Source organism: Oncorhynchus mykiss, chromosome 24 (genome assembly GCF_013265735.2).
Source record: "Oncorhynchus mykiss isolate Arlee chromosome 24, USDA_OmykA_1.1, whole genome shotgun sequence".
Classification (NCBI taxonomy): domain Eukaryota; kingdom Metazoa; phylum Chordata; class Actinopteri; order Salmoniformes; family Salmonidae; genus Oncorhynchus; species Oncorhynchus mykiss.
The window spans coordinates 22,996,236-23,057,183 of NC_048588.1; the positions used below are offsets into that span (position 1 = coordinate 22,996,236).

A 60,948-nucleotide genomic window follows, 5' to 3' on the forward strand; every position below is an offset into this window, starting at 1 on the left:
TATAATACAGTCCTCCACCTGCAATGACATGTGGGTCAACCCATCTCCTCCACTACAATACACACAGATGAATGAGAATGAAAATAAAAAAGCAGGAGATTGACTACCTCCTTTTCCCCGAGTGGGAAGTCATAGTAAATACAATGTCTTCTTTTGTATGTCAATCAAGTTTGTTAATTACATGAATGTTCCATAAATGTCAAACATCTTAAAAGTGTCACTGCTTTCTGGGTGTTTACTCAGTCTCTGACAACTGTGGCGATTGTGTAAATCCTTCGTCTCTGAATGATGTTTGGTCACAGCAGTAACCATGAGAAGGGTCAGACCGTTGGAAAAGATACTGTCTCTTGTAACGGACATGGGCCAATGTGTTTATGTGTTCACCAGACACCACTCCTACCCTGGGTCCATATTGACTCAAACAAGAAAACTCTACCATGGAGAACAATAAGACCAGAATAGAACCAACTCTGTTGTGTTACTGCCAATGGGGGGCCAAGGGGAATGTTGGTCATATTTCATGCCTTCTCTGCGTAATGGAAGCAGTGAGCTGTATCTGTCTGCGTCACACTCTCCCTCTCTCCCTACAGAGGAGCTGTGATTAAGTACTGAGAGAGGCAGAGATCAGGGAGGAATCATGGGCCCTACCATCCTAGACAAATTGCTTAACCAACTACGCAATAGGCCTGCACAACATACAGTGCTTACTAAGTAGGACCAGGAGTTTTGCCTGGTAAGGTTCGGCGGTTAGGAGAATCTAATGGCAGTAAACACAGCACACAGCTAGTCAAAGGTCCTATCCCACTCCTCATCTCAGTCTTTTCATCTTAACAGAACATGTCATCCTGAACCGTGTTGAACAACACATTTCACCAACCTCTGTAGTGCAGCTATCTCAGTCTGAACCTTAGTGTGCTCTATCCTCCTCCTCCTTTCTCACTCCTGTTTAAAAGACTAGGCGTAGGAGACAGATGAAGCTCTGCAAGCGAGGCCTTTAGATAAATATTTGGGTTGAAGTCTGACAAATGCGTCTCTCTCCATTTCTGGAGTGGAGTAAGCTGTGAGCGACATGGGGTCTCAGACAGGGAGGCAGACATCTCCGTCTCCTGACATCTTGGTGCCACCACCAGGCGCTACAGTTTACTTTTCTATTCCGCTGTTATGTTCTCTCTCTTTACTCTTTGTAGCAGTGATTTGGTTTTTGGGGTCTCTGAGTTGATTGAGATACAAACAAATAACCATGTGAAGTCCACACCTCATCTGAGTGCTTTGTCTCTCTCTCTCTCTTTGGATGTGAAACCAACAGGTGTGGATGGTATCATGATGTGTTGGGTTTTGTTCCGGGTTCTTTGGCACGAGGGGCCTGGTTATAGTGTCTGGTCTGGATCACAGATCCAGGGGGTGGAATCTGAAATGTTAGAAGAGCCACCTGCATCACCTAAGCCACCCTCTGCACATGCTCCTCCAGTCCATTAGAAAATTAGCCAGTGTGTCTGTGTGTAGGTGCTCATATGTGTGCATGCATGAGTGTCAGCATCTACATCCTGTCTACTGTATTTATAAAAACTTGCAGGTACAAGATGTTTTAGTCATTTTGCATCCAAGTCCCAGTAAAAATGATACCATTGTTAAGGAGTCTGAGACTATAGTTTTAATACTAAAGCTCTAACCTAAGCTTCTCCCCTACAGCTTATTTGAACCATGAGCATACTGCACGCTATTGAACATCTCAGCAAGGATCTTCCTACTTGGTTTTTGATGTACAAAACGTCTTAAATAAGGTACGGATTTCAAGGATTTCAATCTCACACCAAGCCATTATACATTGTCATCCCGGTAAAGGAATATAACATTTTTCATCTTTATGCCAACAACTGATAAAGCTTAGTTTGGTAGAGACAATTCTGTGACTGTGGTATGAAGACACTAGTCTCTATTGGGACTGGTCCTTGGCCTTTTGTCCAGTGTGCTGTTCTAGAGGAGCCAGACAGCTGTGCTGTGTCGGCCAGGGCAGCGGCTGGGGAGCGGGCCACGGCCTGTATGGTTTTTATCTGAAGTGGAATTGCTAGGACCCTAGGGTTACAAACACATGAATGGGCCCAGTGTGCCTGCTTCTGCTTTGACGTCACCTATCGCCGTGGAAGTGACAGGCTCGTTAACCAGGTACCCACCAGCGACATCCCAGCATGCCTTTCAGATGGGACCTGGATCTGCCACCAGGCCCAAACTGAGACCAAGACATACTATTGATCTGCACATTGTAGATGTACTGTATTCAGCTGCATTTACACAGGCAGCCCAACTCTGATCTTTCACTAATTGGTCTTTTGACCAATCAGATCAGCTCTGAATAAGATCTGATGTGAAAATATCTGATTTTATTGGTCAAAAGACCAATTAATAGGAAAAAGATCAGACATGGGCTGCCTGTGTAAACACAGTCTTAAGTGTTATCATGGTTGAGTGATATACCGACTTGCTCAGGCAGGTTTTGGATGTGAGTTATTAATATGCAATGTGTGATGTGTATGGGCCTAGTATATGCCCAGGTAGTTATTAAAATGAGTACACAGAAATATTTTGAGGATAATAATGTGTACAAGAGACACTTCTGTATCTACCTTTATTGTGTTTACAAAGAGCCTACTAACCTTTCTTTTGGCATGTAGTCAAGGCCAGGAAGCCAAGTAAGACTGCAATTTCTGATTTCTTTCATGTTAAGAGCTCAATGTACTATAAGTTACAGTATAGATGTAATGTTTCAAAAGCCTTTTTTTGCTCTGGTAATATTAGAAGAAATAACCACACCATACACACAAAGTATGAAATATTTGTTCACATATATTTTTTTATGACATAATTTTTTTTCAAAGTACATTAAGAAATAGAAGCTTCAGTTTATAAAACTTTCCAGCAGAAATCAATGATGGGCCAGCATCAGCCTTTTTCTTTAACAGAAAGGTCTATTCTCTATATTGAAAGAAAATCGCTACATTTTTTCCTGTGCTACCTTTATTTCCCATGAAAGCACCAGCTGTCTGTCTTTTTCTTTTATAAAATATAAATTATTGAAAAATATTCAAATGTTTGTGAACTAAATACATAAAAAGTATCTCATTAACAAAAATACAGAAACACTATAAAATATACAAAAACAACACCATCCATAACAAAACAGGTTTCCTAATGGATCAGTTTGAGATATGGTAATATGGTAAGGTATCTGTGTATGTATGTATTTAGTCCATTTAGAAATAGCTGTGCAATACTTATGTCCACAACTTAACGTATATGACATTTACTGAAACAAACTCGACTTTGAAGTCCAAACAGACACAGTATATGTTCCATTTAAACAGACAAAGATATTATATTCTGATCTACTCAAAATGGTGACTGGCTTGGAGCTGGAAGGCATCGTCAACAACAAGTTAAGCATATATTTAAATATCTGAACAGTTGTCCTAACATTTAAAAAAAAAAACATTCTTTGAAGTAAAAGCATCTGAACAGTAATAATCTAACAGTGATGTGAATCCTGGACATGTAGCGTGCATAAATGACGGAACCACAGAGACTGGGTGGATTGACTTGTTCAAGAGAATTCAATCTTCTCTACACAATTACATGTTTGTGTGTGTGGGTGTGTGTTTATGCTGACCGACACTTGAAGTACCAACTCTGCGGTTAGTTGCCCAACTAAAAGTAACTAATATGGAAAGAAATCGCTTTCCTATAATCTCAAGGGGGAACTACAGTCAGTCCAGCCAAATCTCTTCGCTGAGTCCTAACGCTGAGTGCTTTCCAACAAATCAAAAGATCAAAGCAGAAACAACACTTTGAACGCGAGGGAATAACGGTCCCTGTCCTCCAAGATGGTGGACATACCCAAAGCGTTATCTATCGCCCAGACCTCACATGGGTTTGGTTATTATTCCTGCTTTGTCTCTTGTTTATTTGTTTCATCTGGGTCTTAATAAATCGTTAGGAAATACAATCTGTACAAATAGACATTTCAAAACCTATTTTCATCAATATGGGTAACATTCAGCCACTGTAAACAATAACATTTGTATTTTAAGATGATATTTCTTGACTTCGGCTTTTCCCATAATGCCTGCGTACAGTCATGTTCCCACTGACGAGCAACCAGCAAAACTACTGTGGATCTTCAGCAAGCCGCACAAGTACATACAGTTTTCAGGGCATATAATTTCATTTATCCATTCCATATACTGAATGGGATGTCCTTTTGTCTTAGAAACAATATAAAAGCATGTACAAAGCATGGTAAGAAAATAGCATACAATGCCACATCTATCCAAGTAGTCCTTTAGCTCAACTGTTTATGGTAGTCCTGTTTCCTATAGATCTCTACCTCCTCCGACAGTGGTGAAAGGGAGCATCTATACAAACACTTCAGTTAACAAAAGCCTCCAAGCTGTGCAACGGCACAAGCATTAATCTCATCCTCATGCCATAATGATGATCATTCTCTTCAACTTCACAACTCGACGGTTCCCTCCCAAAACCACCCAGTCCTCTTCTTCAAACAGTCATCCAAAGTTTATACTCCTTGCTTCGAACCCTTATCTTTTCATCCTACTACCATCATGCACCTCGATATACCTCGATATACCTTACCTATGGCAGCTTCCCTTCATTCAGAGAACACCACATAACACACAAAAATACAGTACACTCTACATTCCTAAGCTTTCCGACAAAAACAATCCCTCATGTACATGGCTCGCAATTCAATCTGTCGACAACAGGTCCCTCCCTCTTTGTTCTCGTCTAAAACAATGCTAAAATGGGGGCATGGAAAACCACTTAATATACAGATTGAGCACGTTTGACTCTTTTGTGTCCAAATACTTTCAAAACTCACCACAGAAAGGGTGTCTAAGGACTTGTATTACTGGTGGCAGGACAGTAATGTATGCAATCTGCAAAGTCCTGGTGGCAGACAGTATATTTCTATAGCGAAGCGGCAAATGTGCAAAGGAGAAAGCATCAGTTTTAAAGCAACGGTTACTTTCAGTTGTCTATCAACCGTTCTTGGTATGAGTAAGTTATTCTCTATCCAACCTATGAAAATGAGTAAAAAGGCCAGTGTCTAGTGTCGTCTGTATAATCAAATCAGCATGTTTCAGTTATTGGGCTTTCGCAGAGAGGAGACAGGACTAACTTAGCCTTAAATGGTGCAATGTTTGGTTTCAGAATAGCTTCATCAGCATAAAAAAACTAAACAGGGGAACCCTGGTCGGACTGAGACTTAACAGTACAATCTCAACGATAATACTGGCACAAACATTATGCTTCTGAAACAACAGTAAAAAATAAAAATACTTTTTTGGTCCAAGCTGAGAACTCTACCCAATGCCTATTGTGTGCAGTGGCATAGAAACAGTGACCTACTTCCACTACTTTCCATTTTTAATTTGGCAACAAATTCCATAGAAGGAATTCTCCATCCATGCAATGTCCTTCCCTAAAATGAATCCTTCACTGTCTCTTGGCCCTCTTCCTCAATGACAGTTCTTTGTCCTACTTAGGCTAAATGGCCACTCTATTCTAATTGATGGCTTTCCATGTGCCTTGAGTTACTAAGTAATACCTGTATCTATCTCAAATGCAACAAATTTGCACATTTGGCATAGTGATTTCTTTCTGAACATCGTTTGACAACAGCTCAAAATGATACAGACCACAGTTTAGGTGTTAAGAATGAACATGTTTGGTCCCAAAATGGACGCCCCCTTTTACCGGAAGGTAAATATCAATCTCTGAGCCCCAGTCCCCGCGGCTCCTTTACTCTCCTCTTCTCCTCTTCTCTCATCCCTCTGTTTTCACTCGTCCGCATCAGGCTTGACGTCCAGCATGGCGTGGAGCTCCTCGGGGGTGTATCCAAGCAGGCTTTTTAAGTCACAGACAAAGCGGTAGACATAGCGCTTCCCTGATGTCTTGTGGATGATGTTCTTGTCGTAGTAGTAGCGCAGGCCTCGGCTCAGCTTTTCATAGTTCATCTTGGGCTTGTTTTTCCTCTTCCCCCACCTCCGAGCCACCTGAGTCACAGAGGGAAAAGGCACCCTGTTACACTGTGTATCAAACTTGAGACAGAGCTCTCTACTAACCTCACAATACAATGTTATCGTGTACATGTCTTCTCTTGACATGGATCGATATTTAATGTAGCTAAATGTACCTGATACCATTAAGGTTCCTTTAAGTCTATGTGAGGCAAATGACAGTGTTGTTGGCATCACATTAAAAAGAGATCAACCTCCTCTGTCTAACTGTTTAGGGCCCCCATGCCATGTAAGGTCAGTGGTGGGGGGGGGGTCATGACCTCTCACCTCGTCAGGGTCGGACAGCTTGAACTCCCAGCCGTCTCCCGTCCAGCTGATGAAGGACTGACAGGATTTGTCCGTCAGAAGCTCCAGCAGAAACTGCCACAGCTGGATGGGGCCACTGCCTGCAGAGCAGAACCAGGAGAAGGGAGAGAGACGAGCACAAGGTTAGAACACAGAGAGAGGAGTCTTGTTTTGAGTATAATACAGATCAGTATGACAGAACATGCCATCATCAGCCACATGCAAACACAGCATGACTGACTGTTCTCCTCATGCTTCTCATTAACTACTCGTCTTAGGGTCATTCATTTCCTACTATAAAAAGACAAATATTCAATTCTAAATCAGACGTGCACAAGGCACGATAGTGGAGAGAAATCAGTGTTTTCACAGACAAGGGTCCCATTCATCATGAATCCCTTTGAGTACACTTTACCCTCTGCAGTATCTGGAGCTGGAGTTCACAGCATATTTTTGTCTGACTGTATGAATTCCATGGCAATGAAATCACCGTGGTTTAAAAATAAGAGGGGGTCTTCATATGAGGCCGTGTGTGTGTGTGTGTGTGTGTGTGTGTGTGTGTGTAGACATTTAATCTAATTGGTAAATAAATGTTGCTTGCCTTCTGTAATGTTCAGGTATGCACTGATAATGCAATATACTATAAAAGCAGTTTAATGCATTTACCTACAATTTGAATACAAATATATACGTATATATTTGTACACTTAACAAACGGCCTAAATGTGACAACCAGAACTGCTGGGGTTATTACATGTGTGTTGAAAAGAAAGAGAAAAACAAAGCTTCGGTACTCTTTGATCTTGTGGTTTTCTGTACAGACAGAAAACCCCACTCAGTTCAAATCACACCTGCCTATGCAATGGCTGCTTAGCAAAGCTGTAGCAGAGCGGAGCTGTTACCTCCCAGAACTGGCTCATAAACGCACCCTTATACAACACAAACCAACGCTTTCAGAGAAATGGGACCGTAGGTTGAACACTTGAAAGCAAAATAAGTAATTTTCAATCCAGGCCTTCTTCCCTCTTCACTCAGTTATGAACGTGAATGCAAAGACGCAACACCCAAACTTCAGCAAATAATCCTCCAGATCAAGTCACATTCCAAAAATCCCACTACTGTAACAGTGGGCCCACATAAGGATGATACAACAGTGCCCGTTTCCAATCCCCTCGAGTGCTCAGACGAAAATGTTGGCGACCCCCCCAAAAAATATGTTATAAGCCTCCAAGCAGAATGGGCCTCATTGAAAAAACATCTACGGTGGAGAAAGGGTGGGGGGGGGGGGGGGGCTGGCATTCATAGTACTGTTTAGGATCTGCCCTTAGGCTTTACAGATGAGGCTGTAGCCTGTGCAGGGTGGACAGAGAGAGACAGAGAGAGAGAGAGAGAGAGAGAGAGAGAGAGAGAGAGAGAGAGAGAGAGAGACAGAGACAGAGACAGAGACAGAGACAGAGACAGAGACAGAGACAGAGAGTCTTTATTGTTTTGAAACTTCTGTATGTGTAATGTTTACTGTTAATTTTTATTGTTTATTTCATTTTTGTATATTATCTACCTTACTTGCTTTGGCAATGTTAACACGTTTCCCATGCCAATAAAGCCCTTTGAATTGAATTGAGAGAGAGAGAGAGAGAGAGAGAGATAGGAGGAGTAGGCTGTAATTGTCCAAGGCACTGTGGCTGACTATCCCAAGAGCTGACAGAAGTGTGATTGGTGATGAGAAACACAGTCAACCCCTGAGTTGACGACTGACTGAGCCTCACTTATCTCACACCTTCTTTATCACACCAACTCATCACTGTGTGAGACAGAGAACCGTGTGTGTGCCTGTCAGTGCCCAGCTACTGGGACAGGAAGCCAAAACACGTTTTCATCAACAGCTATTTGAGATACTACTGTACATACGTCTTACTCTTTTTTGGGGGCAGATTCTCTCTATTATCACATAGTAAGAAAATGCATGTGTTGCTTGGGGGCCTAATGGGGGTGATCTTTCTCTTGGCTGCAGGACTGGATACAGGGTGCTAACCGTTAATAAAAATGGTTGTTGCCAGCTAGACATAAGCATATTGAAGTCTTGTGTTTATTTTCTTCTCTTTAGTTCTGCATGACTAAAAGCTCTGAGAAAGTATTCTGACTCCAATGAAAATATATGAACATGCATTAGCCTCTGAACATGAGTCTACGGTAGCTTTGTATCTAATGCTACATCATTGTACACATAGGGAAGTGAATTACTTTGTGAATTAAATGTATGAATGATGACATGCAGCAAATAACCTACAGATGTAGGATCTTAATTTGAGTCAGTTTACTACAGCAGGAAAATAATCCTGCAGCAACAGGAAATGTGAATTATTATGTGGATTATAATTAATGGACATTTTTGTAGGGGATGATACATTTTTCATTAGGGAAAACCAAGTCTGAAATTTCTAAGTGGAAATTGCAAACTTCAGAAGCCTTTTAAAACCATTGCAGGAAAGTTCTCCTTCAACAGGGTGGATCAAATTAAGATTCTACATCTTTACCACAAACTGGCATTATATTATTAATGTCAAAGGCTTCAATGAGGGCATGCCAATTGTTTATATCTATCTTTCACTTTATCTTATCATCAAAAGATGAATGCATAAATTAGGTAATTGACATAATTGATTAGTACAGACAACCTTGCAGATCAAAAATGACCTTGAGATGCCAATTGTGGGCAATGCCTTATGCAATCTGAAGTAAGTGACGTGTGTGTTCTGGCATTTCCCTTCTTCCCTACTAACGAACTTGTGACTGCAATTTAACACAGAGGGGAGAAAGTCCCCAAAGGACTAGTCTTTCTAGTGCATTAAAGTTATTGAGAGACTGTTTCCCCTTAAATTGCTTCTCAGTCTCCATAGATGTACAGTGCATTAGGAAAGTATTCAGACCCCTAGACTTCTTCCACATTTTGTTACGTTACAGCCTTATTCTAAAATGGATGAAATCGTTGTTTTTCCTCATCAATCTACACACAATACCACCAAGCAAAAACAGGTTTTTAGATTTTTTTGCAAATGTATTACAAAAAAAAAACTGAAATGTGACATTTACATAAGAATTCAGACCCTTTACTCAGTACTTTGTTGAAGCACCTTTGGCAGCGATTACAGACTCGATTCTTCTTGGGTGTTACGCTACAAACTTGGCACACCTGTATTTGGGGAGTTTCTCCCATTCTTCTCTGCAGATCCTCTCAAGCGCTGTCAGGTTGGACGGGGAGTGTTGCAGCACAGCTATTTTCAGGTCTTTCCAGAGAAGTTTGATTGGGTTCAAGTCCGGGCTCTGTCTGGGCCACTCAAGGACATTCAGAGACTTGTCCTGAAGCCACTCCTGTGTTGTCTTGGCTGTGTGCTTAGCGTCATTGTCCTGTTGAAAGGGGAACCTTTGCCCCAGTCTGAAGTCCAGAGCGCTCTGGAGCAGGATTTCATCAAGGATCTCTCTGTACTTTGCTCTTTTCCTCAGTCCTGACTAGTCTCCCAGTCCCTGCCGCTGAAAAACATCCCCACAGCATGATGCTGGCACCACCATGCTTCACCATTGGGATGGTGCCAGGTTTCCTCCAGACGTGACCCTTGGCATTCAGGCCAAAGAGTTCAATCTTGGTTTCATCAGATCAGAGAATCTTGTTTCTCATGGTCTGAGAGTCCTTTATGTGCCTTTTGGCAAACACCAAGCAGGCTGTCATGTGCCTTTTACTGAGTTGTGGCTTCTGTCTGGCCATTCTATTATAAAGGCCTGATTGGTGCAGTGCTGCAGAGATGGTTGTCCTTCTGGAAGGTTCTCCCATCTCCACAGAGGAACACTGGAGCTCTGTTAGAGTGATCATCGGCTTCTTGGTTACCTCCCTAAGCAAGGCCATTCTCCCCTAATTGCTCAGGTTGGCCGGGGCGGACAGCTCTAGGAAGTCTTGGTGGTTCCAAATGTCTTCCATTTAAGAATGATGGAGGTCACTGTGTTCTTGGGGACCTTCAATGCTGCAGAAATGTTTTGGTACCCTTCCCCAGATCTGTGCCTCGACACAATCCTGTCTCGGCTCTCTACGGACAATTTCCTTCGACCTCATGGTTTGGTTTTTGCTTTGACATGCACTGTCAATTGTGGGACCTTACATAGACAGGTGTGTGTGCCTTTCCAAATAATGTCCAATCGAATTGAATTTACCACAGGTGGACTCCAATCAAGTTGCAAAAATACAATTTGTAATAAATGCGCAAACATTTCTAAAAACCTATTTTCGCTTTGTCATTATGGGACATTTGTGTGTAGATTCATGAGGGGGGAAAAAACATTTTATCCATTTTAGAATAAGGCTCTAATGTAACAAAATGTGGAAAAGGTCAAGGGGTCTGAATAATTTCTGAATGCACTGTATATATGTGGTATATGTGCTCTACTTTGAAACATGGAGAATTCCCCTCCCTTACGGAAAGACCACATGGATTTCACGTGTTCACACGTGAAGTATTCCAAAAACACGTTTTCAAATTATTTCACGAGAAATCATGTGATTTTCCACATGTGAAATCATGTGGTTTTTCTGTATAGGTTCCAAAATGTCAAATGGTGAATAGGGATTTATGTAGCAATGAACTGAAAACCTCATAAAAGGAATACTAAAATAGAAATGTGCCAGACCTTGGATATTTTTTTTTCACTTCTAAAATGTGTTTCTTTCTGTTTAAATAGAAGAAAGAGTCGTTTTTTCATCAGGTAGGCAGAAAGGAGCTATAACAGATGAACAGATAAATCTACTCAAGTGTTAAGTGCACAGGGCAGGTATCGTTTTGTGTTTGCACCCGGGTTGCCAAGACGACCTGGAAAATAGGTTGAGATGCGGCCACAGATAAACCGGTGCAGATGAAAAAGTCAGAAGTGCAAGACAACGCGAGATGGAGAGAAGAAAGAGAAGAGTCTGGGAGCAAGTGTTTCCTGTAAGTGCATGACTCTGGGCCTGCAGTGCCACAGAGGCTGATATAGAAGAGTGTATATAAAACGCTCTCAGCCAGAAGCTGTGCTGCCAGTTACGGAGACCCAGTTACATTGAGGTACACCTACAATATGTACAACTGCTGCAACTGCCTGGCAAACATGTAACATAGGGCCCAGTTGGGTGGCATAAAAACGCCTGTAAGAAGTAAGAACGTTTGGCCATGCCTATTGTAGTTGATCGCACATTTTTCAAACTGTAACCTGCATTTAGTCATCTTATCTATCAATATAGAGAGAGGGCTCTAACTCCTCTAGCTTCACAATGAGATAGGGTGCAGGCCAGGCAGCAGGCTGCTACCCAGCCTGACAGCTTAGGGGAGTCTGCCACTTGCACAGTCAGTGTAGTCAACTCAGCAATCCCCACTGAGACCATCTCTGTGCCTCGATCTAGGTTTGGCAAAACTAAACATGGCGGCGTTTGCCTTAGCAATCTCACTGAAATAAAGAACTCCTCCATGCCTGTCATTATTGAATGAGATGTGATATCTCACATCTTAAAATAGGGCTACTTAATGTTAGATCCCTCACTTCCAAAGCAGTCATAGTCAATTAACTAATCACTGATCATAACCTTGATGTGATTGGCCTGACTGAAACATGGCTCAAGCCTGATGAATTAACTTTGTTAAATGAGGCCCCTCCTCCTGGTTACACTAGTGACCATATCCACAGCGCATTGCGCAAAGACGGAGGTGTTGCTAACATTTACAACAGCAAATTTCAACAAAAAATAAATCAAATAGTGTTTTCATTTTTTTGAGCGTCTAGTTATGAAATCTATGCAGCCTACTCAATCACTTTTTATAGCTACCTTTTACAGACCTCCTGGGCCGTACACAGCTTTTCTCTCCGAGTTCCCTGAATTCCTATCGGACCTTGTAGTCATGGCAGATAATATTACATTTTTTGGTGATTTCAACATTCACATGAAAAAGTTCACAGACCCACTCCAAAATTCTTTCAGAGCCATCATCGACTCAGTGGGTTTTGTCCAACATCTCTCCGGACCTACGCATTGCAACAGTCATAACCTGGATCTAGTTTTGTCCCGTGGAATAAATATTGTGGATCTAAATGTTTTTTCTTATAATCCGTGACTATCGTACCACCATTTTATTAAGTTTGCAATGGCAACCAATAATCTGCTCAAACCCCAACCAAGGATTGTCAAAATCTGCGCTATAAATTCTCGTACAACCCAAAAATTCATAGATGTCCTTACAGACTCCCTCCACCTACCCAAGGACGTTGGTGTACAAAAATCAGTTAACCACCTAACTGAGGATCTAAATTTGACCTTGCACTACACCCTAGATGCAGTCTCACCCCTAAAAACATTTGTCAAAAGAAATTAGCTCCCTGGTATATATAAAATACCCAAGCCCTTACACAAGCTTCCAGAAAATTAGAATGGAAATGGTGCTCCACCAAACTGTAAGTCTTGCGTCTAGCATGAAGAGACAGTACCGTGCAATATCGAAGTGCCCTCACTGCTGCTCGACCAGCCTATTTTTCCAACCTAATTGAGGAGAGTAAGAACAATCCAAAATGTACTTTTTATACTGTTGCAAAGCTAATTAAAAAGCAGCATTCCCAAAGAGAGGATTGCTTCTCCTTTACTTCAGCAGTGATGAATTCATGAACTTCTTCGACAAAAATATATTTATCATTAGAAAGAAAATTCGGGACTCTTTGAATCTGTGTATTTCTCCAAAGCTCAGTTGTCCTGAATCTGCACAGAACTGCCAGGACATAGGATCACTGGAGAAACTCAAGTTTTTTAATGCCGAATCTGTTGACACATTCACACAAATAGTCATGGCCTCTAAACCTTCCAGCTGCATACTGGACCCTATTCCAACTAGACTACTGAAAGAGATACTTCCTGTGCTTGGCCCTCCTATGTTGAACATAATAAACGTCTCCCTGTCCTCCGGATGTGTACCAAACTCACTAACCAAGGCAGTAATGAAGCCTCTCTTGAAAAAGCCAAGCCTTGACCCGGGAAATGTAAAAAATGATTGGACTAAATTGAATCGCCCATTCCCCTCCCCCCAAAAAATTAAAAGCTGTCTTCATGTATACAAAACGCTACACTCTAGCTGTAGACCCCATCAAAACACGGAGACTACACTCGTGAAGGTGGTAAATTACCTTTAAATGGCATCAGACCGAGGCTCTGCATCTGTCCTCGTGCTCCTAGACCTGCTTTTGACACCATCGATCAACATATTCTTTTGGAGAGATTGGAAACCCTAATTGGTCTACACGGAAAAGATTCCTTGGTTTAGATCTTATCTGTCAGAAAGATATCAATTAATCTCTGTGGATGATTTGTCCTCTGACAAATCAATTGCAAGTTTTGGTGTTCCTCAAGGTTCCGTTTTAGGACCACTTGTTTTCACTATATATTCTGCCTCTTGGTGATGTCATTCAGAAACACAATGTTAACTTTGACGACGACACACAGCTGTACATTTCGATGAAAAATGGTGAAGCCGAAAAATGGCCTACCCTGGAAACCTGTGTGTCAGCAAATGTTTTACTTTTAAACTTGGACAAAACAGAGATGCTAGATCGAGATCCCAAGAAACAAAGATATCTGCTGTTTGATCTGACAATTAATATTGATGATTGTACAGTCGTCTCAAATAAAGCTGTGAAGGACCTCGGCGTTACTCTGGACCATGCTCTCTCTTTTGAGGAACATAATAAAGAATATTTCAAAGGGAGGTTTTTCCCCATCTTCGTAACATTGCAAAAATCAAACGCAGACACGGTCTCAACCTTTAAGTCTTTACTGAAGAGTCATCTCTTCAGTAGGTCCTATGATTGAGTGTAGTCTGGCCCAGGGGTGCGAAGGTGAACGGCAAGGCACTGGAATGACGAACCACCCTTGCTGTCTCTGCCTGGCCGGCTCCCCTCTCTCCACTGGGATTCTCTGCCTCTAACCCTATTATGGGGGCTGAGCCACTAGCTTACTAGTGCTACGCCATGCCGTCCCTAAGATATGTGCGTCACATCGTGCCAGGCTTTTTTTGCTCTACTCGACTTGAGTGGGTTGTGTCACTGACGTGATCTTCTGGTCTTGCTCCCCCACGGGCTTGTGCGGTGCAGGAGATCTTCGTGGGCTATACTCGGCCTTGTCTCAGGGTAGTATGTTGGTTGTCTGTTGCTTTGGCAAAGTGGGTGGAGGTATATCCTGCCTGGTTGGCCCTATCTGAGGGTATCGTCGGCCAGGGCCACAGTGTCCCCCAAACCCCCCCATCTCAGCCCCCAGTATCTATGCTGCAATAGTCTGTTCAGTGGACGTGCTACCTTGTCGCGGACATGTTGTTTTCGACTCTCCCTCTATCTCGCGCTCTACTGCACCTGCTGTCTTGACCTCTGAATGCTATGGCTATGAAAAGCCAACTGACATTTACTCGTGATGTGCTGACCTTTTGCACCCTCTACAACCCCTGTGATTATTATTTGATCCTGCTGGTCGTCTATAAACATTTGATCATCTTGAAGAACAATCTGGCCTCAATGGCCATGTACTCTTATAATCTCAACCCGGCACAGCTAGAAGAGGACTGGCTACCCCTCAGAGCCAGGTTCCTCTCTAGGTTTCTTTCTAGATTTCTGCCTTTCTAGAGAGTTTTTCCTAGCCACTGTGCTTCTATTCTACATTTGCATTGCTTGTTGTTTGGGGTTTTAAGCTGGGTTTCTGGCATAAGCACTTTGTGACATCTGCTGACGTACATTTGATTGATGGATTTATTGATGACATCATTTATTTATTAATTTCGTCTGACCTGTGTATCCTGCGAGTGCTGCGGCGGGGATAACAGGTTTGTCCTTGCTGAGGTCTGAGCGCTCCCTGACGTAGTCCTTGAAGGTTCCCTTGGGCTTGTGTCCGTGTAGGGCGTTGGGGTAGTCCTCGGAGTCAAAGTTGTCGTAGGATGGGACGCGCTGCAGACTGTTGAAAGAAGACTGGCTGCTCCAGGACTGGGTCAGACGGTCACAGCTTTCAAAGCTCTCAATGCTCTCAAACGAGTCCTGGCCTCCCAGCTTACCTGAGAGGGGGAGAGGGGGAGAGCAGAAGCTGTTAGTTGTATTTTTTATTTATTTTATTTATTTTACCTTTATTTAACCAGGTAGGCAAGTTGAGAACAAGTTCTCATTTACAATTGCGACCTGGCCAAGATAAAGCAAAGCAGTTCGACAGATACAACAACACAGAGTTACACATGGAGTAAAACAAACATACAGTCAATAATAAAGTATAAACAAGTCTATATACAATGTGAGCAAATGAGGTGAGAAGGGAGGTAAAGGCAAAAAAAGGCCTTGGTGGCAAGGTAAATACAATATAGCAAGTAAAACACTGGAATGGTAGTTTTGCAATGGAAGAATGTGCAAAGTAGAAATAAAAATAATGGGGTGCAAAGGAGCAAAATAAATAAATAAATTAAATACAGTTGGGAAAGAGGTAGTTGATAGGGCTAAATTATAGGTGGGCTATGTACAGGTGCAGTAATCTGTGAGCTGCTCTGACAGTTGGTGCTTAAAGCTAGTGAGGGAGATAAGTGTTTCCAGTTTCAGAGATTTTTGTAGTTCGTTCCAGTCATTGGCAGCAGAGAACTGGAAAGAGAGACGGCCAAAGAAAGAATTGGTTTTGGGGGTGACTAGAGAGATATACCTGCTGGAGCGTGTGCTACAGGTGGGAGATGCTATGGTGACCAGCGAGCTGAGATAAGGGGGGACTTTACCTAGCAGGGTCTTGTAGATGACATGGAGCCAGTGGGTTTGGCGACGAGTATGAAGCGAGGGCCAGCCAACGAGAGCGTACAGGTCGCAATGGTGGGTAGTATATGGGGCTTTGGTGACAAAACGGATTGCACTGTGATAGACTGCATCCAGTTTGTTGAGTAGGGTATTGGAGGCTATTTTGTAAATTACATCGAGTCGAGGATTGGTAGGATGGTCAGTTTTACAAGGGTATGTTTGGCAGCATGAGTGAAGGATGCTTTGTTGCGAAATAGGAAGCCAATTCTAGATTTAACTTTGGATTGGAGATGTTTGATATGGGTCTGGAAGGAGAGTTTACAGTCTAACCAGACACCTAAGTATTTGTAGTTGTCCACGTATTCTAAGTCAGAGCCTTCCAGAGTAGTGATGTTGGACAGGCGGGTAGGTGCAGGTAGTGATCGGTTGAAGAGCATGCATTTAGTTTTACTTGTATTTAAGAGCAATTGGAGGCCACGGAAGGAGAGTTGTATGGCATTGAAGCTTGCCTGGAGGGTTGTTAACACAGTGTCCAAAGAAGGGCCGGAAGTATACAGAATGGTGTCGTCTGCGTAGAGGTGGATCAGAGACTCACCAGCAGCAAGAGCGACCTCATTGATGTATACAGAGAAGAGAGTCGGTCCAAGAATTGAACCCTGTGGCACCCCCATAGAGACTGCCAGAGGTCCGGACAACAGACCCTCAGATTTGACACACTGAACTCTATCAGAGAAGTAGTTGGTGAACCAGGCGAGGCAATCATTTGAGAAACCAAGGCTGTTGAGTCTGCCGATGAGGATGTGGTGATTGACAGAGTCGAAAGCCTTGGCCAGATCAATGAATACGGCTGCACAGTAATGTTTCTTATCGATGGCGGTTAAGATATCGTTTAGGACCTTGAGCGTGGCTGAGGTGCACCCATGACCAGCTCTGAAACCATTGTCTCATAGTGTGAGAGGGAATGATAATATAATTGTCTGAAAGTAAATAGTTTTGAGCAGGGACATTACGATTTGACAGAGGACAATATTTATAGCAGGAATACACATTAGACATTGGCAGTAAATTACACTCTCACTGAGCTTCTTTGTTCTGTATAACGCAATGTATGGTCTTGGCCCCTTCATTTCACACCTCAGTTTAGCATACGCAACTGGCATTTGATTTTGTCTAATTGGAAGAAGATCAATACAAATTGAATTGCTATTTCTGGCCTCGGCAAAGATAAGAGGAGCATTTCAACTGAGAGCTATTAAAGAATGAAAGATAATCCAGTGCCTCGATTGATGCTGAAATCTTCAATTGCACAAATTGAAGCCACGTGTGGTTTTCGGTGGTGCCACAAATACTTTCCCACATTGAGAAAGCAAAATGCGCTGCCAAAAACCCTGGGATTTATTATGTACGAGGCCTGGACATACCTTGCAGGCGAATGCCCAGTCAGTCCACTGAATTGGTCCTGTGTACAGTAAAATCCCTGATACCCCCTATTCATTTGTTCAGCTGGGGGATTTGAGAAGAAAATCCCAGCTTTATTGGTATCAATGTAAACCACCCTGTTAATTCTTCTCCAAACGATCAGTGGGAAAGCAACCAGATGTGCATGTGATAAAGTAAACAGAGCGGTTCATGAGAAAGAAAACCCACGCTCTCTGACACTCTGTCACTCTCTGTCCTTGCTTGCTGAGAACAACCTCAAGGTTGAGATGTGAGAAACAGAGATGAGAAAGTTGAGAGAGAAAAAAAATGTGGTTGTTTTTTAAGGTTACCTCCCTTGAGCTGTTTTACATGAAAGCTATAGGGACAGACAGCTCTAATGAACCGTGTGGCTTTATTCACTTCTCACTCTTGACACAAACAATTTATTTATTTTCTCCTCGAGGTGAGTTTGCTTGATCCACAAGCCAGCTATAGGGCCTCCTTTCTACTATCCTGGTACATGCAGTGAAGTGGCAGGGCAAGACTGGAGAACATCAGCAAAATCACACACACACAGTGATGTTCACGAACCCAACACAATTAGCTAGACCTCAACTCACACAAATCATATCTATCATAGAATCATACTGTATGGATTGAATCAGAGTCTCAGTCATATGCAGAACTGAGACATGGACTAAAGGCCTACTCAAGTATTGGTCCCAAGTTACCCAAGTTAACTTGTTCCTCTTTGAGATAGGGCACTTACAATAGAGCAGCTGTCACAGCCACACTACACTAAACCTTGATTTCCAACCATTTCCTTCACTATCTTGTGTGTAACCCCTCACCTCTGCTGATGCGGCCCACACACATGTTGTCGGGGGAGACCACCTCCTGTTTGACGGAGAAGTAGTCCCCCTGAAGTGGGTTGAGGGGCATATCCCGGAGGATGACGTTGGGGTATTCACTTTCGTACTTGAGTGACAGCAGGTCCTCTGAGCTGATTGGGTGAAGGGTCTGGTAGGACTCTGTGATGAAGCCCGGCTCGGAGTATTCAGAGGGAGGAACGCACTGGGCATGTTCAACGCCATAGCCTGGAGAAATACAGGAGTAGGAGGCAGATGAGGAGAGAGAGAGGGAGGGGGAGAGAGAAAGGGAGGAGGAGAGAAAGATAGAGAGGGATTAACAGACCATTGGATGCATTAGAGCCAGTTTATTTACAGTACATAGGATGTAGTCCCCTCAGTGATACTTACTGACAAAGTAGTCTGAGGTATAGTGGGACTCCTGGAAGGTAGAGGTCAGGCCGTTGACAGGGAAATGCTTTGTGTCTTCTTCATGAAAAATAGATATCAACTGTCACTGACCCCGTCATTGATTTCATGTATCGTATAATAGCCATAAACACACTGCATCCAGTATGGTTGGGCCTAGCTGATTAAATATCAGGAGGACCAGGAGGAAAGGGAGGTCTTCCTCTTCGTCTCAGATTTCCATGTAAACGCTAACAGCGCTAACACTTGAAATTGTTTTGCACAAAGATAGACAACGCTGTGCTTCAATACACACTACAGCTAATGTGACAGGAACAGTAAGCATTTCTGAGGCTTGTGATTGATACCAGGGTTGGGTTCAATTTTTCATTGAAGGTAGTCAATTCAGGAAGTAAAGAGAAATCACAATTTAATAATATATCAAAGGCATTTATTTTTTAAATTACTTCTCAATAAATTGAAAAGTATTTATTTAAAAAGTTTTGACATTTCTGAATATTAAATTACTACAATTCGAATTGAGCCCAACGCTGATTGATATGTTGTACGGAGCATTATGGGTACTGTAGTACAATCATGCTACAGCCTGGGCCTACCTTTCTGAAGCATCTCTAGATGTTCCCAGAGAATGTCGCCCACAAAGTCAGGCGCTAGATCCAGGAAGCGTTCCTTCCCCAAAGCACACAGACTGGCCCCGTTCATACAAAACTTGTGGAAGTCCACACTCTTCAGGCTGAACTCATTCACCGTCCACGTCAGCCACTCTCCCACGTGGCTCTCTGTCCACTGCCTGGGGTCTGAGAGGGACATGGGGGGAGAGGGAGGGACATGTCACTGAAGTGCTACCCGAGGTCACAGTCATATACATGGTCACAAAATACCTACACTCCACTCCTCTGGTTTAATCTACACTCCCCTGAACTAGAGATGAGGTATTATCAGGCCACAGAGCCATTTCACGAGCACATTCATTTTCATTAGCAGTTTCAGTGGGTCATGATTTTAGACCTGTTGTTGCTATTAGAGGTAAGAGGAGAAGTGGTGCAGATACGTGGTGACAGCAACAATAGACTGTCAGTGAAACCCCAGCTACTTGCAGACTGCCTGGGAGGGCTGGACTGGGGAATCCCAATATAGACCTGCTAATACCAAAATGATGAGCTCTGTGGTATGCCTCAATCGAGGAACCATAATGAATCATTTTTGTCTGTCTCTCTACCCTGGCTTTCTCTGATTCCTACAGTCTGTCTGACAACCAGTACACTCAATCTGTCATTTTGAATATAATGTCACCACTAAGCTATCTTTAGTCATACTGAGAGGAGGGGTTTAGGTTTTGAGTGTGTATATGGAAACATGTCACAGTGGTTAATCTAAAAATATACATGTAAAGTGAGAGGTAGAACAAGAAACAGAGGGAGAGAAAGAGAAATAGAGAGAAAGACACAAAAAGAGAAAGTAATCCCTTGTTTAAGTGCCTTACCTTTGGGAATAGCCAGTCGTTGCTGTTCCTTTGTGAAGCCGCTGAACGTGTCCTTCAGAGCCTGCGACATCATCTCTTTACTCCCTGGAGTGAGCAGGGGCACGTCTCCACACTCCAGATCTGTCAGTCACACAGGAGAGGGAGACTAGCAGTCAGAGACAGAGCAAAGGGCCACACACACACACTGTCCAGACAGACAGTGTATCAACTTGGGAGGGAATCAATTATATTATAAGGTAGCTGCCGCAAACACATTGGTCAGATACGTGTGTACACAAACAACGCATGCTCCAGCTTCCACTCTCCTTGTTGTCACAGTGCCTCAAAGGGAAGGGTGGTTTGTTTGGCAATATAATACATGAATGACTCACACATGGACAAGGTAGAAGGGCTTTAAGAGGCTTTCAGAGGACATTCTCACTGACCTGGTCACACCCTGGGTGGGACTCACAAGGTGGGGTTAATACCTATCAGTGGCCACTGTGACCTCCTAACTATGTCCTCCCTTGACACACAGAGGGTTTACTATCACCCCGACACCACGGTGGTCAAACGACAAGGGTCAGGGGTTAGGGACGAGGTGATGATGTCACCCTGAGCCCTGCCAGGCTAGAGGGGGTCGAGGGGGTGTATGGAGGGTGAGGGGTGTCTCTGGGGTCCCAGACACACAGTCTCACTGTTCTTCCCTCACAGCCAGTGGGCCCACAGCAGGAGACAGAGCACTCTTTGATGGCTTTAAACAGTGCCTGATGACTCGCACTGATCTAATTCAACTCTACCAGATTACAGAGGGGTGGATGGAGGGAGGGGGAGAGGGAAAGCCCCCAGGGCAGGAGAGCTAGACTAGAGTGCTAAAACTCTACTTGGAACCAGACGGCAACAGTCTGAAAAAACAAAGACATGAAAAGAGAGAGAGAGAGAGAGAGAGAGAGAGACAAACAGACAGAGAGACAGACAGAGAGACAGACAATCTACTGTGAATAAATATAGAAATCCCCACATCACATTTCATAACAAAGAAAGGCATAAATGATTACCACGGCTGTATGTCACTCTGTCTCTATCACCCCTCGCCGTGTGAGGTAAACTACCAGATCACAAGCAGGCCCGGAGGGAGATTGGAAATGTTTTGTCACCACTCTGCTGTCTCTCAACGCCACAGATGTTCTGGCATCTCTGCCCTGGTTTGATCTGCCAGCCCAGCGAAGGGGAGGCCTTGGCGATGTGCAGTTCATGCGTGTTTTCAATGCTCGTCAATGTTCCCGACTTCGTATGGAATGCCCAACAGCCATCTCTCTCCTCTTTGGGCTGTGCACTGTAACCCAACACTGCCTGACTGGAACCCAAGGCTCTCTCTCTGTCTAACTGCTGGAAGCTGACAGGCCACATTATGCAGAGTGCCCAAATGGAGGCGAACCGTAACACTGCCGGTGTGTGATTGGATTAGGCCTCCATGCTCCCTCTCTCTCCATTTGGAAGACCTGATTATACTGCATATTAGAGTATCCACTCTGTTGGCTAGGTTACACGTTTCTACAGTATCAAGCCATTTTAGTATCATATTGCAAAAGACTGAAGAGGCGTTTGTCAGAGAAGGCCCTCGACATCACACAGCAAAACAGGCTCCGATTCTGAAAGCATTCTGAAATGAAAATAAAACGAGACCTGACTGTATAGCGTACACCATGTCCCTGACTGCACGGTCATCTTGACCGTCTTCACCAAGGCGGCTGGTTGTTGAGTAACTATGTAGTGTTAGATAGCACTAGCGGAGAGCGGTCGCAGTCTGAGATGAGATGGAGCATGCTCAGAGTCAGAAAGTTATCAAAGCCCAGGCACAGTCTAAGGCAAAGACTGAGGGAATGTTGCATTTTATTTTAGATGGATCGAGCGGAATTTGTCTGCACTTTCAAACCAACTCAAAGCAGGTGGGGCTTCAAATCATTCAGATGTCCACCAGCTGAAACAGGCGGTTTTAAAAACCTAGAAAAGACAGGTGTCCTAGTTGTGACTTAACCAATGTGCGTGTGTCTGTACTTAACCAATGTGCGTGTGTCTGTACTTAACCAATGTGCGTGTGTCTGTACTTAACCAATGTGCGTGTGTCTGTACTTAACCAATGTGCGTGTGTCTGTACTTAACCAATGTGCGTGTGTCTGTACTTAACCAATGTGCGTGTGTCTGTACTGCATAACATTCATGTTTTAACTTCAACATGATATTTCCTGGTGCATGAAGCTCCTATAGTCTGAACTGAATATGATTATGTTTAACACGTTACAAATGATTATATTTCATACAGTATACTGAGAATGGTGCTCACTCCCTCTCTAAACAGCCTATGCAGTTCTCTGTAAGATAGCTAATGTACTGTCCATCCATTAACTGGGGAGGCTGGCTTGGGTCTAGAGTCTCTGCTAAAAGATGATTTCCTGATATGGTTTCAATGCCTGGGAGTCCCATTATGGCAGGCTGGGCAGAGCAGGTCACTTTAATAAGCATCCGCCAGCCACCTCTAACACAGTGGTAGTCTATCATAGGATAAGACCCTTCCATTTAGTGGCCTGACAGTGTGATTTGGTTTAATATGGGGTGTGATTATGACAGAAGGAGGGTAAGATTGGTGATCTATGACACCCACAACTTAGATTACAGAGTGGAGAAAGGAAGGACCGTGCCTGCATGTGGCTTGTGGTAAATTGTTTTATTGCCTGCCAATTAAGAGAACATACGGATCATTCCAATTTGAATTAGAAGTGGTATGTAAAATGGGACTATATAATCATTGACAGACATTGGGAGAGTGATGTGCTGTAGATATACTGTAAAATATATTGACAGCCACTGCTCTGGTGTCATCCTGTGAGTAATGTCAGTGAGTGGTTGGTGTGCGGAGTGCCACTATGATATCTGTCCCGAGAGACACCTACTGAATGGATGCTGTGCGTGCCGGAATAACCATCGCCCTTCCCCCACTTAACCTTCCCTGCAGACAAAAGGTTCCAGTCCACACCTCTGGCCCCCAGGTCTGTTAGCAGTGGGGAACAGGAGGAGGAGGGGGGGCACACGTGAACCAAATTAGCAGCCTTCTTCGCCTGTGCGCCGGAGCGAGGGCGTGAAATTGGGATTTTGTGGCCAGGGCCATGGCCCTAAGGAACCGTGGTGGGGCTGGGGTGCGGCAGACCAAGGCGGATGGGGTAGGGTGGGTGAGGGGAGTGCAGGGAGACTGGAAGGATGAGTCATTGAGCAGTAATGTGAGTTGATCACAGGCCTCAAAGTGCTCCCTCTGCTCTCACACACTCTCAGTGTCTGGAACGGTGCCTCTCCTCCCTGCCTCTCCTCCCTGCCTCTCCTCCCTGCCTCTCCTCCCTGCCTCTGGCTGAGACTGCTGTGCTCATTCATAAACCCCCTGCTATGACGCTGTCTCTGGCTGAGACTGCTGCGTTCATTCATAAACCCCCTGCTATGACGCTGTCTCTGGCTGAGACTGCTGCGTTCATTCATAAACCCCTTGCTATGACGCTGTCTCTGGCTGAGACTGCTGCGTTCATTCATAAACCCCCTGCTACGACGCTGTCTCTGGCTGAGACTGCTGCGTTCATTCATAAACCCCCTGCTACGATGCTGTCTCTGGCTGAGACTGCTGCGTTCATTCATAAACACCCTGCTACGATGCCATCTCTGGCTGAGACTGCTGCGTTCATTCATAAACGCCCTGCTACAATGCTGTCTCTGGCTGAGACTGCTGCGTTCATTCATAAACACCCTGCTACGACGCTGTCTCTGGCTGAGACTGCTGCGTTCATTCATAAACCCCCTGCTATGACGCTGTCTCTGGCTGAGACTGCTGCGTTCATTCCTAAATCCCCTGCTACGACGCTGCCTCGATATGCATGGAGCAGGCAACTTCCACCCACACAATGGGAGAAAGAGACACTGTGCTATCATGTGGCTATAAATAGTCCTAGACTGAATGTGTACGAATGTGTGCGTGTCCATTTAGGTCTGTCACTGTGTGTGTGTGTGTGAGAAAGACAGTGGGTGTGCGATCAAAGTGGGTAGAATGTCTATGGGGCTATTCAGTGGACTGTCAAATATTTCAGCAGTGAAATGCTTTTAAAGCCATAAAGGGCTGATTTATTTCAGTCCGTTGTGAGATTAACATCCGTGGCTGACAATACACCTCTCTTTCTCGCTCTCTGCAGCACTGTAAGGCTGTATTTAAGTATGCAAGAGGATCCACTTCCTGAGGCTAAGGTGTCACTTCACCGAAAGAAAGAGAGAGGTTAGTTGTGGGTTGAGCGGGTCGGTCATTTCAGGGCCAACCCCGGTTAACCCCTTTATGGAAAATATCCCTACACGACTAATATAGGTTATTAGGCAGCGTGGTGGGTACCACCAGGGGGTCCTACTCACTCAGGGACCCCATGTCCAGAGGTGACACCGCTATCTGAGAGAGCTTTGATGGGGATTCCTATCAGTCCCAGTCTGGGAGCGAAGGGTCATAAACCCTGCTGACATAAAGAGAGACCATTCAGCAGGGGAATGAAGTTGGGGGGTGGGGGTTCAGAGGGCAGTCTATGTCCTGAGAGGACCGCTTGTTCTACCGCTATTTGGATTCCCATGTGAAGGCCAGAGACAGTAATAGAAGAGGCGACTCGGCACTCGCTAGAGGAAGCTGCCGGGCAGGCAGAGTAGTTGCGTTACAGCAGGACCGACCATGGGCCAGGGCCAGCCCAGGTCACAGGCTGGGGCTCTCTCACCATCCATCCATCCCTCCCTGTTGGAACACTGCAGCTATTCTTAGGTCTCCACTGCTGTCTGCCCACTCCCTTCACAAGCCTGTGGTGCTCAGCCTCCAGGCCTGTAACTACTACTACTACTGTTGACCAGGCCTGTAACTACTACTACTACTGTTGACCAGACCTATAACTACTACTACTACTGTTGACCAGACCTATAACTACTACTACTACTGTTGACCAGACCTATAACTACTACTACTACTGTTGACCAGACCTATAACTACTACTACTACTACTACTACTACTACTACTACTGTTGACCAGACCTGTAACTACTACTACTACTGTTGACCAGACCTGTAACTACTACTACTACTGTTGACCAGACCTGTAACTACTACTACTACTGTTGACCAGACCTGTAACTACTACTACTACTACTGTTGACCAGACCTGTAACTACTACTACTACTACTGTTGACCAGACCTGTAACTACTACTACTACTGTTGACCAGACCTGTAACTACTACTACTACTGTTGACCAGACCTGTAACTACTACTACTACTGTTGACCAGACCTGTAACTACTACTACTACTGTTGACCAGACCTGTAACTACTACTACTACTGTTGACCAGACCTGTAATTACTACTACTACTGTTGACCAGACCTGTAATTACTACTACTACTGTTGACCAGACCTGTAACTACTACTACTACTACTGTTGACCAGACCTGTAACTACTACTACTACTGTTGACCAGACCTGTAACTACTACTACTACTGTTGACCAGACCTGTAACTACTACTACTACTACTGTTGACCAGACCTGTAACTACTACTACTACTACTGTTGACCAGACTGTAACTACTACTACTACTGTTGACCAGACCTATAACTACTACTACTACTGTTGACCAGACCTGTAACTACTACTACTACTACTGTTGACCAGACCTGTAACTACTACTACTGTTGACCAGACCTGTAATTACTACTACTACTGTTGACCAGACCTGTAACTACTACTACTACTACTGTTGACCAGACCTGAAACTACTACTACTACTGTTGACCAGACCTGTAACTACTACTACTACTGTTGACCAGACCTGTAACTACTACTACTACTGTTGACCAGACCTGTAACTACTACTACTACTACTGTTGACCAGACCTGTAACTACTACTACTACTACTGTTGACCAGACCTGTAACTACTACTACTACTACTGTTGACCAGACCTGTAACTACTACTACTGTTGACCAGACCTGTAACTACTACTACTGTTGACCAGACCTGTAACTACTACTACTGTTGACCAGACCTGTAACTACTACTACTGTTGACCAGACCTGTAACTACTACTACTGTTGACCAGACCTGTAACTACTACTACTACTGTTGACCAGACCTGTAACTACTACTACTACTGTTGACCAGACCTGTAACTACTACTACTACTGTTGACCAGACCTGTAACTACTACTACTACTACTGTTGACAAGACCTGTAACTACTACTACTACTACTGTTGACCAGACCTGTAACTACTACTACTACTGTTGACCAGACCTGTAACTACTACTACTGTTGACCAGACCTGTAACTACTACTACTGTTGACCAGACCTGTAACTACTACTACTGTTGACCAGACCTGTAACTACTACTACTACTGTTGACCAGACCTGTAACTACTACTACTACTGTTGAACCAGACCTGTAACTACTACTACTACTGTTGAACCAGACCTATAACTACTACTACTACTGTTGACCAGACCTGTAACTACTACTACTACTACTGTTGACCAGACCTGTAACTACTACTACTACTGTTGACCAGACCTGTAACTACTACTACCACTGTTGACCAGACCTGTAACTACTACTACTGTTGACCAGACCTGTAACTACTACTACTGTTGACCAGACCTGTAACAACTACTACTACTACTGTTGACCAGACCTGTAACTACTACTACTACTGTTGACCAGACCTGTAACTACTACTACCACTGTTGACCAGACCTGTAACTACTACTACTACTGTTGACCAGGCCTGTAATTACTACTACTACTGTTGACCAGACCTGTAACTACTACTACTACTGTTGAACCAGACCTATAACTACTACTACTACTGTTGACCAGACCTGTAACTACTACTACTACTACTGTTGACCAGACCTGTAACTACTACTACTACTGTTGACCAGACCTGTAACTACTACTACCACTGTTGACCAGACCTGTAACTACTACTACCACTGTTGACCAGACCTGTAACTACTACTACTGTTGACCAGACCTGTAACTACTACTACTGTTGACCAGACCTGTAACTACTACTACTACTGTTGACCAGACCTGTAACTACTACTACTACTGTTGACCAGACCTGTAACTACTACTACTACTGTTGACCAGACCTGTAACTACTACTACTACTGTTGACCAGACCTATAACTACTACTACTACTGTTGACCAGACCTATAACTACTACTACTACTGTTGACCAGACCTGTAACTACTACTACTACTACTGTTGACCAGACCTGTAACTACTACTACTACTGTTGACCAGACCTGTAACAACTACTACTACTGTTGACCAGACCTGTAACTACTACTACTACTGTTGACCAGACCTGTAATTACTACTACTACTGTTGACCAGACCTGTAACTACTACTACTACTGTTAACCAGACCTGTAACTACTACTACTACTGTTGTCCAGACCTGTAACTACTACTGTTGTCCAGACCTGTAACTACTACTACTACTGTTGACCAGACCTGTAACTACTACTACTACTACTGTTGACCAGACCTGTAACTACTACTACTGTTGACCAGACCTGTAACAACTACTACTACTGTTGACCAGACCTGTAACTACTACTACTACTGTTGACCAGACCTGTAACTACTACTACTACTGTTGACCAGACCTGTAACTACTACTACTGTTGACCAGACCTGTAACTACTACTACTGTTGACCAGACCTGTAACTACTACTACTACTGTTGAACCAGACCTATAACTACTACTACTACTGTTGACCAGACCTGTAAAAACTACTACTACTACTACTGTTGACCAGACCTGTAACTACTACTGTTGACCAGACCTGTAACTACTACTACCACTGTTGACCAGACCTGTAACTACTACTACTGTTGACCAGACCTGTAACTACTACTACTGTTGACCAGACCTGTAACAACTACTACAACTGTTGACCAGACCTGTAACTACTACTACTACTGTTGACCAGACCTGTAATTACTACTACTACTACTGTTGTCCAGACCTGTAACTACTACTACTACTGTTGACCAGACCTGTAACTACTACTACTGTTGACCAGACCTGTAACTACTACTACTGTTGACCAGACCTGTAACAACTACTACTACTGTTGACCAGACCTGTAACTACTACTACTGTTGACCAGACCTGTAACTACTACTACTACTGTTGACCAGACCTGTAACTACTACTACTACTGTTGAGCAGACCTGTAACTACTACTACTACTGTTGACCAGACCTGTAACTACTACTACTACTGTTGACCAGACCTGTAACTACTACTACTACTGTTGACCAGACCTATAACTACTACTACTACTGTTGACCAGACCTGTAACTACTACTACTACTACTGTTGACCAGACCTGTAACTACTACTACTACTGTTGACCAGACCTGTAACAACTACTACTACTGTTGACCAGACCTGTAACTACTACTACTACTGTTGACCAGACCTGTAATTACTACTACTACTGTTGACCAGACCTGTAACTACTACTACTACTGTTAACCAGACCTGTAACTACTACTACTACTGTTGTCCAGACCTGTAACTACTACTACTACTGTTGACCAGACCTGTAACTACTACTACTACTACTGTTGACCAGACCTGTAACTACTACTACTGTTGACCAGACCTGTAACAACTACTACTACTGTTGACCAGACCTGTAACTACTACTACTACTGTTGACCAGACCTGTAACTACTACTACTGTTGACCAGACCTGTAACTACTACTACTGTTGACCAGACCTGTAACTACTACTACTGTTGACCAGACCTGTAACTACTACTACTACTGTTGAACCAGACCTATAACTACTACTACTGTTGACCAGACCTGTAACTACTACTACTACTACTGTTGTCCAGACCTGTAACTACTACTACTACTGTTGACCAGACCTGTAACTACTACTACTGTTGACCAGACCTGTAACTACTACTACTGTTGACCAGACCTGTAACTACTACTACTGTTGACCAGACCTGTAACAACTACTACTACTGTTGACCAGACCTGTAACAACTACTACTACTGTTGACCAGACCTGTAACTACTACTACTGTTGACCAGACCTGTAACTACTACTACTACTGTTGACCAGACCTGTAACTACTACTACTACTGTTGAGCAGACCTGTAACTACTACTACTACTGTTGACCAGACCTGTAACTACTACTACTACTGTTGACCAGACCTGTAACTACTACTACTACTGTTGACCAGACCTATAACTACTACTACTACTGTTGACCAGACCTGTAACTACTACTACTGTTGACCAGACCTGTAACTACTACTACTACTGTTGACCAGACCTGTAACAACTACTACTACTGTTGACCAGACCTGTAACTACTACTACTACTGTTGACCAGACCTGTAATTACTACTACTACTGTTGACCAGACCTGTAACTACTACTACTACTGTTAACCAGACCTGTAACTACTACTACTACTGTTGTCCAGACCTGTAACTACTACTACTACTGTTGACCAGACCTGTAACTACTACTACTACCACTGTTGACCAGACCTGTAACTACAACTACTGTTGACCAGACCTGTAACAACTACTACTACTGTTGACCAGACCTGTAACTACTACTACTACTGTTGACCAGACCTGTAACTACTACTACTGTTGACCAGACCTGTAACTACTACTACTGTTGACCAGACCTGTAACTACTACTACTGTTGACCAGACCTGTAACTACTACTACTACTGTTGAACCAGACCTATAACTACAACTACTGTTGACCAGACCTGTAACTACTACTACTACTACTGTTGACAAGACCTGTAACTACTACTACTACTGTTGACCAGACCTGTAACTACTACTACTACTGTTGACCAGACCTGTAACTACTACTACCACTGTTGACCAGACCTGTAACTACTACTACTGTTGGACAGACCTGTAACTACTACTACTGTTGACCAGACCTGTAACAACTACTACTACTGTTGACCAGACCTGTAACTACTACTACTACTGTTGACCAGACCTGTAATTACTACTACTACTACTGTTGTCCAGACCTGTAACTACTACTACTACTGTTGACCAGACCTGTAACTACTACTACTACTACTGTTGACCAGACCTGTAACTACTACTACTGTTGACCAGACCTGTAACAACTACTACTACTGTTGACCAGACCTGTAACTACTACTACTACTGTTGACCAGACCTGTAACTACTACTACTACTACTGTTGACCAGACCTGTAACTACTACTACTACTGTTGACCAGACCTGTAACTACTACTGTTGACCAGACCTGTAACTACTACTGTTGACCAGACCTGTAACTACTACTACTACTGTTGACCAGACCTATAACTACTACTACTACTGTTGACCAGACCTGTAACTACTACTACTACTGTTGACCAGACCTGTAACTACTAATACTGTTGACCAGACCTGTAACTACTACTACTGTTGACCAGACCTGTAACTACTACTACTACTGTTGACCAGACCTGTAACTACTACTACTACTGTTGACCAGACCTATAACTACTACTACTACTGTTGACCAGACCTGTAACTACTACTACTACTGTTGACCAGACCTATAACTACTACTACTACTACTACTGTTGACCAGACCTGTAACTACTACTACTGTTGACCAGACCTGTAACTACTACTACTGTTGACCAGACCTGTAACTACTACTACTACTGTTGACCAGACCTATAACTACTACTACTACTGTTGACCAGACCTGTAACTACTACTACTACTGTTGACCAGACCTGTAACTACTACTACTACTGTTGACCAGACCTATAACTACTACTACTACTGTTGACCAGACCTATAACTACTACTGTTGACCAGACCTGTAACTACTAATACTGTTGACCAGACCTGTAACTACTACTACTACTGTTGACCAGACCTGTAACTACTACTACTACTGTTGACCAGACCTGTAACTACTACTACTACTGTTGACCAGACCTATAACTACTACTACTACTGTTGACCAGACCTGTAACTACTACTACTACTGTTGACCAGACCTATAACTACTACTACTACTACTACTACTGTTGACCAGACCTGTAACTACTACTACTACTGTTGACCAGACCTGTAACTACTACTACTACTGTTGACCAGACCTATAACTACTACTACTACTGTTGACCAGACCTGTAACTACTACTACTACTGTTGACCAGACCTGTAACTACTACTGTTGACCAGACCTGTAACTACTACTACTGTTGACCAGACCTGTAACTACTACTACTGTTGACCAGACCTATAACTACTACTACTACTGTTGACCAGACCTGTAACTACTACTGTTGACCAGACCTGTAACTACTACTACTGTTGACCAGACCTGTAACTACTACTACTGTTGACCAGACCTGTAACTACACCTTCTACTGTTGACCAGACCTGTAACTACTACTACTGTTGACCAGACCTGTAACTACTACTACTACTGTTGACCAGACCTATAACTACTACTACTACTACTGTTGACCAGACCTATAACTACTACTACTACTACTACTGTTGACCAGACCTGTAACTACTACTACTACTGTTGACCAGACCTATAACTACTAATACTACTGTTGACCAGACCTGTAACTACTACTACTACTGTTGACCAGACCTGTAACTACTACTGTTGACCAGACCTGTAACTACTACTACTGTTGACCAGACCTGTAACTACTACTACTGTTGACCAGACCTGTAACTACTACTACTGTTGACCAGACCTGTAACTACTACTACTGTTGACCAGACCTGTAACTACTACTACTACTGTTGACCAGACCTATAACTACTACTGTTGACCAGACCTGTAACTACACCTACTACTGTTGACCAGACCTGTAACTACACCTACTACTGTTGACCAGACCTGTAACTACACCTACTACTGTTGACCAGACCTGTAACTACTACTACTACTGTTGACCAGACCTGTAACTACTACTACTACTGTTGACCAGACCTGTAACTACTACTACTACTGTTGACCAGACCTGTAACTACTACTACTGTTGACCAGACCTGTAACTACTACTACTGTTGACCAGACCTGTAACTACTACTACTGTTGACCAGACCTGTAACTACTACGACTGTTGACCAGACCTGTAACTACTACTACTGTTGACCAGACCTGTAACTACTACTACTGTTGACCAGACCTGTAACTACTACTACTGTTGACCAGACCTGTAACTACTACTACTGTTGACCAGACCTGTAACTACTACTACTGTTGACCAGACCTGTAACTACTACTACTGTTGACCAGACCTGTAACTACTACTACTGTTGACCAGACCTGTAACTACTACTACTGTTGACCAGACCTGTAACTACTACTACTGTTGACCAGACCTGTAACTACTACTACTACTGTTGACCAGACCTGTAACTACTACTACTGTTGACCAGACCTATAACTACAGTATGCCTCTCTCTCTTTACAATACAAAACACACAGCTCTCCAGGGTCTGAGGCTAACATAGACTAATGCCCCCACAGCTTCTCTTCTCTATTTCTCTCTGTTCTCTATGTTTGAAATTCTAGCTTCTGATGTGTGGTAAGTACATTAACTCATCCATATTGTTTACCAGTCTCAGTTCATGTGTGATGATATTAGTTGCCTTTTTCAATTGATCCAAGGCTATGCCTGGTGGATGCTGAGTTTTTCTCTTGAAAGCTGGTGGAAATTCCCTGCTTACTGCAGAGGGGGAAAAACAGAGACAAAGCTCTTACTAATGGCTCATGCTCACCATCCATGCTCACCATCCATGCTCACCATCCATGCCCACCATCCATGCTCACCATCCATGCCAGCCGCCTACATGTCTTGCTACTCACGATCATACACTCAATACTTCAATCACATAGACAGAGCAGATGGTTTTATACGTCTTCAAAGTAGAAATGACGACTGGGTTGCAAAATGGCTCACTCTGCAAAAATACATACACATTTTGCAATGCCCCAGCTCCCTATGAAAAACGCCTACAGCAAATTTCAGAACACTTCAATCTACCCAAGACAAAAAAACATGGGGAAAAAGCAGGAAAAGGCTACTCCGTGTTCTTTGTGAGTTAGCAGGGCTCTCGCTAGCTGTTAGACTACCATGCCAGAGAGCAGAGCAGGTGGTGTGAGCTTAGCGGCATGTAGCAGCTTTCCCTGGCCCCAGCCCAGTTGTAAACACACAGGGGATGCTCTGAGGGAACTGTTTAGGCATTAAATCAAACACACAACATATCTGACAAACAGTTTACTTGCTCGCTTGCATTCTTCTAACAAACCCACCATGCCTGTCCCGTTTTCAGCCCAAACTGCAACATTCCGTGAGTACAGTTTCCTGACACTGTTCTGAAATGTGGCGGGAAGCGTTACCGCCTGAAAGTAGAGGGAAGCCATCATATTAACAGAATATTAATTCATTCCACAGTTCTGTTTGTGACACTCTACGCACACAAACACTATATGGATACAGTTCTACATCATAGAGCTCAATGTGCTCTGCTCATTCTAGAGCATGGGCGACAGATGGACAGTGGATAAATACATTCCCTCCAGACCACATTGTTTTCATGTTGCGTGCCATACATTCCTCTTGTGTTTAACAATCACTAATGTGCTTCCCACAGCTTTCTTGTGTGCCTCTAATGAGTCAGAGAATGACTGTGGCCCCTTAGAAAACGGTTGGAGTTCAAATACATGAATTCATCTCTATTTTCGATGGAACAGTGATGTTTTAGAGTTGAAATTGATGTTTGAGTATTTGTAAAACATATCAAACAATCTACTTACTTTTCACCTCTATCTCAATGTAGGTGTTTTTTTGACGCAATGCAACACTTCAGACAAAATGAAATAGCTGTGTGTGTGCTGATCAAATGATGTGTAACAGATGGACAACAGCAACTCATGGGACACATGCACACGAGCGTGCAAACACTCACACACACACAGACTCATCCAAAACATTGAGTAGATGTGACTCACACCGTCAAAGAATGACTGAACTTAACATTGTGTTCCTCTTGACGTGAGTAAACATAATGCAAGCAATCAGTCTATCTAAATAAATGTCATCATTTACTCACTATTTGTCATTTCTTCCTAAGAAGTTCCCCAAAAAAACATACTGGAGTCTGAGCTCTGAGGGCTGAGGATAGGAGCACGTAGAGAGACCTCTTCATGTGGTTTTATGAGAAACTGCCAGTGGACTGTGTCCCAGCAGCTCTGTAGTGATGGAAGTGAACGCTGTCAAGTTCTCATTAGGACGGACCCTTGGGCCTCCTCCAGACGCCCACATTAATTGTCGTTAGCAACACTCAGTCTGGAGATTGCCAGGCCAGGCCACTCACTCCATCCCAAATATGCAGATATGAAGAAAGAGAGAGAAGGAGCCAGGCCAAGCTAAGGCATCCAGCTGTTCCAAACACCCAACTCTCAACCAACCACAGCCCTGGCCCCAACCTCCCCTCCTTGGGGTCCAGAGCAGAGCAAGGTAAGGGCACATGCGCCTCCGATTTGACTGTGCCTGTGTCACTGAGGACAAACTCGACATGAGAGTGCCACAGAGCCTCACCTACATCATAGAACTCTCCTCTCCCACCACAGCTTTACTTATTGTTCCCTGCTAAGTAGATACCCCTGCTTGTCAATACCCCTCTGATATAGTAGGGTTGACATACATTAAAGCGCAAGCTGTGGCTCATGGGACGTTCACTACTAGCCTGATTACAAAAGCAGCACTCATGCTGACTCCAAAAACAGGTGGTCTGCAGAAAACAGAAAATGCATACAAAAAGGAAAGAGGAAAATCTGGGCCGATGGCCGTAAACAAAAGACCGGGCTGGCCTCGGAGGACACCAGATTGATGTGTATACCAGGCAAAGTATTCTTACTCTGGGCAAACAACCTCCTGATGAGGAACTGTAAAACAGCAATATGGGGACAGAAATACATGTAGTGCCACGCACAGGGAATGGTGGGATGCGTGGGAGGTGGTTGGCCATGGTTTGGTGAGGCAGCGTGGACCACCACTAGTCAGTTCCCAGTCAGCTCTCCCAGTCAATCCAGTAATGTGGAGTAATGGGGAAAGGAAGGGCCTGTGGCGGCAGGAGGCAGCCAGTGGCATGCGGTGGTGTGGCTGGTGCTGTGACTCAGTGATTAGCAGAGACTGACAGACTCCTGGAATGAGAGACGCCGACGCCACATCAAGGCCTGAGGTGACGTTAGACTGAGAGATGCTCATGTGGCCCACAGAGAGGATGGAAAAGAGGAGGGAGAGGGGGAGAGGAGGAGAAGAGGAATGAGAGGAGGGAGGATGTAAAACTCAGGAACGTGCTGTTTCTTTGTTTTGGTTGCAGTCTCGAGAAGGCTAATTGGTGAAGGCTACACTCCAAGAGATTAATCTTCTCTGATGTTTCTGACACGGTCAAAATAAATTATCTTTCAAGAAGTTCACATACCGTTATACAACCAAATTACATTTTTCATCTTGATTCCACACATACCTATGCTTCAGCACATCTTACAGTATGTCACACCTTCAAATGCCTTTCTTGCTCCCTCTCTCTCCACATATGCTTACTATTTAGTACACTGATGTATCCACAAGGTAGCACACCTATTTTATATGACTAAACTCTAAAAGGCTAAATTAATGCATGCAGTCATCCCAATATTGCCCATTCATGATAACATTTCACAGATTAACAGGGGGAGACCACGGTCAAAGAGATGAATGAACGAAGGATGAGGAGGGAGGAGGAGATACCCATTTAATTATATTATAGGGTGACATCACAGCCCATTCACAGCAGAGACACTGGGTCATTGTGGCCAGTAGTAAAGTACTTCTCTTCATAGACAACCATTCTACCAACGTCTGCTCTGCATAAAATTAGACTGTGGCCCATTCAGGAGACTGGGCATCCAATGCGCACTGGGCACAATGGCAGCCTGGCATCATGGAGACATTGTTTAGGTAAACACTGTCTAAATACTATGGGAACAGCACCAAATACCAGGCACCGAAAAGTGCTCTTGATCTAACATCCTGGTTGGCCATTATTTGACTCAGCAAAGTGAAATGGACCTGAGCAAATGTGTTTGTTCTGTTGGGTCCAGAAGCAGCAGCCCACATCAGAGGAGGCTGAATCGTCCCACCACTGTTTGCACAGCTGCCAAGTGGCCAGGCGGGATCAAACACGGGCACATTTAGCATTTTATACCCCACTACTGAAGGAGCGCTGACACCGTCAAACCAGCCTTCAGCCGACACACGCTTATTCAAGCCACCATGCCCAGGAGGAAAACACACCTCACCATGCCAACAGGCACCCACCCGGGGAGAGATGGGTCGCGCCTCTGGCTCCTGGCCCATTGAGGGCCCTGGCTGGCTGTGTGTGGCTAGGGTGCGTGGTGGCATAAGGGGTTCTGAGTGCAGCCGCCCGGCCCGGTAGTGCAGCGTGCCAGTGAAGACAAGCAGCGCCTTAATCAGATAAAAGGGAGACTGCGACCGAGCAGTCCTGCCTGCCGCACACATTCCTCTCAGTCAATTAACCCTGACCTGCAGACCTGACGAACAGAGAGAGCGGGATCTTAGACCATGCAGGGAGGACTCAGTCAGTACAGGACAGCACATGTTCTTATACAGGATGGTAGGAGTAGTGTATATACAGTACTGTAAAGAAGCCAGAAGCTACATTCTTTTTGAAATCAGAAAAAGAGGCTGTTATTTTGCAATCCGACACCCTCCATCTTGAGAAGAAATTGGACTTATCTAAGCCTTGGCAGCTCCACTCCATAGCTTTCTAGTTTTGTTATGGCTACTTGATACATGGGGTAATCAGCTACTGCACCATGCTCTACGTTATACTGAGCTTACAGTACACATCTAATTCAATATAGCAGCACTTTATTGCCAAGTGTTCACTTGCATGTGGAAAACTTTCACTTGTATTTCCCAATATATCATTGGCACTACTTTTTGGAATCCCAAAGAATCTGACTTGTGTGTAGGAATGAAGGATCTACTATGTCAGTACCACTACTGTAACTCAGGAACCTGCTTTGTGGAATATAAACAGCTTTGTTTTGGATCACCCCTAACCTCCACCACAGCCTGTAGGCACTTAAAAATAATTACCTCAGTGGGATAGAGTGAAAAAAAAGCTTCAGTAAACTGACACTCACTGCACCTTCACAAGGATAGAAAAATAAACAAGACAATGAGATGTACTCCAACCACTTAATCCTATTGTCTTGCTGTGTGCGTGTGTGTGTGTGTGTGTGCACGCATAGAGAGAAAAAGAGACAGAAAAAAAGTTATACCTGTATCTTAGTGTAAATGTTACTAACCAAATCCTCTGCCTAAGTGTCATCACTCTATAGCTCACTTAACCATTTCCACCATTCACAGACAAAGGGCTGTTCTAGTATAAACCAACCACGAGGAACATTGCAATTTCCTCTTTGGATCAGAAGGAGCAGGAAGGGTTCAGTTCATCAGTGGGCCATTGGTCTACTGTCCTATTTGCAGTGAGAGAAGCTAGCTACATGGAAACTGGGAAGGAGTAGACGGAATGTGTATGTCTGATGTAGAGTCTTGGCAGCTACAGCCTGACCCCAGCACACATGGTCGGCAGAGGAAGAGGGAGCTAGCATTGCGAAATGGCTTTGCAAGATAGCAGTATGTTTTGGCAACCCCACTGCAGCTGTCAGCAACTTTTTTATATGAGTGTGTTACCATTCCTGTGTGTGTTTGTTTCTGTGTGTGCGCGCACCTTCTGCAGGTGTAATCTGAATTAAAGTGGTGAACACATCACCAGTGCTTCACCTCAAGGAGTCATTACACGTTCTTCCTTTTTTTCAGCGTATCGGGTTACGGTGTAGTGTATGTATTATGTTTCCATGACGTCTCAAGCCTTTGCCACCTTAACAGCTGGCACACTTCTGAAGCTAAAAACTGGTCTGATTATTAGCCTGATGTTAGCTACTAAAGCCCAGTCAGACCTATCAATGAAGGAAGAAAGAGTGAAATCAGCCTGATTCTCTGTGTAAAAGAACAGAGTCACTTTGAGGGGAATTAAACCACAAGGATCTAAATACAGACACAAACACTGTTGTGTGGGCTTGTCTCCATGCCACAGCCTAGTGCAACCTGGCCTTACGGGCAGCAGGCAGGATATCCAGCCCTTAGGCCTGCACACTCATCACCACCGTCTGCCTCTGGTTCTCTCTGGAGACGCCAGCTAAACCACTCAGCACAAGGAGATGAGAGGGGGAAAGGAGAGGGGGAATACTGATGACTGGGCGTGGTCTCCCATGCAGACAGAGCAGCATGCCTGATATGACACACACACCCCCCCCTCCCTGTGCTGGGGCTGGGGCAACTCTGGGTGGCCAGGGAGGGAGACTGGGAGAGGCCGTTAGATGGGCTGTGATTGGGAGAGGAGATGGGACTGTGATAGTAGGTGCCCGGAGAGGCATGATCTCAGGATGAAAGAGAAGGCTTACTCTCTAGAGGGAAATCATTTGGACAGATTTTTTTATTTTTACTATTATACCAAAGGCATACACAACAGGCACAAGGCTACTGTAAACCTCCATAAATAATCATGTGTTCAAATGAACAAACTTTTTATGAATGAGGAAATGTGTCAACTGTCAAATTAAAATATATATTTTTAACACGCTTATGCACAATGTCACACTGATTGCTTTAGTTTTATGTTATTTACCATAGCTGAAGTAAGTGTTCATACAGGTAAAATAGTTAAATCATGTCTCCTCATAAATGAACTGTTCATCCTCTGAAATATGATTGTCAGTCTAGTGCAGGGTTCAGCAGCAGCCTACAGTCTAGCCTTGTGATACAGAGCTTTAGACCGGTATAGACAGAATAGTCCCTGCATCATGTTTACTGAACATGAGATAAAAGATTAAGAAATACAACTATGTAAACGGGGGATATCATTAATTTTGTAGGTTAGGAGTAGGTTATGAACCAAGCATAATGTACTGTAACCTAAATTGCATAAGAGTAATGTAAAACATGCATTTTCCCTTGTCCATTATTTTATCCAACACAACTGTCTGGAACCACAAACATTTATCGAAACATGTTGTCTTGTTCAGGCATACACAACGATTATTGACATTATGTCCCGTTAGGCTACATGATGGCTTTATCATAGGGAAATACTTATCACCTCCACTGATACATGTTGCACTACTTAGGACGGCATTTTGGCTTACAAAAGTTTGACATGCAAGCCGCTAACTGGCCGGGAAAAATATGAAACATACGGAGCATTTTCCCGGCCAGTTAGCGGCTACTGTAATGACAATGTTATATTATGTCAAAGTTCAAAAGTTGATTTACTCACCGTCCATTCTTTCAGACTTTATGATGGTTAACGTCGGTTTCATATCGACAGCTGCCGTCATGATCATCAGATCAATTTGTTAGATAACGGGATGCTCTATTTGTGTCTCTCTAACACAATAGTTCATAAATAAAGTTATGATTTACTCAAAAACAATATTGCGTTTTTTCTTATCCTCCCGCTTCAATTTATCTCCACCAACATTTCTCCAGTAGGCTACAAACTTCTCTCTCCGCTACTCTCTCTCTCTCTCAATTCAATGGCTTTCTCCGTCTCTCTCTCTCTCTCCTTCCCTCCCTCCCTCTATCTCCGTCAGGGCGTTTCTGTCGTTCTGACTGAGAAACACGGAAAAGATTGTTCCCTCTGTGGAGCCTAAATGTACGATTTGACATCTGAAGGGGCGGCGTTTCGATAGCCCGTGCTCAAGTTCGTTTTGCATGGCCCGGTTCCCCGGGTGAGGAGAGTTCTCATTTTAGAACATTCCATTGGTCCCTAAGTGACATCTACACTCAACCGGAGCACCAGGCGATGCAAAAGGAACTCCACCAGTGATTCACAATTCAATTACGTTCTAGTCCACTGTCTTTCTGTGAGAAACAATGATCCACATGTTTCCGCAAATTAGTCAAATTCAATGGCTGACAGTAGGCTATTTTGGACATCTGATTTGTTAGGCTACTTCTTGTATTTAGAGATTAGTTATGTTTAGAGTTTTTATGCACAACAATAGACCTACAGAAGTTCATCCATGTTCTATAATCCCCATAACGCAATTTTTATGAAACATTATAGGAAGGTCTTCAATTAAAATGTTACAAATGACATAATTATGCAGATAGAGACCTAATACAGTGAGTCAATAACCCTATACAATTCGCATTGTTTATGAAACATTCTCATTGTCACCCTTAAGCACAAGGTAAAAGAAAGGCGTGGGAGAATTGTTAAACATCTGATAGACCAGCATACAGAGCAGTATACAAAGCATCCCAGGCTAAGGGGTCCGTCTGTGTCCAATTCCAAGGGTCCAAGCGTCCTCATAACATGCAACCGGCCCTCATAAACACCTCAGATTATTTCCTGTTCACCTTGTACTGATCAATAAAAAACAAGGATGCCTATTTACAGAACTACCTCTCAGGCTTTAGAAAAGGGATGACGTTTTGGAAGAATGCACAGGATTTGATGCTGCTGAAACTTGAAACACATCCAAAAATCACCCAGTAGACACAGAGAGTTCAAAATAACTGGATCAATCGTCTCTTTTATCGACACAAATAAAATTGGGGCCCCTGTCATCATGGCCATCACTGCTAATCTGGTTTGTAAGTGTTACTGTTTAATCTATGAAATCCTTTTTATACTTGAGTCTGTTTTTTAGGCTACTCTGATGAGGGGCAATCAACGTGTCATTTTGGATATTGAATCAAGATTTAGTTATGCCTCTTGTAGGAGAATGACTGAATATCTGAGCGAGAGAGAAAGAGTACTGGTGCTCCACTTGAAACAATGACGACCACAAGGAAATTACCTGCCATGGCAACAGATTGTCATTGCAATTTGTTTACATGCAGGTTGCCCTGCTTCTTTAGTGGAACCTAGTTATGTTGACAACAGTAGGAGGGTCTGTCCAAGACAATATTACTGGTAGAAGTAGACAGATAAAGTACAATAGCTGTAGAATTAATGCCTCAAACAAACAATATAGTGACATAGGATTTAGCCAATGTATCAGCATCCAATCTACACAGATCTGCATAGACAAAATAACATAGCTAGATAAGTCAATATGGTCCATCCTAATTTGCAAGGCAATATGATTCTGCATATACGTAGCTATATCTCCAAATGGGATTGGGAGGTAGGGAAGCCAGTGGTATTGATCATGTATGGATTTTTAAATAGAGATCTTTCACCATCTCCATTAGCAAACCTGGATATGAGCCATAGTGGAAATGCCAGGCAGAGATGTTGTGTGGCCTCTGCGGTCTCACTGCTCCTCACAAGGGCCTGTCAAGGGGGTGGGTATGAGGGGAGGGGTGGTTTAAAGGTACGCTTACTTAATTTCAGTCAGTCAGTCAGTCACTCTCTCCCTCTCACTGCCCTCTTTGTTTTGGCTTAATGAGCTCCTTGTATCTACTCTTAAAAGGACAGCCCATGTCCTTTGTGCCTGAGGGCAGCCATTAAGACTAATAGTGTTGCTGACTAATATCTGGACCGGAGCTAGCTGAGTGGCCTTTTCAAGGCCACTTTTCATTATGCCCCCTCTCGCTCCCTTATAAGAAACATCCATGTGTTAATGGTGAACATTTAAAGTAGGTATTAATCTATCTATGTACTTAATATCTTAGTTTGAAACTTACTAAGTTCTAGAAATAGGTCAAGTTGAATATAAACTTTTGTTTAATGTTTTGAGAGCTCCACAGACACATATAAGCACAGGCAGACAAAAATTTAGAGGGGATGTACCCATTTCCACTTGGTTAATACACTCCGGTTTTCATTCAGTATTATATTTCTGACAGGCTAAACTAATTTCCATGAGCGTTACAACAGAGGGAATAAGAGCTGGGTCTCCCTTTACTAAAACCAATGGTTCAAAGAGAAACTCTGAGAGGAAATATTAAAGTTGATTTATTTATTACAAAAGCCAGTTACAGATGTAGGATCTTAATTTGCAGGATTGCAATGCAGGACATGTAAAATGTGCACTGTATTTGAGGTTTAAAAAGGCTTCTGAAGTTTGTAATTTCAGACTTGTCCATTAATTATAATCCACATAATAATTCACATTTCCTGTTGCTGCAGAATTATTTTTCTGCTATAGCAAACTGTCTCACATTAAGATACTACATCTGTAAGAACTGGGGCTGCTGTTGTTAACCACACAAACAGTTTCCTGGACACTACCACGTCAAGTTAGTCACTGGTCATTGTACTGTAATTTATACATTGTACAGTTACGGGAAGAATGGTTATGGGAATGAAAATGTCTATCTATGTCATTTTAAGTTTAAGTGACAGTCCTCCCAATGAGACTGAGCAGCACCACTGTCATGTCCCACAAATAAGGCAACATGTGCACTTGGGTTTCAATGTCTCGCTTCTTCACCTGGCAAATGCTGTTGCCATGGTTTTGACAGTTAGGGGTTCACGCAATGGCATTGCATTTTATCACCCATAGCTAAAGCAAAGCTGCTCCTCGGGCACATCTGTGATGGCTGACTGCCTCTCTTTAATCCAGACATGTAACTGGTGCACCTGCTGCTGCTACCAGAGGTTAACTGACAGCTAGCTAGCTGAAAGGACCTGCTGCTGCTACAAGGGGTTAACTGACAGCTAGCTGGCTGAAAGGACCTGCTGCTGCTACCAGAGGTTAACTGACAGCTAGCTAGCTGAAAGGATCTGCTGCTGCTACAAGGGGTTAACTGACAGCTAGCTAGATGAAAGGACCTGCTGCTGCTACAAAGAGGTTAACTGACAGCTAGCTGGCTGAAAGGACCTGCTGCTGCTACCAGAGGTTAACTGACAGCTAGCTAGCTGAAAGGATCTGCTGCTGCTGCTACAAGGGGTTAACTGACAGCTAGCTGGCTGAAAGGACCTGCTGCTGCTACCAGAGGTTAACTGACAGCTAGCTAGCTGAAAGGATCTGCTGCTGCTGCTACAAGGGGTTAACTGACAGCTAGCTAGATGAAAGGACCTGCTGCTGCTACAAAGGGTTAACTGACAGCTAGCTGGCTGAAAGGACCTGCTGCTGCTACCAGAGGTTAACTGACAGCTAGCTAGCTGAAAGGATCTGCTGCTGCTGCTACAAGGGGTTAACTGACAGCTAGCTAGATGAAAGGACCTGCTGCTGCTACAAAGGGTTAACTGACAGCTAGCTGGCTGAAAGGACCTGCTGCTGCTACCAGAGGTTAACTGACAGCTAGCTAGCTGAAAGGATCTGCTGCTGCTACAAGGGGTTAACTGACAGCTAGCTAGATGAAAGGACCTGCTGCTGCTACCAGGGTTTAAATGAGGGCTAGCTAGCTGAAAGGACCTGTTGGTGCTACCAGGGGTTAACTGAATGCTAGCTAGCTGAAAGTTTAACCTATGACCTATACTATATCCTGGGGATTGAAGCTCACCTTCTTTTGACATCGGTCCCTCTCTTTAAGTTTTGGGTGTCATTCCTTGATTACATCATGATGACATGCCTTCCCCTGGTTTTAGATATGATTCGATTTACAAGGATGTATTACAGTATGCTTTGCTTAGAAACAATGGCTAGGCTGGGGAATTGTTGGTGAGCTGTTGTTTCTTTATGTGCCTTAAAATGCAACACGTTGACATGTTTATCTTTTTGTTACAATATGAAACCCAGACACTAGGGTTTGGAGGTAGTGGAGAAGCGTACTGAAATGAAAAATACTATTTTGTTACCACCAGCCAATCGGTATGGTATGACTGGATTGGCGTCCCTGTTCTTAGGTACCACTTAGCGAGTTATTGACCAGTCATTCATACACACACACACACACACACACACACACACACACACACACACACACAGTGGGATCCTTGTTGTCCCTTGTCCCTTAGCCTTCTGGGGATGCGACAGGCTGGATGGAGTCCTGCTGAGATCACAGGCGTCCAGTAGGGACAGAACCACAGGCTGTGTATTTGTGTGCATCTGTGCGTGCGTGCGTGAGTGAGTGCGTGGTGAGTGACCGCATGTATGTATGTTTGAGTGAGTATGTGTGTGGGTGGTTCTGGGCCTGCCTGAACATAAGTTCAGCTCTTTCTGAACAATTAGCTTCGATAAAAAGAACATCTCTTTCTCCATTAGCGCCAACACGTGCCCTCCATTGTGCAGATAATTCAATCCCCCTCAGGCCTTCCTCCTTCTCTCTCACAGTTAGAGAGCTCACTGATAAAGCTCCACCATCCCCTGCAGCTAAAGGAAAGCCCCTCATCTCCTCAGCTACACTACAGCCTGTTTATTAGAAGCGCGTCTTCATTACATTATTGTGTTAAAATCATTAGCTGGATTGATTGGTTGACTATAAAAGCTCACTCTATTCCAAATGTGATATGATTATGATACCATTATGATTATAACAATGACATAGTTATTACCTGTTATCGACACTGATGCATTGTTCAGTCCTGACACACTCATAAGGGTGTAATGACAGTATGTATTACTAAGCCACACAATGGCATTTTTACAATAGTGATCTTTACCCACATTTTCCACCTTTCCAATGAGTTGGCATTAGTTGCATCACCGCTCCCAGTGATTGTACTATATGTCCTTGAAGACTGAATGTTCTGTATATGTAGTCACTGGTTAGTCACTGTAGAGGAACTGACCCCACTTACCTTTCCCAGGACTAGTCATTGCCACTACATACAGAGGCTCTCTAGAGAACAATTTTGAAGTATGCCTGATGGTATTATCAGCTATCACGACAAATAAAGCCAATGTCACTACTACAACCACTCGCAAAAAACATAGCCTAGTGAAGTGGGGCTGCGCTGTGACCCTCTGCTCCAGAGTTGTCTCTCTTTTTTCCATTCTCCCCTCATTTTGTTTTATTGTCGGGGGAAGTGTGTGCCGGCCTGATTAGCATCGCTGTTTCCTCCTTTCCCATAACCTCCAGACCCCCGCAGGCTGCCTGTTTACTCGTAGAAAATACGTGCCCCTCATCAGAGGCGACCCCCCCCCCACACAATCTCTACCCCCTCCCCTCATTTACTCTCCTCCTCCCTCCCACCACCCCCAGCCCTGGCCCTGTGAATCCCCCCCTCTATCCTCCCTACTATCCAGCTGTTAAATCACATAAATTAAAACCTAGGCCAATGGTCCCTGGGTTCCATATCACAGCTGTGTGTTCTAAATGTGAGTGCATGTTTAAATGTACAGTGAGATCATAGGTGCCTGGGAGTGGAAGTGGGCTTTTTACTGAATGGGAGGATACAGTAATACAATACATGCCAGAAAACTGGTGTGAATTTAATGAATGGATATGTGTGGTGTGAGCGACTACCGGAAGTAAAGTGTGTGTGTGTGTGTTTGTTTGTGTGTGCATTTCTGTGTTTCAGTGAGACTGTGCAGCACACACACCATGGATCTAAGTGGGCGTTTAAGATCAGACCCAGTGGTGTGAGAGTGGCCAGGTTTCTGGAAGTGGAGAAGAGCGGAGCATAGAGTGGAAAGGAGACGGGTGGAAAAGAGAGGAGAGTGCGGGTGTATTGTAAACAGTACTATGGCATGGCGGATGTCAGGAAGCTGTGTGTGACAGTGGGCTCAGGGCCAACCATGCAAAGGCCCTTCAACATACAACATCCCTTCACCACATCTGCTCTCAGCTCTCTCTCACAGTTACTGTAACAGCACGCTATAAATCCAAAGTCCAAGAAAGTCATCTCATGTAAACTAAAAGGGTGTTACAGTACTGAATGAGGAAGTCAGTCTTTCAAACTTTGAGTTGTGCTCCTCAATTAAAAGTAGAGAACATTTTCATTACTGGCCCCAGTACTCAGTGCACATGTGCTGATATTATGTAGCTGTCATCTATGTGAAAGGGAACCAGGGCAGTTTGTATTGGCCATACACATAGTGAAACAGAAAGATGTTCTTCATAATTTGTATACTGTATTGGACATTCTAGGTGGATACTGACACACAGACAATAATTTTCCATAATGTTAGCCTGACTCAACAGCAGTTGAGGTGGTATCTGTGTTTAATTGCATTGGTTCCATGAAAGGAAACATGTAATGCATGTTCATTAGCAGAAATATGGCATTGATTAATCGTGCGCTGTGACTTGGGCTGTAAAATATGAAAGGGAAGCACACACAAATGTTTTCAAAGCTAAGCAAGGTGCAGGAGTGGCCTCATAAGCAGGCCAAGCTTACACACATGGTAAAGTGTGGCTTCAGGAAAGAAAGAGCACGTCTACTGGTGGCACAGTCAGCCAAAGAAGACTTCTTCATTATACTTACTAGTTGATTTTTTCAGTAGGTTATTGAGATGACCTCAAACGACTATCGTTAAGAAGTCAAAATATTTTAATTTGAGAAACATATGGGTCAGATCAATGGTTTCAGGCAGTGGAGTGTGTCAAGGGTTACTGACCTGATTTTGAGATTTCAGCTCCATATACTGGGAGGCTACACAACAACATGCAAATGACACTGACTGGGGTCACTAAATAACTCTAATTTCGTCTACAGGTGGTTGCATTGCGCGGACGAATGTAACGGCATTGGTTTGCATGATCACCATCATGATGGAGAGGAGGTCAACTGGAGGTTGTTTTTTTCCACTTGATAATGTTTATGTCAACAGTTTAGCGCTGGAAGCACTGGAGGCTCCAAAGGAGTGTGTCTCCAGCAACAAACATCAGCAAATCCCATCAGATCCAGCCCTGACCCAATCCCCCCGAGGGGAACCAGAGGCTTGGGAAAAATATGGCCGCCCTTTGGCCCTCCTGCCTCCTGTGCCCCTGCATCCAGTCTGGGTGGAGATGGAAGAAAGATGGCGCCCGGCCTAAGCAACACCCCCTTCCCCTGGGCGTGTGTCCCAGTCCCCTGAATAAATCACTCTTAAGAACGAGGGAGGCCAGAGTCAAACAGAGACAACGCACTGGGAGGAATGTTCCAGTTTAAAATAATCGGTAGGAAAAAAAGAGTGCAGGAAGAAAAATGCGGGGCATGTGGCGGTCCCCAGAGGAGGAGAGGAGGAGGCATCTTGGTAAAGGCCCTGGGGTCAACGTCACCATGGTCCCCAGGGAGGAGGAGACCCACAGGGGGCCCCGGGCCACTCAGCCGGTCACTGTGCATGCAGCACTCTGGAGCAAGACAGACTGCCTGGACTGGTGCATGTGTGTATGTGTCCATGTAAGATGTGGGGATGGGGAGGTGGGTGCTTGTGTGTGAGTCACAGTTCATTTACCACGCCCCTCCACATAAAGTCCTTTGTTTCCAGTGAACACACAATTCACAATGAACAATATATTTCACCCCCAATCTCATTTCCGTTTTTACCCCAATCTAGTTTCCCTTTATGAGGCAATACATGTGTTCCTTTGTGAAATTTAAAAGGCATATTTTACTTTGCTTGGTTAATTTACTGTTTTAAGTGCAGTGACGTGAGAAAACAGGCAAAAAAACTGTGTTCTGTAGGATTTGGTTTTAGTCAGAGGCTTACTTTGGCTCCTACCTGTGGGTGCGAGGTCGTGTCCATTGGGGACCTCCTGCAGGGTGACATCCTGGGGGTAGAGGGGTCTGGATGGGGGGTAGTGCTGCTGCTGCTGGGGGTGAACCACCATACCAGGGAGCTGGGTCAGTGGTCCCATAGCCACCCCTCCACTCTGCCTCTGTAAAGGCAACACACAGCAGGGAGTTAACTCACTGGGCCTGGACATGATCTAGGGCTGGGCGATATTGCCAAAGTATAATATCACAATATGCTTCTTATTTTAGATGATACGGAGGTATTTGGTGGTATTTTATGTTTCTGAATAATATGTTGTTTTATGAGTAGTGCATAATCCGAGGATGGCAACACATGAATTATAAGTTGTTTTAATGGGCTTTCTCCATTCCAATTGTTTTATACTCAGCCAAACTAGGACAAAACTGACATTGAAGTACTCAAATTCTTAGAATTTTTCATTTATGAAGCAGTGTACTAAATCACCTTTTTAGATGGTATTATAAAGATCCTTACCAGTATACCTTAAAAGGCGATGTATGGCCCAGCCCTAACCTGGTTCCTACAGCAACAGCAAGGCACAGATGCAGTATACCGTATCTCAACCTCACATCTTGTTTACTTTCAAACAGTGTTAACTTGCTGTACATAATGTGATACAACAGTTTACTGACTTACTGCGAGAACGTCAACGAGCTTGATTGTAAGGAAAGAAGAGACCAAACTAGAGTTTAAAAAATACTATTTTGGAGTGGAGCTGGCTAGTTTTGTTTCATGCTTCCCAGACACAATGAAGGCTAAATTTGATTCAATAGGTTTATCTTTGTTTCATCCTGTTGATCACATGTGAGATTGGACTGAGGGGAGGTCCAAAGTGAATGAGTAGTTGGGGGGAGGACCAGATACTGTATGTATGTGGATACACAATATATCAGGTGAGTAGATAACGGTCAGGACTATTCTGAGAAAAACGTCCATCGACTCAAAATCACACTAAGCAAGCTAATGGATCAGGATGCAGTTCTGATGCAGTACTTCAAGATATGGGTGTTCACACTCTGAAAGTGACATTTGATGCATACCTGGCAGGGATGTGATGACCAGTAGCAAGAAGCATAGGAACCTCTCCAGTATCAGTTTCCATCTATCACCTCACCATAGGGACAATAGTGGTGGCTCCTGTCACCTCACCACTTAACTGACTACTGTCTGGTCGGTCTTCACTACAGGCCTGGTTAGGAGCAGAGACCTCAGATCAGGGTACCTGACTGACTGCCCATCTGATAAGGACTCTTGTTAAAGCGATGCTGGGTTTATCAGTAGGCTGTCAGCTTTACAGCCAGCTAATAGTGAGTGAGAGGGGACTAGGGAGCCTAATCTAGGGAAGTCTCTAGGGGGTACGTGGGCCGATGACGGCAGTATCAGTTCAGTCTGGTAGGGAGAGGGGAGTGATAGCCAGCGGAAGTGGGGCAGTCGTATCGGCACTGTAAAGCAGAGGAGGTTGGGGCACCTTAATTGGGGAGGATGGGCTCGTGGTAACAGCTGGAGCGGAATAAGTGGAATGCTATGAAATACATTGAACACACTGTTTCCATTTGTTTGATGCCATTCCATTTGCTCTGTTGTAGCCATTATTATGAGCAGTCCTCCCCTCAGCAGCCTCCACTGCTGTAAAGTGATATTGGAGGTCCAGCAAAAGTAGGTTGCTTGGAGTTTTCCATTCCTTTTGTGGATGATCCTTTGAGGTCACACATCTGATTTATAAAATTAGGAGAGTCAGGGGCAATTCAACTACAGCATCTCCCACAGTTATTCCTTTTTTAAAAACCTTTATTTAGCTAGGCATGTCAGTTAAGAACAAATTCTTATTTTCAATGACGGACTAGGAACAGTGGGTTAACTGTCTTGTTACAGGACATGGTCACAAAACATGGAAACCTCTGCCATTTCCTTCACATAAACACCCTCTTTGCATCCAGAATAACATGGAAAATTACCAAGGAAGAGGGCAGGGGAATCAGAGGCCTTTTCTCTACTAATACATGTCAATTCGTAGGAAAAGCAGTGGCAACCCAGGTTCATCTTTCAAGCACGTCTGGCCTCGGGTACAGTAATCTCAATTTCAAAGGCAAACAGAACCACCTGAGCCAATTAGAGGCGAGGGAGCTTTATCCCTCCATGTTTTGTACCAGAGCCAGGTTGGGTTGATATTTGCATGTGACCTCGTCCTCTTTGTCTAACGGGGCTGCATTCTGCATACAAATGGCAACATTTCTGCCAACGCTTGTCAACCTTCACCTTTCAGAGCCCAAATGACAGGAATCCCAATGTCCCTGATTCCTGTGATCTGACAGGCTGTATTCATATGGTCCTTTCATTTGGATGGTGTTAAAAACAGCCTGCTCTATAGCACATCAAGATGGCATTACTTGGTAAAGTGTTGTGTCGTTCTGTGGGGCTGCTCTGCATGGCTCTAAATAGACTCAGTGATGGTTAGGCCCCACACAGATATTTACTGCCGACATGGTTAGGAGGTAATAATTGTTTTGTAGAGAAGGTTGTGCAATCCAGGAGGTGATTGAAACTATAGTCTATTTTTTATTTCACCTCAGCCTCCGAAGACAATGTGGTCCATAGTGGTCTAGAATGAAGAACTGATTGTGGATTTTTTTTAACAACAAATTGTGTCCATTTTTTATAGTAAATCTAACAACACCCCAGTGTTGCACTAAGTTGACATGGACAGTCCGTATTGCGGTAGCTAGGTTGATGGAATCCAGAGGTACTGTGCTAACACACTCTGCCTACACTGTGGCGTGTGGTAGGTAGCTAGCCCATCCACAGGCTGTAACAGCAGTGTGATTTATGGTGGTTGGGGTCTTACCATCGCCCCCAGACGGTCACAGGGGTGAAGGGTCGGGTAGGAGGAAACTGGATCCATGTAGTAACTCATCCTGGGGTTTGGATGGAGCAGCAGGCCTGTGGAAGGGATCAGCATACAAACAGACGGGTGGGGCCCCTATCAATCACGCGCTGTTTACACTGTGTTTGTGTGTGACTACAATAACCTGCCACCACAGGTCAACATAGAGTGGCACCACCCCACACTACCCTGTGTAACAACTGATGCAGACATCCCAAACAACATTGTCAGAATTCTTCCTTTTTGCAATGTTGCCTTTAAATGACAATCACTTGATGGAAAAGGTTTTAGAAATATAGGATCGTTAATGAACAAGAACTCCCCCCTCCCAAATTTAAAATTTGCACGGACAATGCAATAACAGATACTAAATTCTAGCCTACAACATTCCAGTCAAAATTATAATGAATTCAGTTGCTATTGTCTCTCCATATTTGGACATTTATATTAGGCAGATTTTTTCAATATTCAGAATTGAACATGTTTAGTCACACTGTCTCCAGTGTTGATAGGTGATCACTTAACTGACTTGCCTAGTTAAATAAAGGTTCAATTTGCCTGATGTTCCACCCCTCCTTATCCTCTCTCTCTCCCCCTCCCTCCCACTCTCCTTGCTTCCCTCCCACTCATTTTGGGAATCTCTTTATCAAGTGTTTACTAACAGCAACATCCACAGACAGGGGGAGCAGAAACCCAGCTGAGAGGAGAGCTTTTCCAGGGGAGCTGACTGACTACGTGGGCAGGGACAAGTAGCCTAGCATGTAGACCTCATTTAGCACACATAACAAAGACTTTGTAACTTTCAAGTGATAACTAGTGTAATTGACTACTAAGAGAAAAATAGGTTATCTGTCGATCACAAAATTACATTAGGACACAAATACTTCGCAGTTCATTGTGAGGTACTACATTTTAGTAAATATATTTTCGAAAAAACAATTGTCTTAATATTAAAAATAAATATAATTTGGCTTTACGACTGTGTTTGGAAATATAAACATGTTTTCCAAATGACTGAGTCAGTGGCCAATGGTACAGCAGAGAATCCAAACAGATACGCACGTGATAATGCTATTGCATATGAATGCACATATACCAAAAATATTATTAAGCTGTAATATTTTTCTTGTAACTATTTTAATGTACGTTTGAATAAAGAAAAACAAGGACTTCTCCGTTTCATTCAAAATGCAACAGATTGTACTGTTCATGCACGCTCCAACAGCATTCCTCACGGGAAGCGCAACAGCACTTCAAAGCGAGCTTTACAACACGACACATCAAATTCCGATTTTTTTCACCTATTTATATGTAAACAGTATTATTTTCTACCAACATATATCTACTGGATTTGTAAAATTGGTAAGAGTATATAACCTTACCGTGTGTTGTGAGTGAAACTTCTTGCAGGCTGGTTGAGTGGTGCGCTCTGCACGCTACTTGGCTGTGACAGTTCAGCGATAGACAATGCACTGATGCTGTACCTGGGCTTGCCGTGAGTCCAAGGAGGAAGGACAATGCACTTGCCGGATTTAAGTCCCACCCTCGAATCCTACCGAGACCCACTCAAAATAAATGTGGGGTTTTCCATACATTCGCTAAGTAACCGAACTGCTGTTGTCCAAATAGAAAAACGTATAATTGTTTCGTGATCCATCTGGGTTTTCATTATCAACCCTATACAGGTTTGTCAATCGTGGACTTTACAAGTCAACTTGTATTCTTACTATCAAGCCAATGATTTGATCAGCTCGGTTGGTTTTGCACGTGTAGTTGGAACTTGTAATTATGAAATTCATTTTTATTTCCAGTTTAGGTTGTCATAAGTAGGATGAGGAGACAGGAACATACCAAAGCAAGAGTTAAAGGGAAGCCAACTGAGCTAATAAGAGTGACAATGGATAGGCTTCCTGTGTGGCCTGGAATAAGCCACCAGTTATGTGCACACAGGCCACACAGAATCACATCGGGGAAGAGTCAAGCCAGGGTGAGACCAAGGGAGTGGTCAGTCAGTTGTTAGAACATACAGGCCAAGAGCTTTTTCTGTCCTGCCTGGTGTCAGGAAGCATGTGCTCATCAACAGTGTGTCACCACCAAGGTGTCGCAAACAGCACATGTCGTTGTGGCTCATGGCTGCCTCCGGGTCACTAAAGGATACCCTTTAATATTTGTCATCTATTTGCCCCTCCAGAGCTCTCTAGTGGCTGGTGCCTCAGCGCCGTTCATCCCCCTCCCAGGCCATGCATGTGTGACGCTGATTAGAGCCCTGACGGAAACCTCAGCCACTCGTCTGCGAAATGAGAAGAGGTGATTCCACGCTCTGTAAAATCTACAAGCCCTCTGTGTCTGATAGGGTGCTGTTATACACAGGTAACAATAGGAGATGTATCTATTCATTTGGTTATTAACTGTACTATATGTATTTGTCTATCTGTAAAAAAAACATTCTACTGGAAAACATCATGGTGAGGAGGGAAAATCAGGGTTTTATCAGCTCAACACTTGCGACTCATCTGAAACACCATTGTTCTCCTGACCCTGGTTCTCTTGACCCTGGTACAACATTTGTTTGAATTAGAAAGTGCACGGTCCAAGCCCCTGGCAGTGGCTGCCACTTTAAAGAAATATCTTGGGGGTGCTTTCAAGTCCAAGGTGAGAGGCGTGGAAAAAGTGCTGTAGACAAGGAGCCCAGTGGCAAGCTGGGCTGGGGTGGGCGGCCTGTACTTTCTCAGCTCCCTGTTTGAAGCCCTGACGCGGGCCTCTCACCCCAGGCCCCCCCTTTTCTCCCTTGGCCCCCTTAGGGCACACATGGGCAACACGTCGGGGGCAAAAGGGGAGGGGATGAGTTATTGCCATGCGGAGAGAGGAAATCAGGCTCGCCCCTCTGATGAGCTAAATTTAATAAAGGGGGAGGAATGCGATCCAGATCTCTTCTGATGCCCTCTCAATGCTGTTTCAATTATCGACGTTGGGAGTTCAAAGGGGAGGCCCCGATACACTTCTGCTCCACATGAAGCAGCTCTCATCACTTGGCCTCATGCCTTTCACCTCCCCATTATTGTGCCACCTTTTTCCGCTCAGCCACTCTCTCTGTCTTTCCTTCTCTCTTTGGCTCAACTGCAGTCATGCTTTACATTAAACAGATAGTGAACACCCTGCCATCGTCACCAGTAAACCCCATCATTCAGTGGGAACTTTTTTATTGCTAAATGTACTTTCACCAAAGTCATGGTGTTACTTGACATTCACAGTTTCCCTCCTGATTTTTGTCTTCGTGAAACTACAAATATACAGTGCATTCGGAAAGTACTCAAACCCCTTGACTTTTTTCACATTACGTTAGGATACAGCCTTATTCTAAAATTTATTAAATAGTTTTCACCTCGTCAATCTACACAGAATTATTCCTACTGGCAAAGCAAAAACAGTTTTGTCAAAATGTTTGCAATACATTTTTTAAATAAATACAATTTGACATTTACATAATTATTCAGACCCTTTACTCAGTACTTTCTTGAAGCACATTTGGCGGTGATTACAGCCTTAAGTCTTCTTGTGTATGACGCTACAAGCTTGGCACAACTGTATTTGGGGAGATTCTCCCATTCTTCTCTGCAGATCCTCTCAAGCTCTGTACGGTTGGATTGGGAGCATTGCTCCTCAGCTATTTTCAGGTCTCGCTAGAGATGATGGAGGCCACTGTGTTCTTGGGGATCTTCAATGCTGCAGAAATGTTTTGGTACCCTTCCCCAGATCTGTGCCTTGACATAATCCTGTCTCAGAACTCTATAGACAATTCCCGCTACCTCATGGCTTGGTTTTTGCTCTGACATGCACTGTCAACTGTGGGACCTTATATAGACAGGTGTGTGCCTTTCCAAATCATGTCCAATCAATTGAATTTAGCACAGGTGGACTCCAATCAAGGTATAGAAACATCTCAAGGATGATCAATGGAAACAGGATGTACCTGAGCTCAATTTTCGAGTCTCATAGCAAAGGGTCTGAATACTTATATAAATAAGGTTTTTCTGTTTTTTATTTGTGATACATGTGCAAAAATGTCTGAAAACCTGTTGTTGCTTTGTCAATATGGGTTATTGTGTGTAGATTGATGAGGAAATTGTTTTATTTAATCAATTTTAGAATAAGGCTGTAACGTAACAAAATGTGGAAAAGGTCAAGAGGTCTGAATACTTTCCAAAGGCACTGTATGTACTCTTGTTATTTATTTCACAATGTTTTACTTTAGGCATCAGGAGAGTTCTGCAGGTCTCAGTCCTCAATGAATTGACATAGGGTTGGGATGGTATAGTTGGCACGCTTTCGATTTTGGGGTGAACTATTGTGTTTAAACTGAGGTAAAAAGTAAGAGCAGTACTTCCCAGGGTTCCTTCCCATGGATCAGATAAGCCAGAAGAACATCAGAAATCATTCAGAATATCATTAAGAAGATCTCTCAGTCAGTCCTGTTCTCATCTCTCATTGACAATATGCGTCTGTCATCCCAATTCCCAATATTGTTTTAATCAACACCCTCCCCCTCTCCCCAACGGTGTCATGTGGTGTGTTGAGTGGGTGCAGACCATGAAGCCTTTGTCTCACTTTCTCATTTTTGGATCTTCTAAAGATAGCACTGACAGGTGATATTAATGGTCTTTTATTAGCAGTGTTCTGATTGCTTTAGGTTGGGCTGCGTTCATCCCTTTCTAAGGAGAGTGAGAATGGGGAGTTCTCCTCCCACTCCCCTCACACAGGAGATGGCCACTCTCTTTGATATGATGCCCGAATCCTTTCCTTTCCCCCCCTGAAGAAACTGGCCCGCAGATGTTGCTACGCCGACTACAAAGAAGAAGCTCTTTATGAGGAGAACGTCTATTTTGGTCCCTGTGTGTTTCTGTTTCCGAGATGTGGTGCTTTGAGAGGTAGAGACCTGATCTTTTAGCTCAAGACTTGTTTTATTCCTTGCCGAGATATTTTTTTTTATTAAATCCCCAATTCAAATTACTGAAGTGAGGATGTCATATTGTATTACATTATCCATGTGCGATCACTGTGGTAGAGTTTTAGGTCGTTGAAAAGGCTAAGAAGCTATACTGACATTGGGAAAAAGAAAGTGTGAAACACTGGAGTACTAAACTCAATGAATACTCAAGTCATAGAAAGGCTCTCTGTATTGGTTTGAGTGTGTTTATACAGAAGCGGCAGTGGTTAGATACAGTGACTTGCGAAAGTATTCGGCCCCCTTGAACTTTGCGACCTTTTGCCACATTTCAGGCTTCAAACATAAAGATATAAAACTGTATTTTTTTGTGAAGAATCAACAACAAGTGGGACACAATCATGAAGTGGAACGACATTTATTGGATATTTCAAACTTTTTTAACAAATCAAAAACTGAAAAATTGGGCGTGCAAAATTATTCAGCCCCTTTACTTTCAGTGCAGCAAACTCTCTCCAGAAGTTCAGTGAGGATCTCTGAATTATCCAATGTTGACCTAAATTACTAATGATGATAAATACAATCCACCTGTGTGTAATCAAGTCTCCGTATAAATGCACCTGCACTGTGATAGTCTCAGAGGTCCGTTAAAAGCGCAGAGAGCATCATGAAGAACAAGGAACACACCAGGCAGGTCCGAGATACTGTTGTGAAGAAGTTTAAAGTCGGATTTGGATACAAAAAGATTTCCCAAGCTTTAAACATCCCAAGGAGCACTGTGCAAGCGCTAATATTGAAATGGAAGGAGTATCAGACCACTGCAAATCTACCAAGACCTGGCCGTCCCTCTAAACTTTCAGCTCATACAAGGAGAAGACTGATCAGAGATGCAGCCAAGAGGCCCATGATCACTCTGGATGAACTGCAGAGATCTACAGCTGAGGTGGGAGACTCTGTCCATAGGACAACAATCAGTCGTATATTGCACAAATCTGGCCTTTATGGAAGAGTGGCAAGAAGAAAGCCATTTCTTAAAGATATCCATAAAAAGTGTTGTTTAAAGTTTGCCACAAGCCACCTGGGAGACACACCAAACATGTGGAAGAAGGTGCTCTGGTCAGATGAAACCAAAATTTAACTTTTTGGCAACAATGCAAAACGTTATGTTTGGCGTAAAAGCAACACAGCTGAACACACCATCCCCACTGTCAAACATGGTGGTGGCAGCATCATGGTTTGGGCCTGCTTTTCTTCAGCAGGGACAGGGAAGATGGTTAAAATTGATGGGAAGATGGATGGAGCCAAATACAGGACCATTCTGGAAGAAAACCTGATGGAGTCTGCAAAAGACCTGAGACTGGGACGGAGATTTGTCTTCCAACAAGACAATGATCCAAAACATAAAGCAAAATCTACAATGGAATGGTTCAAAAATAAACATATCCAGGTGTTAGAATGGCCAAGTCAAAGTCCAGACCTGAATCCAATCGAGAATCTGTGGAAAGAATTGAAATCTGCTGTTCACAAATGCTCTCCATCCAACCTCACTGAGCTCGAGCTGTTTTGCAAGGAGGAATGGGAAAAAATGTCAGTCTCTCGATGTGCAAAACTGATAGACATACCCCAAGCGACTTACAGCTGTAATCGCAGCAAAAGGTGGCGCTAAAAAGTATTAACTTAAGGGGGCTGAATAATTTTGCACGCCCAATTTTCAGTTTTTTATTTGTTAAAAAAGTTTGAAATATCCAATAAATGTCGTTCCACTTCATGATTGTGTCCCACTTGTTGTTGATTCTTCACAAAAAAATACAGTTTTATATCTTTATGTTTGAAGCCTGAAATGTGGCAAAAGGTCGCAAAGTTCAAGGGGGCCGAATACTTTCGCAAGGCACTGTAGGTCTCACTCCGACCCAAAGAACTGTGAGTTTGTTGCAGTCTGACTGTGAAGCAGAGGTCTTGGGAGATATATTATCTTTAATTAAGGCACCAATCCCTTTGGCAAGTTGTCTAAACAGGCCTAAATAGGCCTACTAAATCAGACTAACATCCTCAGTATTTGATGGTTTGGGAGCGTGCAATCGCTCCAGATGGTTCATGTTTCTGGAGTGTTTCATGAGGGATGGCCCAGGACAGGGATCTTCTGTTTAAGCATTGCCTTGACAGACCTGGTTCCACAGAATCACATGCTGAACCCCCTCCCTCCCTCTCTCTCTCACCCCTTAGTCAGGGGCTGAGTTCAATGCATTTGACTGTTGCTATTCTCAGCTCACAAGTTGTTGTCTTGAAATATCTACAGGGTCATGACACTGTCACAGTACTATTAAAACAAATGCATCCCATTTCACCTCTTGAGTAAAGGGGACAGAAAGTAAAAGTCTTTTTAATGCCCCTTAAACTTTGGTAGAAGAGCAATGCAAATGCATTTTTGGAAGTTGTGGCACGTATACAGAGTTTGATTTTGACCCAATGGAATGTTTGTTCTCAGCCTTTTAATTCAAGATCAGCAAATGTACCAACTAACCTCAAGTTGCAACACAGGTATTGAAATCATCCCCTCCATAGGTCTCTTCTGAAATACAACAGTGTGGTAAAACATTTCAGAGTTAACTGACTGCCTTAAACTTAGTTTTAGCTCAAGAAGCAGAAAATAAAGATGAAAGAAGGGGAGAGAGGGGGAAAGGAGTAAAGAGGAGGAAGAACAAGATGCTGAGTCCAGCGTGCCCTTGATAAGCTGCTGGCAGAGCTCCAAAACGAACACCCACGCAGCCCCCTCCTCTCCTCTGTCCAGTCCCAGCCTGGGCCCCGGTCCCAGCACCGGCACTAACTATTCCTCTTCATTAGCTGCCTAGAACGAGATGCTTGCCATGTAATTAGAAGAGGGGTTTTCTGAATGCTTGTGAAACACATACTGTCATTAGAGACGTGAGAGAAAGCTGGTGAAGAGAGAAGAGGGTAAGAGAGCAGCACAACGTGAAGCTGGAGAGAGAGGGGTTGACAATGTCGTGTGTATAGGTGACAGGGAGGTCAGGCGCAGGAGAGTCAAAATGGAGTGTAAATGGAGTCTTTTAATAAATGTCCACGTAACATGCTCCATAACAAAAACATTTACAGACTTAAACAAACATGGGTACGAGGACCCGTCACGCACCTATACAACATAAAACTACACTGACAATAAAACAATCTCTGACAAAGACATGAGGGGAAACAGAGGGTTAAATACACAACAGGTAATGAATGGGATTGAAAACAGGTGTGTGGGAAGACAAGACAAAAACCAATGGAAAATGAAAAATGGATCAATGATGGCTAGAAGACCGGTGACGTCGACCGCCGAGCACCGCCCGAACAAGGAGAGGCAACGACTTCGGCAGAAGTCGTGACAGGGGTCAGCTGGAGTGGCTTGCCTGCTTTGTAAAGAGGGAGATGACAGTGTAAAACAGCCTCCCTTGTGACCCTCTCTTTGGTGTGTTTTGGACAATCAGTAACTCCATCCTAGTCCCGTTGTGTTAGCTCTGATAGCAACATAAGTGACACAAGTAGATCTGCCAGGCTCACTCAGCTCATCTATGCTGTGATCTGTGAAGGTGCAGCGAGGCTTATCAACGGCAGGGCGATGAGAGGGAAGATGTTGATGCTTGTCAGTGAGTGATTTTCACCAGGGTCTGGGTAGTGTCCAGTCCAGAGCCTATGCTTTCTTCCAGTCTGCCCTGGGAAAGACATCACTCCTGCCACCCCTCACTCATACGCTCCCTTATTCTTACCAGGCCTTGGTTTCATTAACATATCTGAAGGGATGTAAACTTAGCTCTACAACCCCCCATAATACTATAGGTACTCCAGCTGCTACAACGATGGAGGCCTGCTAATGCTCACCCTGAGAACAGCAGAAGCCCCTAACCCATGGTTCCCTCTTCCCTTCCCTTCCCTCCGCTCCCTCCCTCCCTCCACCAGGTCGGGCTGAGAGAAGTGTTTATAGAGCCAGAGCCTATAATTAATGACAGGATAGTTCATTTGAGTCCTCGTTCTGTTCTGTGGAGGTAGATAGATACAGCCAGGGGGTTAGATTACAACTGCTTAAATAATACCCCCCCCCCCCCCCCCCCCCCTCCCCTCTCCATCTCGCCCCTTTTCACTCACACTCAGTCTTATCCCAACATAACCGTCCTCTGGAGAAGTGTTTCTCACTAGCTTTCCTCCTGACTATCCCACTTGGCTCCCCTTCCCATGCCCCCCTAACCCCCACCCCATTTCCACCCCGCCCCCTTACTGTGCAGCGCAGGAGATATTTTTAGCCCAGAGTTGATGTTTTAAGGATGTATAGTACATCCTGTGCCATGATTCTCTCTGTGAGGAAACGGGATGCTCTCTGTCTTCCCCCATTCTTCTTTCCATCCTTCCCTACCTCCCCTCACATTCTCTCTCCCTCCACCCCTCTCTTTGCTTAGCCCCCCCCCCCCCCCTCTCTCTCTCTCTCTTTGTCTCTCTTTCTCTTAATTCAGTTCAAAGATGCTTTATTGGCATGGGAAACATGTTTACATTGCCAAAGGAAGTGAAATAAACAATAAATAAAAGTGAGAAGAAACACAAAACAACATTAAACAAATGTACAGTATTGCATTCATAAAGGTTTCAAAAGGATAACGACATTTCAAATGTTATATTATCAGCTATGTACAGTGTTTTGACATCTTGCAAATAGTTGTTGTCACACAGCTAGGAGTGGTGGGTGCGGAGTCAGGAGCAGAGAGCAGAGGATTCATAGAAAACCAACTTTATTTTGGTGAACGGGTAAGTGATCAACACCAACACAAAAAAATATGACCGACCCAAAACAGGACACCAAAAAGGTCAGAGAACATACTACACGCAACCATCCACAGACAAACAGAAAACAAGCCCGCACAAAAGCAGGCGGGCCTAACCCGACTTAAATAGCCCTAAAACAAATCTCAAACAAGGAACAGGTGAAATCAATACAGACATAACCAA

The 60,948-nt window shown here is 43.8% G+C and overlaps 1 protein-coding gene and 1 long non-coding RNA gene across 5 annotated transcripts; one reads left to right on the plus strand and one right to left on the minus strand.

The window, feature by feature from the left end:
- Window positions 1-2,821: 2,821 nt before the first annotated feature.
- On the minus strand, window positions 2,822-52,506 carry LOC110504033 (protein c-ets-1-B). Of its 4 annotated transcripts, none has more exons than XM_021582829.2 (10): window positions 52,397-52,506; window positions 50,976-51,070; window positions 48,098-48,254; window positions 20,358-20,477; window positions 19,471-19,671; window positions 18,857-18,934; window positions 18,449-18,694; window positions 15,206-15,466; window positions 6,360-6,478; window positions 2,822-6,068 (listed from the first exon to the last, which is right to left on the minus strand). In XM_021582829.2, the coding sequence occupies exons 2-10, from the start codon at window positions 51,042-51,044 to the stop codon at window positions 5,853-5,855; spliced, it is 1,467 nt and encodes a 488-aa protein (XP_021438504.1). In that variant the 5' UTR covers window positions 51,045-51,070; window positions 52,397-52,506; the 3' UTR covers window positions 2,822-5,852. The 4 variants fall into 4 exon arrangements, with proteins under 4 accessions (XP_021438504.1, XP_021438503.1, XP_036817068.1 ...); XM_021582828.2 differs by having other exon boundaries at window positions 48,086-48,254; XM_036961173.1 differs by lacking the exon at window positions 18,857-18,934 and having other exon boundaries at window positions 48,086-48,254.
- Window positions 52,507-52,584: 78 nt separating this feature from the next.
- On the plus strand, window positions 52,585-56,005 carry LOC118944012. The gene is made up of 3 exons (XR_005039302.1): window positions 52,585-52,699; window positions 53,206-53,384; window positions 55,702-56,005. It is a non-coding gene; the product is annotated as an uncharacterized LOC118944012 (long non-coding RNA).
- Window positions 56,006-60,948: the final 4,943 nt, after the last annotated feature.

Excerpts from the sequence above, each read along its gene's own strand:
- LOC110504033 (XM_021582828.2), bottom strand. The coding sequence starts at position 51,044 with ATGAGTTACTACATGGATCCAGTTTCCTCCTACCCGACCCTTCACCCC. Across the intron at positions 19,672-20,357 it reads ACGACTGGCTATTCCCAAAG|ACCCCAGGCAGTGGACAGAG; the intron begins GTAAGGCACTTA and ends TGTCCCTCTCAG. Across the intron at positions 6,069-6,359 it reads AGCTGTCCGACCCTGACGAG|GTGGCTCGGAGGTGGGGGAA; the intron begins GTGAGAGGTCAT and ends TCTGTGACTCAG.